The following is a 72,089-nucleotide window of genomic DNA, read 5'->3' as shown; positions in this document are numbered from 1 at the left end:
TGGACCCCAATTTTCATTTCATGGACCCTAAATTTTTTTTCGCTGACGTAGACCCCTTGCAGGTTGTCATAGACCCCTAGGGGTCGATATGGACCACTTTGGGAATCACTGGTCTAGTCAGTCCGCGAGTAAGTTTCGATCGGATTTGAATGCTGATGCAAGGAAGTTCCGGCCGGAAACTCAAAAGTTGTTCTATTCAAATAAACTTTAACTATGTTTGATGTATACGTTTTATCATCAACCCTGCAAATTATTCAACTAACAATTTGCGGGGTTGATATGTTCATGTGATTTTACAAAGTAATCTATATTAAATGGTAGGTTTATTGATAAAAGCAAAGTACATATTAACTAGGTATTCATGCCGAGGGTCGAAGGTTTCGCAGCAGACTCCACAGACCGGCAAGCGGAACATACAGCTTTCATTCGCAAGGTGACAGACAACTTCGTTAAGATCATCAAGGGACCCTGAATTCAGGCTACTTTCTTTGTCCTAGTGTAAATTTATAGTAAAGGTCTATATCCAGAGGATGTCCATGTAAATTTCTAAAAGGCCTGAATAGAAACGGAATGCTTTCAGCCTGTTCCAACGATCATATCATTTCTTCAAGTACTTTGGCCACATTGAATAGAGAACCTCTGAAAATGTGTCGATTAAATGGCCCCCTGTACGAAGTCCTTCACAGCTACTATTCACAAATAATGTAAGCATCAGTAGATATAAAAAGCCAATAACAAAGTACACATTATTATTAATCAAAATTAAATTACGATAGTATAGACTTAAAAGAAAGAAAAAAAACGAAACTGAGTACAAAGTGCTTAAGAGTGTTTATTTATGTTGTGTTGTGTGTGGAATAAGTTTTGTTTTATGTACATATACTATAGCATAAAGTGTACAGTACATAAAATATATTATATAAGGTAATATATAAACAAAGTGACCTTTAAAAAAAGAAAAGAAAAAAACGATCATACCAAAGTAATCTGCCCAGTTTGCCGGTGCGTGGTCTCCGGTCTCCACTTGTCCGCAATCCTAAGGAACCACCGGCCATCTCTCCTATGTGCTATGTGGCGAGACCACGACAGCTTGCCATTCCGCTGGGCATGTCGGTGACTTTCCTTTATTTATGATTGTCGTCATTCCTAATTCAAATTTGTAGGGAAATCCCCTGTATAGCCCCCTTCATGGCCCGAGTGACTCTGAGCTCGACAATGTGACTTCAAATGAGAGATCAGGTTTCAGTGCCAGTTTTAGTCATTGTAAAAGGACGTGATGAACGCGACTCGAAAGGCAACCGAAGTAAAAGTAAGAACCCCCGTTGGGGGGGGGTCGTGCACTAAGTCACAGAGAGCTTCCTACGATCTCAACCAAGTCGTCTAACTGCCCCTAAGTTCAGTTGTTGCTTAAATACTTGTTTAACTTTTATCAAAATTCAAAACTCAAAACTGCCTAGCACGTCAGACCAAGACAGATTCGACTAAGGGTTTTGTTTTTTCCAATACGGTGAAATCATTAATGATTTCTTTGGCAAAGCATCCTAACGGTGACCACAAGTTTAGTTACTCTGAAAAGATAAAGCAAGACAAAGCACTAAATAATTAAAAATAAAATAAATATGAATCACGAAAAAAAGATAAGATGAAGCTCAGTTTGTATCGACCCTTATTAAGAATACAATTTTTCAATTCTTTTTTATTTTATTTTTATTAATTCTATAGTCTGTTGTTAAGTTCAATATTATCTGTATTTAGTGCAAGTTTACATACGTACACTTAAGTAAAAATATATTTAGTTGCATTATAGCATAAGTTACTACTAATATCGGTGTAATAGCTTAAAAGAGATAAATGTGAACCTCATTTGTCAGTAAAAAAAGCCTTTAAGCTTTTAGGCCTATTTCCAATCCTGTATAAAGGTGATGATTCTGAAATATGTTACATTAATTTATTTTTCCATTGGAATGCAACGGGCATGTAACTTCTGGCTCTATAAAGGCTCCAGGGACAAATAGTAAACGAAAATGTTTTTAATGAATAGTAATTCGATTTTTGAAAATCATATTTCTTTTTTTTATTTTCATTTTTGAAACCAGTATGTCCTCTACAATAATTGGCAGCTAATGAGTGAAAAATTCTCTAGCCAATCACTCTGAATACATTATTTAAAAAAATTTCAGAAATAAAAAAAAAACGTTTATTAGTAGTGAATTAAAATTACCGATTATACCGATATTAAATTATGACAACACAGCGGGCACATCACTATAATCGCTGGTTATGACGATACTCATTAAATACATTACTTTTATTTTTTAAAATGTAATTATTCTTGAACGTAATCTTGATTCTTTTTAATAACAAACATTAAAATCGTTTTCTAATTTTGAACTTGTTCGATTTACAGTGACATATTGATATTAAAAAAAAAACAAAGGCTACACCGGTTCCCGCCATTATACAGTTTTATAATCTGTATAAAAACGTACGATTTACAACGAGCATATTTTTAATTATGCCATAAAAAAGCGGGTGAAAGAAATACGACACGTGAACCGAATTAAACGAGTACGGTGTCGCAGAATCTCATTATTTTTTGTCCCGAAATACGGCGCTTGGCCATGTCACGAAACTTCAATAAGTTTAAGAATAAAACGGGATCCTTTAATTGTAACTTAAATAAAAAAGATCGAATTTATTTACTTCTGTTATATGACATTGAGCCTCCCAAGACGGAGGTCACAAAAAATATATGTTAAACTTGCGGCTGTCACTTCTTTCACTGTGCTTGATTGTGCATGATCATGCAAGTTCCAATAAATCGACTTTTAAATAAAAGAGACGTCAGACATTGTATCTTTTAGTAAGCAATATAGATTTGTTGGTACATCTCTATTACGTTAGTATTGCTATCAAAACAATATTTATAAAATAAGTATTTACGTTTATTTTTATACATATACACTATATGTTATTTCAAAAATATAGATATTTACATCTTAATAATAGACAAACATATTTAAAAACAAAACAAGTATTCTTTTTGTACACTACCAAATAATGTGATTATATTTTTATTGCAATGTTTATGGTACGCGATATTTTTTAATGTTTTTTAACTTACTCCGTGGTCCATATTGAAAAGAACGTGTTGTTTTTATTACCTCTCGCTGTCTTATAGAAAGTATAGATAATAAATATGAACCACATCGTTTATCAAAACATAATAATACAACATTACGGAAATCATATTATAGAAAAATCATAAAATGATTTACCTGTAGTAAGCTAAAACAAAAATTACTTATTTTTAAAAGTGTTCAACCAGCCAGTACCTCAATTTTTTTTATTCAATCAGTGATAGTCCGAGCTTCATCGGTTGCTATTTTATCTGAGCTTTCCTACCTTATGTGAACTACACTTAACATGAAAAAAAAAATCTCCACTCTTGAAATTTAAGGCCCCCGCGATCATCTTTTCTGCGCGCTATGGATGTTGTCCACTGCCAATCACAAACAAACAATTAATTATCTATGTACCTAACAACGTATGGTAGTTGTAGCAAATAGACAGAATTTTTGATTAATTAAAGATATGTTATAATTAAAACAATTAATTCAAACAAATACAGCATAAAGTATAAGTCACAATAAAACCGAATAAATTAGTTTACTTCTTCAAAGATTTCGATTTTTATTTTATTATCATTTCAGCTGCAAGTGTTCCGTCGCTGTAGACAGGCTTAACCCGTAGATTTCCAATAAGACCTTTAATAAGCGATTTGCATCCGATATCTTACGACCTATCGTTCTGCGCGCCAATTCACTTGACCATGCCGGTTACCTTTGTCCGTCCGTGTATTCCTGATATTCCGACCGATATTCGACAATTCTGGTACCTGAAAATAATTATTTATACACAACTAAGAAAAACATTTTAGACGGTAATATAAAATGTATTTTCATGATAATGGAGGTCTTCCATAACGCCATTTACCTTCCGATCCCGTGGATGCTCTCATAAGAAACTTCACCGCTAGGAAGCAGTACAACTGCCGTACCCATGACTAATTGTCAAAACATGCTCTCGTTCCTTACCGATGCGTTTTTGTTCAGGATTTTGATATACAAAATCTAATTTTGTACCTCATTTATATTTGTGTACTTTTTAGTTACGTATGTTATATGTTACTTTATTGACATTTAAATATTAGAGATATAAGACCTAGATGAAGGTTAATGTTAGGATTTATTATCTTAAGTGAAAACTATAGACTGGCAAGTACAGCCTTGAAGTCGCTTGATTTCGCTTCCAACCGATCTCATTGTTAATGTATGGGGGAGGCATAGACGTTATTTATGCCCCTCGTCATCATCTATTCAGCCCTTTTGTCGCTTCTCCCCAATCTTATTGTTAATCTTTGGGGGAAGCATAGTGCTATCTGTGTCCACGGCTGGACATTCATCCTATAACATAATTGACGTTAATAAGATTCACAGATAGTGCTAAGACTAAACATGATTTTATGTAAACCTCGAAGGTTCCTTCGACTTTCTGCGGTCGCAACATTCTACTTCAGAGTTCCCCAAACTCTTTTGTGTCGTAGACCCCTTGCCATGTTTTTCCGTGTTGAGTAGACCCTACTTACCTAATATTGATTTCCTGTAAATTTCTAACTGTAGTGAAGTTTAGTGTTAAAAACTTAAAGTAAAAACACATGTTATGTTATATGAAATGTATTGCGACCGCAAAGCAAATACCAACATCCTACAACTTACACAATTTTATAAACATATATAAAACATTTTTTACTTCATAGATACTTTTATAAATAATGTAAATGTTTTGATGTTATAAGATAGTATGATGTAAGTAAATAAGTACTATCAGTGTATGTGTATGTATGTGTAGAGATCCACTATCGTGGACCCCCACTTTCATTTCATGGACCCCAAAATTTTATTTCGCTGACGTAGACCCCTTGCAAGTTGTCATAGACCCCTAGGCGTCGATATAGACCACTTTGGGAATCACTGGTATACTTTATCACCGTATGTGATTAATAGGACACTTCTCTAAATATAAAGAAATGTATCATATATAAAGAAAGTGAAGAAAACAGCAAACAATATTTCCTATTGATTCTGTAACACGTGTTTATCAGCGGAGTCGTTCTCTCAGCTAACTGTATACTTTCATTACTCTTTTATAATCTTCTATCTCCTATGAATCTTTTAATAGAAGATGTTATTATAATTTTCATCTATAAATAATAATAATATTCTGTTATTCACAAAGAAGTATTCGTCAGAGGTTATTTTGTCTTCTATCACTCTACTTCTGTTATTTTCAAGAACAACTGTATAGATAATTATTTTGCTAGCAACCCATGTTACGTTAGGTACGTATAATCTAATATATAAAATTCTCGTGTCACGGTGTTCGAACTTGAACTCCTCTGAAACGGCTTGACTGATTTTTACCAAATTTTATTTGCGTATTCAGTAGGTCTGAGAATCGGCTACTATCTATTTTCTATACCCCTAAGTGATAAAGGTTGTTCACACTTAATTTTTTTTTTAACGAAATTTTTTGTTTTTATGATACAGCATACAAGAATACATAAAACCATAAATTTTTACCCCTCTACGATCAACCCTTATTTTTTATTTGTAAATTAAAATATCAATTTTTTTTGCAAAACAACGTTTGCGGGATCAGCTAGTTACTTTATATAGAAGAGAAATCGAGTGTAGAACATTTCTCAACGACCCATGGCATTAAGCGCACAAACCTGATCAGACGGCCCAGAAAGCCTTTGATTTCAGGTTCAGATCGACCAGTGACTTCGACCCGCTAATTATAAATAAGGTAAATGCCTAATTAAAATAATTGTAAATTACCTTGACTCTGCTGTCAAACGTACGCATGCAATGTTGCGATAATTTCACGAAGATAAAATGCACTCAGCTAGCTTAACGTAAAGGCTAATGAGTTGACAAGCAGATGTTAATTAAGAATATGTTTAATAATAACTTATGTCACAAAATATTTGATAGCGAAGAGCCTGAGCATAGGTCGAGAATTTAATAACTCAAAGTGTACCGCAAGGACCTCTGCACTGACCTTTGCACGGACCTCTGCACGGACCTCTTCACGGACCTCTGCACGAAACTCTGCACGGACCTCTGCACGGACCTCTACTTTAGTTATATCACATGCGTGGAAGTAATGATTGCGTTGTTTTCTTCCACTACGTTTGTTATTAAATGAACCTTGCTAACCGTAAAATTGAATGTGATCAACTTTAGAACAAAAATATTGATTCATACAAACCCATAAATGCTAAAACAGCTGCTTTTATTATATACCAGTTGCAACTACCTAAACAGCACTACATCGCAATGCTCTTTAGTTATGTATTATAATTAAAATTAATTACATTTAGTGTTATTCCAATTAGGTGTCAGTTCAGTCAGAGCAGTGGTAGCATAGCGGTAAAGGACTGAGGCTTGCGATCATAAGTCGCGGGTTAGATACAGGAATATAATCTTATCTATAGTAAATATAATCTTATCTATAGTAAATATAATCTTATCTATAGTAATTAATGCACAAAGAGTAACTTTGTGCATTAATTATAAAGGATTGGCACTGTTTACAAATAGATTTCTAGAAGGTAGGCAGCAGCGTCCGTCAGCTGTTTACTATAATACCACACTGCGATCGCCAACTCGCCTGCCAAGCGTGGCGTTTATGATATATCCCGCAAAGAAAAACCTATTCCTTGCAGATAACATCTGTCTGAAACAAAAAATGTTTGACAGAGAGGTGAAAAATGTATAAATTATTTTATTATTCACTCTGTACAAGTAAACGACACAATATTCTGATTGTTATTCTAATGTCTACAATGTAACTGGGGCACGATCATCCAGCGCAAATTTTTAGTCCGCGAAACTCCTATTCCCGCGGTCTCAATTTAGATGAAGCTGCACAAAACCTAAATCGGCAAGCAGAACAACTTCAAACACATCAAATGCAATGCAAAAATGCAAAACAAGAATGAGATTCGTAGACAAAAGAAAGTCGTGGCAATGGCCAGTCCACTTATTGCGCAAAACTTATGACAGCTTGGGTCTGGAATGAAGACCACAGACCGGCAACCGCTACAATATTTTTTTATATGTTCTCTCTACCGTGTTTAGAGCAGGGACTTTACATTGTAGGGTTTATATTTTAATTTTGTTCATCATTTTCCTTTCACCTTTCTTAATTTCTTATATACTTTCCTTCTGTCCACCATCTCTTTTTTCCCTTTTCTTTCATAGCTTCTCCTCGTTGTCATTCCAAGATCACAGAACCGCAACTTTAAGACCGTTATGTTAAGAATTTTTCTACGAGATTCAACGAAGAAATTAGAAGATCTGACCAGCTGATTGCTGAATTGAAGTGGCAATAGGCAGGCTGTGTTGTTGCTGTGCAATGTTGGGCTCTGGATAGGAGACCACAAAACCTTTGAGAAGGTCTGCCTATAATATGAACAGATGATCCTGTGAAGATCGTTGCATGCTGCTCGATGAAGATATCTTCAAACCAGTCCTATTAGACATCTATAGAGGACGCAGTGCCACAAGCACCAGCGACTCCAACCGATACTCTCCCAACTCCGATATCTATTAAGCTAAAAATCGTCCGAGGAAAGGATCACATCATTTCCGAAAATCTAGTAGATATCAATTAGTCAATACAATACGACAGGGGAAGGATCTGACGTAGTATTTATTAGCCCAATCCAAAATCCGTGAGCCCCGAGTGCGAAGAACCTATAAAAGCCAAAACGGCTAACAGCGTTCAATACCAATCAAATATAGCCTAGCCTATAGAGGAGACTTATGTCCAACAGTAAGCGTGATGAAACATTTGTCGATAAACTTTTTTGAATTTAGAATCACTACTGTTACTTCAGCAGCTTATTTTCTCACGTTAATTAGCTTCGTAATTAAATTGAACGCTATCTAAATTACTCACAATATTTACAGAGCGCTCGCTCAGATGGAGAGAGACGATCGTATTGCGGCAGGTAAGTAAGGTGAAATCTTTAATCGATATCTTTAGTACTCCATCATTGGGCGATAACAGCAATTTTTTGTGTTTATTTTAAGCTAAATCCCGCATTAGTGTAAACCTTAATTATACGCACTGAGTGGATAAATGTGAACGCGATTTTATTTTTAGCGTTAATAAGCATGAGCTATATTTTATGCTAAGTGCATCGAGAGTTTTTTTTTTTTAATCGATTATTTTAGTTGTTCAATAATGAACCATACAGTAATGTAAATAAAAATTAAAATTAACTGTGCAGTTGAATTATGTACGTGCTATATTAAACAAAAGTTATATTTAGAAAAAAATAGGTGTATTATAAAATACAGCTCTCTAATTGCACATAGCACATAGTAAAATGTTTGCGAGCCTTTTGTATGATTCGTCTATTGAATCCTCGTAATTTATTTGAATTTCATCACCTTAGTCGTCGAATGTCCACAGCGGTAGAGGATGGAGATTTGTGATCATAGGCCGGAGGTTCGATTTCCGGGATACAACCTTATATGATTCACACTTTTCTCATTAATTATATAGGATCGCCTCTGCTCATAAATAAGTTTCCAGAGGATGGGAAGGATCGTCCACTACGTACCAATATACCATACTGCTATCACCTACCTTCCTGTCAAACTTTATGATACATCCACTTTTAGATATCTTTAATCTTTTACAGTGGACATCTATAGGCGTAAACAGCGATGATGAAATAGCCTTCATCTTTTAACGACTTTAACCAGGTCTTTGTTGATGTACTGGGTGGATGTTCAGCGCTGTTCTTGCCGAACCGTGGTCTCCACTTCGCAACCTTAAGGTTCCAACAGCCATCCGTTCAGTGCGCTATGATGCCAGTCCACTGTTACTTTCATCTGTATATTGAACTCCTCATTCTTGGTTCAATTTCGTAGGGCAATCCTGAGAACCCTCCGCTAGTTACGCGACTGTGAGCTTGGTAAAGAAGTCTGAAGTGAGACATTTTATATTACAAATCTATTATATAAAATTTTCGTGTCACGGCGTGCGTGATTGAACTCCTCCGAAACGGCTCGACCGTTTTTTGTGAATCTGAGCGCGCATATCGGCCAGGGTGGAGAATCCCCCTAAATGTTAAGGTTGGTCTACCCATCAATTTTTTTGTATTTTTATTGGACAATTTTTTTTTATACAGCATACAAAAATACATACAACCCTAAATTTTCATCCCTCTACTATCAACCCCTATTTTTAATTTGTTAATCAAAAACAATTTTTTTTTGTAAAACAACGTTTGCGGGTCAGCTAGTAATATATAATATTCTGTTTAGTCTGCTGTTTGTGATAGAACCCTCCATTTGTACTTTATTTTTGCCTATTTCATACGATTTTTTTATATCATATGTAGACGTATAATATAAAGCATATGAATAAATAAATAATTAGACTATGTTTATGTAAATTTTTGTCAATGAAATTAAACTATATAAGAGGCATCCATTACTACTTTTTAAATCTATATACAGGTTGATTTTCTCGAAAAAATGTAAGCCGTGTAAGTATAAAGTCTAGAGGGAGACCATCTATTCGCTGGACTGATGCAGTTTCAAAAGACTGTATTGCTTCTAAAAAATTTCACAAAATTGAAGAATCTGATTAAAAATGGTAGCGAAGACTGACATGTTTTTCAGTTATGACTAAGCGACTAAAAAGTAGAAGAGAGACTCATTGGTTATTGAAGCTCTAAAAGTGTAAATACATTACATCTTTTATCAGAAAAAAAACTATAAAGCTTTTATACCTATTTTCAATTATCCTTAATAAAGTGACAACACATATATAACATTAATTGATTTTTCAATTAAATGCCACAGGTAAGTAACTTCAAGCAGTACAATAATTAATTTTAATATGTAATTCGAATTTTGAAAAATCTTTTTCTTGCTGTATTATTATAACATTTTTTTTAAAACAATTGTTTTTTTTGTAAAAGGCGTATCATACATAAATTGACAGCAAATAAGTAATATTTTCCCAAGTACTTACTTACTTACTTGGGACACGTTCTTCGACACCAACGATACAATCTCCTTCAACTTATCATGATGGGAAAGGTCGCTGGTAAAAGAAAGGTTGGTAGGAGAAAGAAGTCGTGGCTTCGTAACATTAGAGAGTGGACCGAAATCGCCAGCGCTGCTGAGCTATTACGCAGAACTAAAAATAAGGAAGAGAGCAGGAAGCTGATAGCCAACCTCCACTAGTTGGAGAGGCACTTCAAGAAGAAGAAGTAATATTTTCACCCGTTTCATCATGTTTTCTTTAATTATATCTTAGTTAATATTTTATTATAGAAAAATAAGCAGAATCATACATACATCATCAAGACTATTGAATTTTTAATGTTTTATAAATTAATATAACGCCGTTTTTTTAATATGAGAGATCTACATGTAATAACACATAAGTAATGAAATACGTTATCTGGAATCGATATATTTTTTTGTTAAAACATAAATTGGACATAACCTCAAAATGATTCCTTAAAAAGTGCCGTCTCATTACGATGAAAAAAAAATGTGGATTCGTTTAATAAGAACGTGTCGACGTACGCTTTCGTTACGCGCTGGTTGCGTTTAATTTCTCTGTCTTGTGTTTTTTTTTTTAATTTATTCGCACGTGTTCGTCGCCGGAGTACTTTTTTCGATAATCATGCGTTGCATTAATCGATTTGTTAAGTCATTTTATATCTCGTTTCCGCTTTATAAGAAGTACACTATGGCTGATATACTCCTATATAAAAATGAGTTTAGCACTGAAAAAAAAAAATACTTCTATTTCCATTCACCACTCCCTTAACACGTTTTCTGCTGCACGCGCACATATTAACCTACGCATACCTTGCATCGTGTGCATAGAGAAAATAGGCGTTCTCATCCTAACTGCGGCAGCAATATCTCAGCGATTATTGTATTTATTTATTTATTTACTTTATTGGAGATAAACAGTAACAAAAAGTAGTAAGAAAGTACAAACTAGAAGCATAGACATATAAAATTAGTTACAATTGCTACCTTATAACTATCTCACTGAAAACATTTAATGATTTATGGTCAAACAATGACAGAACAAGTAAAAACATTAATAAACAGGGGTCAAAGATTATGGTTTATAAACTTATATTATGTTTGTTTATATATCTATATCATATATTTATATTATGGTTTAAATTGTATTGTGTGTACCCAATAATTTCGAACGAAATTGTCTATTATATATATTCTATTATGTATATTTTGAACTAGAAAGAAATGACTATTCCATTTATTAATGTTGATTAAAAACAATGATATTTCAATGCTTTACCGAATGACAGATAATTTAAACGGACAGTGTCTATCGGCAAATATGACCTCACGTCGCAATAAAAAAAAGTCTCTCAGGGTCTATATGACCCCACAATGCACTAGCTGATACTCGCGTGCAAACAGTGCCGCAGTTATTGCGTTCACCTCACTTAAAACTTGTTTAAAGTAATTTCTTAAACTACAAAAGGGCCAAAACTTACCTCATGGGGGAATTCGGTATAATCCTTTTGGACCTCTACATTGACATTCTGCATTAAGCCATTAATTACACTTAACCCTTAATTAGGCGCATTAAGAAAATCACTCAATTAGGCGCATGGGGTCTTAAATGACCCCAAAAAAACATTGGGAAAGGGGTATCAAAAAGGAATAAAACTTAATAGATTTCCATAGTAATTAATAAAGTTCTTTAATATACTTAACTTTAAGAAACAAATACTTACTATGACATTAAAAATATTAAAAAAAAAAACAAAACAGTAAACCCCTCTTTAAACTAATTTCTTTTGGCATAGCCAAGATCAACTTAAGAAATATAGTTTATTCAGCCATATCAGCGGAATCTTTTGTTCTGCATCCGACGCAGTAAATCCTTGAGTGTTGCTGACAAATAAATTTACATTTGAAACATTTTGTTGGCACTTTTTCTCGTCCTTTCGTCGTTGTCGTTTTTTTGTTGTCGCTGGTACAGCACATAGTTGTATGCGACGTTTTTGGTGATCTTCCACAAGTGCCGCAGCTATTTTCTTCATGAAAATCCGTCTTGTATATATCAAAGTCTTCTCAGTATTCGCTTTGTGTATGACAAATGCATTGATGCCAGATATGTTTATACTCCAGGTAAATGTAAAATAATATTTTGTGCTCGGGTCCTTACTGCGTTCGATGGTGGTACTTTACACCATTTGACACATTACCTGAGTATGTCGAGATTAAAAATAATTAGTAAGTATCAAAATACACACATACAAAGATAAATAGTAAACAATATACTAATATAAACACAAAAAAATCACAAAAGTAAAAACTTACCTCCGCCAAAAATTGGAACGTAACTGGGCGCATGGAGTCAGCTCTTTAAAGGACAGCGATGTGTGTGCAAGAGTTAATGTTCTAGATGCGACTAATTCGCGTACCTAGCGGGGAGAGAGGAAGCTAGAAAGAGCGTTAGTACGTGCTGAAGACTGTAAGCCATTATTTTTTGAATTTCAAGTGGCCCTGACCTCATGCGCCTAATTAAGTGTTAAACGCTCTCTCAATCAGACATACTCTTATCAGTAATGTATACATGTCTTTTTATATTTTTTACGCCTACAATTCCTCTGACAAGTAGTGATAGCTCAGTGGTAGTGGATTGAAACTGAGATCGTAGGTCGCGGGTTCATGATAATGATGTTGAATATACTATCAGAACATCTGTCAGCGGTGTGGTGGCACTTAAGTTTCTACAGTAGAGATCACAGACCAGCAAGCCTACAAGGATGTATGCTCAAGAAAGACTTTATGCCTATAGCCAGCTGTGGATATCCAATTTCTGAAGTAAGAAAAGGACCAATATTTAGCCACTTCCACACATGCAGTGGTAGTCGTGCAATGAAATGCACCGCCCGCCAGTCCGCTGATAAATGCGTATGCGGCAAACAATGCGAATCATACAACAGCCACCGCCAAACTACTCAACACGTGTTTCACCCCTCCACGGGGCATCTTCAGGAGTTATGTTACACCGATTACTGCCAAACACAGAGTTAAACACGATGTATAGTTTGATATGTCAGGAAGGTTGCATATGCGATAGAGGTATACTATCATGTAAGTGGCGGGCAGTAACTGGACTCACACTATCCAAAAAAAATGTAAAAAGGGAGGAAGAAAGACTACACTAAATTTATAGTCGTATAGACATAGGAATTACCATAGGCACCTGTATTCGAATATTGATGTGCGTTGTTAGCCGTTTTGGCTTTTACAGCTTCATCGGACTCAGGGCTCGCGGATCCGAAATCCGCGAGCTAATAAACTAAAAAAAATCTACGTCAGATGCTTCACCTGACGTATTGTACCATTTTTCTAGTAAAGCAATATCTACCTATAAAATTACCTTAATTACTATAAAATACCTATAAAATAGAATTACCTATAAAATTTCAAAAATATGCTTCATCGATATTTCTGCATATTTCGATGAAAGTTATAAAGGTTCTTTGGAAGTATATGGTAAAAGCGTTTATGTGGATCTTTGTGTTCGTCGTTTCAACCCGTGTACACCCGCTGCAAGGCATACGCCTTCCCCAATGGCTTGTATGGGGCATATACCATAACCACCAATTTCGGCAGGCTGCCATTGCTGTCAAAACGTGTACTTATAGGTTATTAATGCACATACAATCCATCCAGAAATCAATGGTTTGAGATATTTGATCTTAAATATCTAATAGATTCAGACTTTACTTTGCAGAAGTCCATCCTAAGTAAGAAAGGGATTAATATATAGCTACTTCTGCTATGCAGAAGTAATCGTGCAATTAAGTGCACCGCCCGCCAACCCGCTGATAAATGCGCGAGCGGTAAACAATGCGAAACACAACCACTACCGTTAATTCACTCAACGCGTGTTTCACCCCTCCACGGGGCATCCTCAGGAGATGTTACACCGACCAGTGCCAAACACCGAGTCACTCGGTGCTGCATGGCGGAAGTAGCTACAAATTAGTCTTATTCTTACTTCAGACATTTGAACAATTTTTAAAGATCTTAATATTTCGTTTTATGACAAATTTATGGTGAAAAAATTAAACTAAAAATATGTTTACGTTTTCTTATAATTTTTTACTGTATTCGTGTTGATAAATAATTACAAGATCTCAATGAATAATTTAAACAAAAAAGCTAAATAAAATGACACATAGTAATTAAGACATAGAACAGCAAAAAAGAGTTTTTTTTTTGTCGAATTTATACATGATTATTAATAAAAGTTATAATAAAGGAATGTAAAATTTATATAAATATTTTTTTCGTTTTAATAGATCGTTTTCTTAAATTTAACAATATGCCCCTAAAAGTTAGCATTACAAGTTCTAATAAATCAGTTGTTTTGACAGATACCACTATCTGTTTTACATTGGACTTTCGTTTTTTTTTTTGTAATTGTTATGACATTTGAGGGAGCTGGAATTTAATAATTTTTAATGATGAAATAAAATTACAATGAGCGGTCGTATCACTCAACCCATTTCATTACAAACAATCATAGCAAGAAAACAGAAGTACAAATAGTGGATATGTAATAAAAAATACGTACATTTACTTATAAACACACATATACATAGATATATTTATGGACGCTGGTAATAAAGTAAGCTGGGGCCAGGCCTTACTAATAAATGACCAATAGGTCAGATTAAAATCAACCTTCGTCCATTCTTTCGACGGCCTCTTGTGGGTCACGCCTGACAATACGTGGTCTCTACTTCTCACATTAAGGTCAGAAGGTTCCGTTCTGCGCGCTATAAGGCCTGGTCACTGCCGCTTCAAGCTACAATCTGTTAGGCTCTGTTTCTCCTCTCTGTTCTTCTTCTCTTCTGCTTCTTCTTTTCTGGCGATGGACGCCCACAGCAAGCCATAGGCCTCCCTCAAAGATCGCCACCATGACTGGTTTTGCGCTGCTCGCATCGAGCGACTTTCCATGACGTGGTTGTGGTCACCACTCCATAACCTTTACATAATAAATTACATTATAAATAAATAATTTTAAATTTTAAAACATTATACAAGATTAATTGTACGCCATTTGTAAATTTAGTAATCATTGGAAACTAACATGAAATTATTCAAAAACGATATATTTTCGAGATAAACGACACTTAAGTAAACACTCTTGTGCTGTTTGAAATCGTTACGTCGAACAAGCAATAAGTCGAGATTTTGTTCAAAATAAATATATTCGTTATTTAAATTTTAGATCGATGTCAGAACAGCTATCAAAATTGATTACGATTCATGTAGCAATCTACAGAAGATGATGTGTTGACGTGAAAAGGATGTATAAGTATGAACGAAATTGCCGATCATCGCAAGGGTGGGTGGACCTCCTATTTGTTGGACCGACGACATAACGAAGGTAGGTAGTCGCTGAAAGTGGACAAAGCAAAACCGGTAATTTTGACCATCTTTCGAGGACGCTTTTGCCTTATGGTGAGTATTTATCAATTGCGCCCTCCTTATCACACCCCTCACATACTTCAGGCCATAGCCTATCTCTACTGTGTCACCTCAAGAGGTATTTTCAGTTTGATGTTTTTATTTATTATTGTATCCTATTTATAATATCTATTAAACCTTTTTTATCATAAGTATATATGTTATATACGTATGTATGTATGTTTAAGTATAAATGTCTATATATGTTTATGTATATTTATGTTCATTTGTTTGTAAATATGTATTTTTTGTACACGTGAAAAACCCTTTATAAGTACTATTATCTTTTCCTTACTATGGTTGTCTGTAAGAGATTGCCTTGTGTGATAAGACCGCCCATTGTACTTTTCTGTATATTATTGTATCTGTATATTATTTATCTTATCGTTTACAATAAAGAATGTTAAATAAATAAAATAAATATTTTAACGGCAGGACGGGAGAGATAGACAAACGTCAAGTCATCCGTTTTCAAATATCTCGTGTGCGTCATGTCATCACGCACTCCTCGATTTCACCATTGAACACAACAAATTGACATAAACTTCCCCTATAAATTTCCAATAAGATTGAATGGTAGCGACCTACCTTCAGCGTTTTCCGATGACCTTCAGAACATCGTCTGTCCACTTTTTGGATGAACGTCCTTCGTCTCGCTTAGAAGTCTGTGGTCTCCACTCCAGAACCTTGAGGGTCCAGCAGCCATTTGTGTTGCCTTTATCAGGACTATAACTTGTTTTATATACAAATACTTATTATACTTATTATGCATTTACACAACTGCCTACATAACTCTGCACCACTCTGGCATGACTGGTAAAGGCATTAAATTTGCCATTACACAGAATTTAAAAAAAGAAAATTAAAAAATAGAACTTTTTAAATTTACTTCGACAGTTTACATGATTTGTTTAAATTATATATTAAAGATATGTATACATAGAGGGCAAATTAAATATTGTCTTAAATGAAAATTACAAGAATAAAAACCCATAGGATCTTTATAATATAATTGACACAGAATAAAACTTTAAGTATTATAATAAGATACTAAAAAAAATTGCTTTAAAATCCAACTTATTTCGCGCCAAATCTTCAATATATATCAGCATTACCATATATTCAAAGCTAAAGAATATTATAAATACGATAAAGAAATTAAAAGCAGATATAAATAAAATTTGATAATTACTTGAAAGGAAATGTATACCCGAAAACTTTTTTCGAACTTCGAAATGACGTTGTTAAGTGTTTTAAAGTTTAACATGTTAATGTATTTTTTGATCAATTCCGACGAAACGAATGGTTTATTTGACATAATAAGACGGCGGTTTTAATTATTTAATGGTTTATTGCAGTTCGAAGGGACTGAGCATATTATTAATTTGTTATCTCATTTTCGAAGAGACAGTTTAATGGGATTTTATTTTAAATCATCAATATTTTAATCGTAAGACTTCAACTACTTCAACTGCTTGTTGTACCTGAATCCAACGTCCACTTGCAGCAGTTTAAAAAAGTTGTTTGTCTACCTTTTGGATGGACGTCATACTCTAGAATCTTAAAGCCCCTACAGCCATTTGATCTGCTCGCAATGTCACCTGCCTAGTTGCTTTCGGAGGCATAATTTTTGTATTCTGGCAGTTATTTTCAGATTTATTTTATTGCAGAAGCATAGTATTTTTAATTGGGTCGTTAACATGATTGTCTTCCTAATAAAGTCACATGTAATTTTGTTTGCATTAAGAAAAGGACCAATATTTAGCCACTTCCGCACATGCAGTAGAGTAGTAGAGTAGACTCTGTGTTTGGCACTAATCGGTGTAACATAACTCCTAAAGATGCCCCGTGGACGGGTGAAACACGTGTTGAGTAATTTGGTGGTGGCGGTTGTGTGATTCGCATTGTTTGCCGCATACGCATTTATCAGCGGGCTGGCGGGCGGTGCACATTGTTGCACGACTACCACTGCATGTGCGGAAGTGGCTAAACATTGGTCCTTTTCTTAATCAGGATGGACTTCCGCAAGGTAACGCCTGATTCCATTAAATTTTTGTTTGTATTGTAGTAAACCCAACTTTATATTGGAACTTTAAAAACAGCTCATCCGCTCTACATTTCCATTTTGCCCAGGCCTCCTTTAGTTCTGCTGTCAGTATCATTAATATACAACTCTGTTGTATACTTAAATTTTAAAAAATCTATTATTTTACCTAGCATCACAAAATATAAACGTAAAATAAACGACAAAAGTATATATATAATCGTGTAGTCAAAGCAATTCATTCGAAAACTATATTATTTATTAAAAATTCTTTACAATATGAATAAAATTTTATGACAGTTTTAAATACCTAAATCGTTACATTTTTTTCTCATAAACTGCTTTAAAAATTCAGCTGGTTCGGATGGACCCCCTGCAGCTATATTTCTACCATATTTATAAAACTCGACCAAAAATGTAAAGATTATATCTAAGTATTGAAATTTTCGTTATTGCGTTTTAAACTTGGAATTCGTATGTATATTGGTGAAGAATCAAACATGTACATGCAACATTGCAAGCAATCATAACACAAGTCGTATTTCGTCGCTTTACTCGCCTTAACAAGCGACACTGTTTTTATAAGTAACTGAGCTTCTTATTATTGTTTTTGAAGAAGTTGTTGCCGTTAGCCCGTGGACTTTTACAGTTCCATCTGAATTGAGTTCACGGAATGGAAGGAACCGTGAACTTCTTAAAAAAAAATTGGGCACTTGTACTCCAATTCCACAATGACAGAAGGTAACAGCTCTACCAGTGTAAAAATGTGTAGTAAAGTGTTGTCTATACGGCTTGTGGCTTCTGACTGCAGCAGGGACCACTCACAATCCGAGGGAGGATCCGGATCGCCCACTAAGCTTCATAAATATTATCTGGCTACATTGATAGTTGGAGTCAAGCCAATATTTAAGATCTTCCCTATCAAAAGCAGATAAATTTTTGTGGACCTCCGCTTACGTATTGTATACCTTTATTTTGACATCACCTGCAGTCACGTTAGGTCTCATCATAGACCTCTGTCGTGTTTCCCGTCGACCTGACAGTCTCACTTGGACCATTTTGGGAACCACCATACTGATATTGATTTTTTTCATGTCATTCATTCTTTGAGTGACATTCAAATACCTAGCAACTAACTAAGTAAAAAATAACCATCACCGAAAATTTGATGAAGAGCATCTCATTACTAAAATGACATAGCCGTTAATTTTTTTATTTTGTTAATTTTTTTTGTACATTAGCCTTAATCTTCCGTACTTACATCTTTATCTTTTTCTAACCTTCTTTTAGTTTTATCTAACACTACAGACCAGGCTAAAATGTTGTCAAAGTAATGCACTTTGCGGGAAAAGCTATGCATATTGTTTTCATTCTATTATTTATTTCTTCTGCCACTTCTCCCTGCACAAACGTTTTTTGAAATTTAGGTTGTTTTAATAAAAAAATATAGTAAATATATTACATATTTTACTATATTTTTTTTATTTCTAAATAAGTATGTTTATGTAAAAATCATTATGTATTATTATTATTATTATCAAAATCCCTGTTCACTCATGAAAAATATAATATGAAGTAAAAGAAATACAAAGCGGCACGAGCCGAGATTTTCCAGGGAGCCCGCAAACTTAGCTACCTTCAAAGGCGTAAGGTTTAATTCCCCTTAGCGCCTTGCCACCTCGCATCCTTGAAATCTGCATATGCCACTTGGCAGTACAAGTCAGGTCAATTTTTTATCGCACCGGTTTTTGAGGCCTATCGCACACTCTTATTTGGGAATAGGACTTTCATTTGTTTAATTAATATTTTCATACTTCTTTTCATTGTCGTTCTCTTCTCTCGGTCTTTCCATAATCATTCATTCATTCTTCTAGCATATATCACATAATCTTACATTCTCATTTATTCTCAATTTCTTTCTCTGCATCGCCTCTCATCCTTTCCTCAATTATTACAATATAGGGTTTTGTCACAGTTTATCACAATATTTCTAATTCTATCGATTTAATTTTTATTTCTGTCACAGACGTTACATTTATCAGGTCAAAATGTTACCCAAGAATTTTTTATGGGTTTGGGTGTACGCACGCATATACACTAAAATTCCACGAGATATCTTTTACCTTCCTTTCCTTTGTATTTAATCTAAAATTAAAAGAATTTTATTAAATAAATATTATTATAGAATTCAAGTGTTTACAGTTGATCAAAATGTGTAGAACTTGTTTTATTGATTCATTTATATGATTGATATGATAATATACACAAGAAAAATTATTAATTTTATTTATAAAAGCAACTGTTAAGTTTCTAGCTGTCTCTTCTCAGCAAATCAACGTTCCGAGCCGACGGTAGCTTACCACGTATAATGTTAAAATAATTGACGATTTAAAAGCACGTGTAAATGCCTACTCGAACAAAGATATTTTGAATTTGGAAAAATAGAAAGTATGTTTATATATTTTATTCACAAGTTCAAATATAAGTTACAGTTGCGAGGAAATAAGCTATTGAATTAATTAAGTGTTTTTTTCTCTTTTTATCATAATTATATTGGATTGAGTGCACTGCACCAGCGTCTTCAAGAGAAGCCGCTTCTTAAGGTAACAGTATACATCCAGACCGAAAAGAAAAAAAAAGGTTTTTGCGAATTAAAGTGTGATCATAAATAAAGAATATTAAAGATAAATATTTTGTTACATATATAAGACCTTCATTAATTCCCGCAATTAAATTTTGAAGTAAAGATTAAAAATGAATTTGTCGATTATAAAAAATCGAAAACGTTTAGTTTATTACGAAAGCTAATACTAATCGATACCCAATCCGAGAACTTGCTTTCGAAAACAACTTTATATCCTGCTTAAAATATTCAACTTTGTCCTTGAACAAAGGATTAAGTACAACCTGTTGGCTATATCATGAAAAATATTTATTCAAATTATTATACACTTAGTTTTTATTTATTTATTTCAAATAGGGACATCGATAGCAATAAATAATGTAAGTCTACTTTCCACTTCTTCTTTTTAGCCGATCGAGGCCCTCTGCAAGGTCTTTTACCTCCTCTGCCCATGCCAGAACTCAATTAGATAGTATAATAATTAAAATCAGAATACACACCCCTAAAATGTCATCTTTCGATTTAAGATTACAAGCGTTCCAAAAGCACCGTTCTCTGAGAAGATCCCACAATAAACTCTGTGGGGTATTTTTGTAGTTTTTTACAATATACTCAATACAGTAGTAAAGAAATCATTCACTAGCTTTACTATTATTAGTAGTCCAAAAATCGCCGCGATACACGATTTTTCGCTGCCGTGCCTGTAATTACCGGACTACCTGTTGGGAGGATCCACGGCAAGTGTTCCGGCGTGGTTGCCACTCAACAACCTTTCAGACTAAGTGACTTGAATGTATCCTACTCACTAACACTTTACAAGAGCAATTCTACAACCTACGCCGCCTCAACTGGTTCATGAACTCCACTTGCCATTAGTTAAAAATCTTTCATAATATAACTGAATTTACCAATAACTTTTTATTTAATGAACAACTTGTATTTATTATGTATTAATTTACATATTACACGGAAGCTTGGACCGCGGCTCACACTACATGGAAACTCCTCAACAGGACTGCTCAGTGGATAAGTGTATCCCAGATAAAGAGAAGGTAGCATTTATGCACGTATGTCTTTAATCGAGCAGTTTGATGCACAAGCTCGGCGTGATACCAGAGGTTACCTCCACGAGGGCGCCCGGTTCTTACCTTCTCCATCTTGTATATATTAAAATATCTAACAGTATAAATAAGCCAGGCTTTGACCAGGACTTCGCGGTTCAATACACACTGGTTGAATAAAGGATTCTCACGAAGCAATCTCCAGTATATTAATAAGGTAATTTAGTTAAATAAGCTAAATAAACAGTTTAATTAGATAAGTAATCGGTTAAATGTATGAATAAATGCGATCTATTAGATCGCACACACACAAGAAAAGGAGTTAATCATAATAATGTAAAAAGATGTTTTATATTAAGTGAGTTTGTTAATTTATACAGTATACCAAAATAAACAAAGAATCAATAATGTAATATAAATATTAGGAAGACCGGAGAATAATATCGCTTTCTTAAGTTAAATTCACATGACTTCATTTTTAACAAGTTTTTATTTCTAATCAATAATATATTCACCTTCGTTATCAACAACCTTTTGCCATCTAGTATACAAATTTTCAATACCGGAGCGGTAAAAATCCATCGGTTTTTCTGTAAAATATGTTGTCAGAATCGACATTACTTTCCAGTCCCTCTAATAATCGATAGTATATAATATGAATAATAGTAGAATAAATAGAATAAAACAAAAAAAGGTAATTAAACTATCTTAAATTAATTATGAATTAAAAAGGACCGTTCAAAATATCGTAAAGGCAGAATATGTACGAGTGATATAAAAATTGTTAGTTAAGAAAAAAGATTTTTTTTCTTAGATGTTAAAAAATTCATTATCCTGATAATGTAAAAGGTCTCTGCCCTTAGACGGCTTAGAATTTCGGGCGGCTAAAAAAAAGAAAAAAAAACAGCGTATCGTTATACCGTGTACAGTTGACCACAAAAGTTTTACTAATTTAATGTCAGCCCCAGTATTGTTTTCCGCTCGGACTTCATATGCGGCACCTTTTTTATGATAATAATAATTTCACATAATCTTTTATGTCGTCTTACATCCTTGAATGTTTTTCTTTCTCTTCTCATTCTTTCTCTCTTCTTAACTTATCGTTATCTTCCATTTCTTAACTATATTTGGTTGGTGCTGAACTCTGTTAGCTGTTCTGACTTTCACAACTTCTTCGAACTCAGGGCTCGCAGATCTGAAATCCACAAGCTAATAAATTAAAAAAAAATTCTTCCCATCCTTTTCTACACATAGCCCAACATTCATCGTCTTGTCTCCTGGTTTCTAAATTTAAATATATTTATTTTATTACTTATTCCTTCGGTTTTATATAATTTATTCCTTACTGGTGATATCACAGACTGAATTGTTTTATCATTTTTATTTGTACTTATTACCTTTCATTCTTAAAAAAATCGTAGACCGGACAGCCGGTGATCACGTGCACCACGGTCTGATCCACGTTGGAGTCACGAGGGACTCCCCTTGAGCTTGAATCTGTAAAGGTACTCGGGGAATCCCCCGTGCCGTGGGAACATATTACGGCTGTTCAACCGTAATGTTATGGCACACACACGAACACGCTAATTGACACGGGAAATAATAATTTCATAATACTTTTATGTACTGGACTTCTTCTGCGCTAAGGGATGACTTTAAAAAGTCGAATTTTAAGTTTAAAATTCACAGTTATAATATTTAAGATTAGAATACGGAGTAGTAGTCGATACTTATGACTTAGGATTGACTGCTGAGTTAAACTAATTTATTGTCTCGGATGAAGGTAATGGTGTTAGACCTGGGGGCTTTTGCAGCATCATCAGAACCGAATTCTCGTAACGGAAGAATCCTTCAACTATATTAAGTTATCACTACAATTTCATTTCTTTATTTACGATTTGGGTATCGTTCATGACAAGGGAACGTGGGAACTTTAAACCAGACATAAATTATACAAAGTAAAATATAAATAAATTAGAGATCAATATCGTGGGAACTTTAAATAAAAACACAAATTATTTATTATAAATAATTCATTAAATATTTTTTTAAATAAATTAATAAATACTTTTCGAACGTTGTTCAAGACGTGGGAATTGTACACCAGACGTAAGCTATTTATTATGAACAAAGTATTTATAGAATGAACAATTTAGAATTTGAATACAAAATTATGTTATAAGAATATTGTATATGATGTTTGAATGCATAAATTAATATTGAATATAGTATATGATAAAATCTTATATTATATAAAAAACAGAAAAATGAAATATGTGCAGTGACACTATCCCATTGGAATCACGTGTGTGAAGATAACTATGGACGTGCTCGCAGATTCGGTAAAAAGAAATTTGTAATTGAGGGTCGAAAATATTACTACATATACTTATTTTCGTCACCTGACCTCGAGCATTTTATAAGGCACACCAAACAGTTACCCTGGTGCTATGCAATGGTTTTTGATATTTCATTCGAGGGTTACGGGTTCTTGAAGACCAGGAACAACAGTTACGCTTGTTCACCTCGGTGTTTAAGTAAAAATGTGCCTCTTTGCACAAGGAAGTGAATTAACAGTGCAAACAAAGTGATTTTATCCAAATTCTTTAACAGTTTAAATTGTAAAAGGATGTAACTTAGATCCTTTTTTGAAAAGAGAATTTGGGAGTCCAAGTGATTCTGCTCTTTTATGTATCAAAAGACGAGGATTTTCGCAAAAACGGCATTCAAGCAGTTCATTGTTTTCGGGAGCCCTTGAAGATCATCTAAGTCCTGGCCATGAGGTGTTAATAGCCGAAGTTATGATGTGATGATGTTTCACTCAGTCCATCACTTATCCGACGAATACTGAAATGTGAACAAAAATGTCGACGAGCTGTTACATAAGAATCATCACTCTTGGAAAATGCATTGACCGCGAACGCGCAATGGTCATTTGACCACTACAACTTCCTGGTTATAAATCCGCACGGTCAATAATTCCAACAACATCACGTTTCCTTCATACAATATATTACCCTTTGAAATAATTGTATTTAAAAACATAAATCTACCACAGGACACCTTATTTTTCCAACAGACTAGAAAGCTGCCGGCATCCAGTGACTTTGGACGGTCTTGTGCATGTATGTTCTACTTTACCCTTGACGATATGTGGTCTCCACTCCAGAACCTTAAAGTCGGCAAGCCCAGGCCTCCCTGTTACTATTTCAACTTACCAATACTTACTAATGGCGTTTGTAACCATTCAACTACGGATCTTCTCATTTTTGAATTGATCTCATAGAGAAATCCCAAGGATGGCCTTGGCTAATTGAGCTTGCGATTTAGAATAACCCCACTGAAAGGCATAAGCGTTCTACAAAGATACATATGAGGGAATTTTTTATAATCGCCACACTTGCAGACGGATTGATGGTCGCGGTGTTGTATTATGATACGCAGAGGTCCGCTGGTGTCCATCCTCTGGAAACTTGTGAACAGTGGCTATCCTATATAATTAATGCACAAAATGTGAATTATGTACTACGATTGCTCTACCACTGCTCTACCGCTGCTCTACCGCTGCTCTACCGCTGCTCTACCGCTGCTCTACCGCTGCTCTGCCGCTGCTCTACCGCTGCTCTACCGCTGCTCTACCGCTGCTCTACCGCTGCTCTACCGCTGCTCTGCCGCTGCTCTACCGCTGCTCTACCGCTGCTCTGCCGCTGCTCTACCGCTGCTCTACCGCTGCTCTACCGCTGCTCTGCCACTGCTCTACCACTGCTCTACCACTGCTCTACCGCTGCTCTACCACTGCTCTACCACTGCTCTACCACTGCTCTACCACTGCTCTACCACTGCTCTACCACTGCTCTACCACTGCTCTACCGCTGCTCTACCGCTGCTCTACCGCTGCTCTACCGCTGCTCTACCACTGCTCTACCACTGCTCTGCCACTGCTCTACCACTGCTCTACCGCTGCTCTGCCACTGCTCTACCACTGCTCTACCACTGCTCTACCACTGCTCTACCACTGCTCTACCACTGCTGCTTGTTTCTCTAGCTACATTATATAAACCTAAATAAATCTGACAATATGGAATATAACTACGGCGTCTTATCACAGAAGGTATTTTTCAAATTTATCATTAAATATTTATGTCAGATAAAAAAATGTAATTGTTTCACTATTCCTGAACCAATACCATTTTATGTGTTTTTGTGAATTGGTTGTTCTATTTTTCTTTGTTCTAGTTACTTTACATTTTTTTTTTCAATATCTGTGTCTCTATTTATTTCTATTACGGGCAGTGCGAGACTTACCTTAGGAGAGAAACTTACGCCAAGTACAATCCTTTAAGTCCTTAGTTTCCATAGTGGTCAAGATGGACCCTCAGAAGTCCACGGGAGACTCGGTCTACGTTGGAATAATAAAAAAATGAGCATTCTCAATTAATAAGCTAAAAAACCAAAATGTCGCTTAATTTCGCCTATCAATAAATAATTAATAAAGCTGGTCTTCAAGAAAAAAATCAGAGTGTGTCCGATTTAAACAAAATTCCAATAAATCAAATTACCATTACCGATATCAACTTTTTGAAAATTTACACTCGTGACAAGCAAAAAATGTATCAACCCCATTTGTCAACGTGACAAGCGCGAGATAACATTTAAATTTCTTAAACATGACAATTAAGTCGGTGCCTTTAATGGATTTGTTCGCATCATGTCATAACTCACAGCCGAATTCGCTTAACAACGACATGCGAATATAGCTTTATTATATTTATTTAAATAATAACAGTTCGTTTCCAAAAAATATTACACAAGAAATAATTAAAAGGCAACAACATTCTTTATATTTTTGTGCAATCCGGGTCACATAAGTAAGTCAAGTAAGGTTAAAAACTAATCCAGCGTGGCTCGCGTCTGTCCGACCCCATCCCGAAACCCCGTGGACCCTCCCAACCTGCGCATGCACAGCCTGACAACCGTTTGTTCAGCCCGGTCTGCTTTGAGTTGAAATGATGTGAATATATGATGCGCTCTATAAGAGGTATTTGGACAAGAGATCTCAGGGTGGTACCCCAGGTATGGGAAAAGAATTAAAAACAGACAAATTAAAATATTTGATGATGATGTGATTGGAGAAGAATTTGTAGGGGTGAGACCTATATCTTAGTAAAATCTTAACAAATCGTAAGTTGATGTCTATATTTTATTCAAATAGTTGTCAGTGCATTTTTATTTTTATTTGTTTTACTATACGGGAGCCGCTTGCTTGGTTTCGGTTTAAGTTGTTGCTGTCAGCCCGGGAGCTTTTACAGCTTCATCGGAACCGAGTTCACGGAGCGGAAGGGTCCGTGAACCTTAAAAATAAAACAGAAGCTGAACAGACGCGTTTCAGTTGTACGATTTTATTCGCACGTAGTAAAATGCTCTACCCGAGTAGAGCTATGTAGTGTTGATGTTATATATGCGGCTTGAGACGGCAACGTGGAACACAGGCGAGCCACAGGAAGGATCCGGATCAACCTCGGTTCACCCATGCTGTTCGCGGTTAGGGAACGCGCGGCCGACCTAAGAGCCGGGTGTTGTGGTGTGACGTAGTAGCGTTTGGTTCTGTTGTGAATGACATGATGTCCTATGCAGAGTGTCACAGGTGCAATGGTTGTTGGAGCTGTGTGGTTAGCGCTTGCAGTGTTGTGATTGTCTGCAGCGGGTGTAGTTTGCTGCGTGTTTTGTAAGAACCCTGTGATAAGCATGAGCAGTACATCTTTGTGACGTTTCTTGGCGTTTGCTGAAGTGCGGGGGGAGTAGAAGCGCTCGCTATGAGACGGTTTGGGTGAGACGAGAGTGGAGAAACATGTAAGACACGGCCTATCCCTAACCTCCAGGCTATGATGGCCGATCAACGCGATTAGTTTGCGACTAGCATATTGATTTGTTCCTAGTTCCATATTCCTTAAACCGTACACGAGGGATCCAAAAATCCCAAATTACAGGATTTACGAATGCAGTAGCGCCCTAATCAACAAGTTCCTTGCACTGCTTGCTTATTAATATACCAGAATTACCGCACAACGAGTCCTTTCTATATCGGCTTCGACAATAGCAATACATGATCAGTCGTTTAAAAAATTGCAAAATTAAATATGTTTGCCTATTGTAGACGCAAACAGTCCTCCATAATAATGCCAGCTTAAATCTAAAGGTTAATAAATGAATTAAACAACATTTTGAACGGGTTATTAATCTTTATTAAGTACAATAACATACATAAAGGAAACAACTAAACTAAATATTTTTTATAACCAAAACAGTGACGATATCGCATTGTAAGGCTTAAAAGTTCAGTGCTGTGAGCTTTAGACAATAACTGCGTGAAACATTTTTTAGACGTAAAAGCTGTTAAATAGCTAATTTCAACCTTATATGTTTTCAGATATAGCGTCTAATATATCACTGAATGGCATTTACCTAGCGTACCTTAACATAGCGATGGTTGGGAAATAAATCTTACCAATAATGATATCTCTATTGAACTTCATTATCGTCCGATCTTTCGTCCGATATCACAGCGACTAAAACTGCTGCCGATTAGCACAGATAATAAAAATTCAACAACCATACTGGTATACACACTAATGTTTTACATCAGATAGTAAACATAATGCACTCCTAAATTCTTTTAGACTATAGCTGGCACTTAAACCTTCATATTTTATCGCCTTGGTTTGTTCAAGCCTATATTAGGACATGACAATATCCAATATATAAGCCCTGTTAGAACACAAAACGATTATTGTTTACTGAAAATAATTGCAAAATAAATAAGTAATTATCTGAAGAAAAACACAATAAATACTTCGCACGAATATTTTTTTTTTTGAAATTCCGCTACTTTATCACTCAATTAAGATTTTCAACATATAGTATTGAACAGCAAATTAAAACTATAGAAATGATTTCACATGAACCGTTATAGTTATTAAGAGGTTATTCTGCAGATCATTGCTTTCTTGATGATCAAGGTCTCCTTATGAAGGCCGTTATGAGACCCATCACAGACGCCTCAGATCCTTATATCATCACTTGCAACACACTTTGGTTGAGGAACTTCGTCTTCAGACATTGCGGTATTATGGACGAGATGTTTCGGAGATTGCCAAACGCTGGCCATCCGAATTGGATTCAGCAAGTGATTTATTTGTCGAAGTCGAACTTGCCTAGCTGGACAGTTTAGTCCAGATATATAAAATCGTCTACTACTTCGAGCATAACATGCAGGCATCGAGTAATTGGTACTGATGTTATGTAGGCATGGGCATTAACTTCATTCTGTTCATATTCACCGTAAGTTCTACTTGCTTTAAGGCTCTAGTGAGTACTTTGTACCCAGGTCTTCCATGGTCTCAACCGTTATAACTATGTCATCAGCAAGCCGAAGATATGCGATGTACTAGTTTATATTAATGACGACCACCCTCCGATCCAAGAGCAAAACATCTTCCATTACACCAGTGAACAGTTTCGGAGAGATAACATCTCATTTTCTAGCATCTCTCTAATCAAAAATAAATAACACAATCTCCTAACTGGATTGTTTTGGGCTCTGGTAATGTAGCCTGACTGACAAAATCTATCTGGCATCTTTGGGGTAACTCCAGTACAGCCTGTCTCAAACAAATCGAAGGCTTTCTCATAGTTCAGATTCGCCAAGCATAGTGGCAGGTTATATTCTTCTGTTGAATTTACCGCAACGTATGTATGTGGTATATTTTTTTAAAGCCTTTATGCAAACTGCCAGCTTCGGAAGGCGTCATAAAACCTACGTTCGAGACGATTTGTAATGTCGATAACAACTAGTAGATTGGCTCTGAAGCGAAATGGGTCTGTAATTCTTCAGCTAGTTGCCATCACCTTTTGAACAGCACCACCACACTTCTGCTCCATGTTTGTGGCGTCTTGCATTCTGAAGACGTTTGAGGACTGGTCGTCCATCTGCCTTCAGAAACTCACTCTTAATTCCATCCTCACCTGTGCCTTTTGTTTTTATCTGTTTGAGGCAACACTAATCTCGAACAGGCTGGTGTCCGCATGATCTCCGGTATAGTAGTCATTAAGTTAGGATGGAGAAATAAAAGCTGTTTTTTACAGCCCCATAAAATTAAAGTTGAAATTTGACAAAAAAAATATTTGATGGAAATTTAAATTTAATACAGAAATAATTGTCTGCGGTTACATGATACAAAATGATTAGTATTCAACACAACAGTTAACAATGCATCATTAGTTTCTCAAAAGGTATCGAATATTTGAAAACAAATCACAAATTCTCAAGGCAGTCGAACAATTGAACATTACTGAATATACATGGAGATGAAATGGATGCGGGTATTCAGGTCTCTCACCTGTGTCCCGTTAGATCAACTGTCGTGATATATCCTGTTTATACAGGAACGACGTTACCACGTAGATGGCGGTAGTAGTAAATTTTCTCATGTCAGAATTAATAAGACATTTTAATACTTTTAATAATTTTTGTTACCTATTCATAAACATTTCACAACTATGTTCCTACTCGAAAGAGATTTACTAACTACTGTTAGTAACAATTAACCGTAACTACTATATATCTATCTTTGTACTTAATTCTCATCATTATCATCAATCAGCCGGCAGACACCCACTGCATAACATAGGCCTCCCTGAAGGATTGCCACGATGACAGGTCTTGAGCTGCCCGCATCCAACTCCGCGAGTCGCAGTTCGTGGTGGCCACTCGAGAACCAGTCGGTCTCAACAGCCGTCGGCTGCACGAGCGAATCCATTTCAGACGAGCAATTCTTCGAGCCACATCAGTGAACTTGATTCGTCTGCAGATCTCCGAGTATAGCCGTCTCCATTGCTCTCTACGCCACCATGTCTCAGTTATCTGGTGTATCAAAGGCTGATACCAGTCCCATGACAGTTTGCGGTACAAAACACAAAGCGTTATATACCACAATACATTCATATAAAAAAATCACCATTCAATTTCGTATAAAACTCAATTTATTTATTGCAACTTTAATGCCTCCCTCCACTACAGATAATAAATAAAATCGTAGAAATAAAACGGAACCACAATAACCGACAATTTATTTCTATAGTACAGGACAATTAAAAAAGAATATTTGCGATTAAAATGTCGGACATCGGCTGAATATATTGACAGCTCGTTACACCGACAGCCACAAATACAAATGTCTCGTGTGGAAGGATTCGCGATCACGCTGGCAGCCCTGCGAGGCAATCTGTGTTCTATCGTTATGACTTCAAGGTTTTTAATTCGATACTCAAGGCTGCAAACGTGAGTGTATTATTAAAACTAATGTTATACACCGCGGTTTATGACCCTTTTTAATACTTTGTATATAACGACATTCCCAGTGTACGGCAAATTATACTTCACATCCCCACCACTTTACACTAAATGTTATAACAATCATCAATTTATTCTGATGAGAGTACAACATCTTATTCATCTTGAGATAGATCTAAACAGACTTTAATACAAATATAAAATATAGACAAAAATACTTCAACTACATCTTAAAAAATGTCTTTTTTTATAAACGAAAATTTTCCACCGTTCAACCCAAGTACAATAATTTATATTGTTCAATGCAGCCTTACACACTTACGATATGGCTACATGATATCAATATCAAATCGACAATAAATCATGATGTGATGTTTAAATATTGCAATTGTACTAATACTAAATAGTGTTGCCATATAATAAGCTAAACGACCACAGACTAAATAAATTAACATTATTAAAAAAAAATAACTGAGCCGTGATGATATTGCTGAATATATCTTTTTAACCTTTCACTGAGCTCATTTTATTACATAGTGTATGTGCGTGTGTGTTAATAATTTACCTTAATCTATTACCAGGCATAAAACACGGTATATAACAATTCCCCGACTTCCTGAGCAACAGCGACTATTCTTTTAAATGATTGCATATTTTGAGCCTTACAACCCCGAAGGAACGCATCATTCAAAGTTATTTGAATGTATTAAATGCAGAATATCAATAATGAGTATCATATTATTGAACATACATACGCAACAAATATTTAAATTTGTATCGCTACATATTTGACTTACAATTTTACTAAATGTAGATGTGTTCACATTGAGTCCCTAAACCAATAGTTTACATGAAGCACCACTTAGTAATCTATCGACATAATAACAGATGATACCATCTCTCAAACATTCATGATTCTATGATCGACATATATTTTGATGCATTCAGCCAAATTTGCTAAATATCATCTCAGACTGTGATTGTATCGGTGTATCACAATAGGAGAGGATTATATTAAAATAGTCGCTGTCGCGTTGTGTTAAGGCACATTCTCGTTCGCCGGCCTCAGGGTCTAATAATCGTCAACATCGTACAGGTTGTCGATCTCCTCGTCGTCGAGCTGCATGGACTGGAAGTCGACTTTGTAGCGAAGGAGGCCTGTAAATTTCATATTGATTATTAATACATATATTTACTTTTATAACATACTCCATTTCGTTGTTTGTTGCTTGCCTAGGACTTTCCTTTTGGTATTTATACAAAATAACAGTGCCAAAAGGGCAAAACATATACAAATATAATTGTATCAAAATAAAATAATAAAAAAAAAACAAAAGAAAACAATGTATTGTGATAAATGTAACATTTTTGATACAAATAAAAATTAAATTGTTAGAATAAAAAATATTGTGATAAACTGCGATAATTGAGTAAAGGAGAGGCGATGTAAAGAAGAAAATTAAAATTAAATGAGAGAAAGTAAAATTGTGATGTATGACAGAACATAATGACAATAAAAAGAAATTTGAAAAAGCTATTAAAGACAAAAAAAAGTTATATTCCCTAAAATAAGATATACTGTACAACAGGTCTTATAATTTTTATAAAAAACGGGCAAATCAGAATAAAAATTAAATTCATATTTATAGACGAATATTGTTTAAAAAACAACAAATACATATCATATTCCTTAACCTGAAAAATATAGACACCAGGTTGATTATGCCCTGTACTCTTATGTCATTTCTCGTGTTCATCTGTATCTTGTACAATTCGTTATGCATGGTGTTTGTTTATATAAATAGATTAAAAGCGGTAAATGTATAGCGCATTATTCAACAAAAAGCTTTTAAACTTTTACATCTATTTCTAATCACCTTACAAAGTCTACAGAGATACAGAGAAAATTAAATTTTAAAATGAAATAATTTAAATTATAAAAACGTTTTTAAATATAATATCGTTGATATTAGTTATTACTAAAAACTGTTTTTAGATATGGTGTACCTAATTTTAATTGACCGCAAATTATACATTAACGTCTTTAAACCTTTTGTCTCTTAACCATTCACCCAATATAAAAAAATACCAACAAAAAATCAAAACTAAATACATTGCATATAGTTATCAAACAAGAACAAAATAATATATATGGTTGTATGTGACATTATAAATTAAAATGTCAGAAACAAAAAACATATATAAGAAAATGAAAATAACAATACTAAACATACCATGCAATGGAAAATTATTATAAAATATAACCTTTCACCCTTCTTATACAAATTTATAGCTTTTACACCAATTACCTAAATCATCCTGTGTGTAAAAATGTACCAAACTTAAAAAAAAGCTCAAATTCAAAAATTGAATAACACAAATCAAAAATTAAGTTTTTATGCGTCATAAAAATCAAATTACCACATCCAATGAACATGCATTGCTTGTATATTATTACTTCATTAAAATAAACACACAATTTCAAAAACCCAACTTACCCACACATTTTTAATATTTTAGCACTCTCTTCATAAAGTTTTTGTTGTCGTTGTGAATATAAAAAAGTTATAATAGCTAAATAATGTGCCTTAGATATATGTGTACAAGGTGCAATTCTGATAAGCACATGGTTTGAACATACACCTTAACAATTTTACAAGACAATTTTTTATTCATTTTTTAAATGTTATATTCAAGTACATTGACGAACCATGGCTTATACCCTTTCTCAAAACACCAATAGTTTAAACCATAAATTCCAAAAGGGGGCGGTACCACCCCGTATTAGACGTTGAAACTTTTCATTAGGGCGGCAAAAGTAATAGTTTTATTTTTTATATATAAAAAAAAATTACATATTTTGACATTTTATATGGCTTATGTGCAGACTCATTGCAAATAAAGAAAAAAATCTAGCTTGGTTTGTTCACGTATGGTTTAAATTTTATCTTTTTTATGTGTCATAGAGCAGAAAGATTGATCAAATGTACAGTTGAAAAACAATGTTATTGAATATCCTAATTGTGACTTGTGCCACATAAAATCTTTAATAATGATAATTTTAATTTTACTCTTTATTTTAAATTAGAGAATGTATCTATATAACCCAAGTTTTGGTTTAATATAAACAGCCTTTTATGCTAAACATATTTGTAACTTGTCACCCAGTTGTCTCACCGACTCCAAAAGGTTTTTAAATATAAATCACAAATTATTCAAGATTGTTTTATGTAGTATATATGGATTTAGGAATAACTAACAAACACATGTCATATTTTTTATGTGTATATATATTAGAAAAGCATACATTATCGTTCTTTTTTCACAATCCGCAAAATCCTTAGAATAAGAAATATTTTTGTTTTCTTCGCTTCAAACTTATAAACTATGTATTGGTATTCCACCTAGGGACTAATAATTCATTGGTTCAACTCGTTTAATTGCACTCAAAAATATACAAATGATTATCTATGTTTAAAAGTCTAGTTAAAATTCCAAATATAAATTAAATAATAATGGCAACACTCAAATTAATTAGCTGGTCACACTTACCATACCATAGTGCAATGTATGCTTCTCCATTACATGCCGTTACATATGGTTATGATTGACCATATATATTTAAATTGTGCCCAGAAATATAACAGAATATAAATGCTTTACCCGGCAGGCAAATTCCAAACTTTTATTATAAGACTATATCAATTGTGATATAGCCTGTGCTTATAGCTACAGAATGTCCAGGCCTTTTGCAAAAGAGACTCATCTGTATTGACATTTTATTATTATTATTCAAACCTAATTAATTGATATCCTCCATTGTATCAAATAATATTAGATACATAAACAAAAGGTTGACTTGAGGAATTGATATTAATTTCACCTATTTTTTAATGACAGTGGTTAAATTACTTTTGACATGCTCTTTGAATCATATGTGTATTCAGTTAAGTTAAAATGGGATTTAAGTTTAAGGCACTAAGATTATTAATACAGGATCGATTTCTGAATTCTGTGTGATTTTGACAAAGAACTATGGACCTCCTTTTGCAGGACGACGATCCAGTACCCTCAAGAGAAATAATCCATTCAATGTTAACCTTAGTTGAGCTTGATTATATCTATTATATTTCCAGGCGTCTCTCTATGTGAGTAATATTGTTTGCACATTGGGTTACTCTATCATGCACCATCTATATAGGTCTCCATTCAAGTCGAGACGGCGAAAAGTCGAGGCACGGTTACAAATCAGCGACAAACAGTCAGCTGGTGAATACATCACGTCGTGTCGTCATAGAAACTAATCTACATCAGCTTGTAATATAATTTGGACCATTAATGCTTCTACACAACACTAAATATCCTCATAAAATCACAAAATTTCAATTTTAATTGTATAAAATACGTACGCAAAATAAGATTGGAAGTAGGGCAATTATGCTGGAATAAAAGAGGATGAGAGGGAAAATCGCCAACGATCAAAATAGGTTTAGGTTCAAGGCCTGTATTCCTCCTTGCCTCTTCTCAATGTCATTATGAATCAGTGAATATATTTACTTTATATGTCAAAATTTGTATGCCATATAGCCCCGTTACATCTAGTTTAATTTTAAAGATTTATCAAATAACCTGAAATAATATAGTTTGCACTCTAAATTGATTTTTAATGTATTGAATGAAACTTTACCAACAATTCACATACATTGTACCAAATTGTATGAGTTACAATCACAGACTAGATCTTGGGCAACCAGATTTTAGCACTTGGGTAAGAGTGATAAGGGAGAGAGAGTGAGTGAAAGGAAGAGGATTGGAGAGTGGTGTGTACAAAAGGTTAAATTTTGCGTGACGTATTTTACGCGAGCCTATACTCTTTTTTTTTCTATCTTATATCAATTTATTCGTTTACATAGACCTAAGAATCGCAAGTCGGTCGCGAGACATTAGTATCAGGTACACAGATTAGTTCAACTTGGTGTCAAAGAAATTGTTCCTTATTGCATCTTGTATAATATAATTTAAAAATTCCAATAAAAATATATAAATCTATGGTAAAATCACCTTTTATTGCAAGCTAAGACTAATTTCTCTCTATTTCTACTACTATATAATAGATCATTTTATTAGACACACCGTTTCACTACTTTACACTGTGACTCATGAATGTAGCATACAAGAAAATAAAGTTCAAATGTACTTTTAACAATTATTTTTGATAAATTTCTATTTTTTAAAAACTTTTATATTGACAAATGATGTTCACTTCATTTATATTCAAAATTTCTTGTTTTGCTTAGAACTCTAAGGGTCGAGAGATTTCTCTGAAGCCTCGAACAGTTGTAACATAATTTATTTAAAGATCTCCAAATTCTTAAGGTCGCTTGGGCGGTAGTTCCCTGAAGCTAAGTTTGTCAAACACTTAAGCTTGGTCTGTCATATAGCTCTTATTATGTCTTAAGCAGATTTATTACCTGACAGATAGTGTCAAATCATATTTATTTTTCCTGCGCTGTAGTAACAAAGGCAAGATCATATCTCTATACACAAACGCCTAGTCAACTAATATTGGTCAAAATTTCAATTGAACTATAGAAAATGGTGGTAGCACGCATTAAGTCCGAGTCAATTTCTAGACATACCACAACCTAACATCTAGACGCTTTACTACCAAATTTAAGATCATCTATTTCTTTAATCAACTCACATATCTCATTCTCTGCATTCAAATTCTATGCTAAATTGCTTTGATGCTGTAATCACATGGGTAACCCAATTCACGATACTGTAAATACTTTGGCCTCTATATAGAACATCTTAAAAAGAGAAAATCCAATTTCTCACTCTCCCTTATCTCATTTATCCTAACACTAATATTGTACACGATACAGCTAAGTCCTATTCTTTACACACTACATCAGAAATGATCAGCATGCTACAAGATTAAGTGAACTGGTCCTCGATACTACACATGCCAGATAATACCTAGATATAACCGACAAAATTTATGTCGAGCTAATGACGTTTCATTCCATACATCTACCGCCAAGAGAGGCTTCCTTAATGCTTTAAATTTAAACCAAGGGTCGGCAAACTTATCCATTAGTGATTGGTTCAAAAAATATATCGAAACCCTCATCCCCTCGTGTCAGATTGGACACTTATGATGGACATATAGGAAACAGTTAACTTTCTGATGACAGTGACATTTCGATTAGATGGTTCCCAAGGAATGGTCTTTTTAAGTAAATAGAAGTTACTAATACAACTAACTGTTTCCTGGATAACACTTCAAACTAGTGAATGAAATAAATAGAAACAAATTAATGGTGGGTTTTGTATGCGATTAAGGTATAACAGTGAAATCTTTATAACTTTCTGAACGATTTAGTAACACGAGAAGCATTGATCATCATCCCTGGTCATTGATCATTTGGTTAAGTAGCAAGAGAAGTCTGGTTAGTGAAGCTCAAAACCATTGCGAGACGACGCCATCAGCGCAGGAACGCGCCCCGCGACGGCCCTCCGGCGAATGGTGCTCCCCTACCATAAACGGGGCCATCAGAGTCGCGGGAGTATAGGGTGAGGGCCCTAAACTCCCACTAGCTTCGGGGACTCTGAGACGGACGATGGTTCGACGTGGTCTCGAACCATGGTGATAGCACCACGAGGGTTTCGGGGGTAGCGTGTACACGCATAGCCCGGGACGGGCTATCGAAAAAATAACACGACGCGAGGGAAGACCGCGTGGCGATCCCTGACCGGGAGATACCGCGGTCCCCCGTATAGCGCAGAGGGCGACCATCGCGGGGGGTTTTAGTGGGTAAGAATCCCACATACCCCTGTCCTCCCCCCAGAGGTCAGGCATCTTGAACACCGAAAGATAACCCCCCCCCCCCCTCCCGAAACCAAAAAGAAAAGGTCAACACCATTGCATTGCAAGGCCTCTACCTGCTATGCTACGTTTATCCCAAATACAGTATCCAACCAAAATTGATCTGGTTCCAACATGGTCACTAGATGCGGGCAGTGCGAGACCAATCATCATGCATGATACATGAGAGAGGCCTATGATAGATTATTGAAAGTGAAACATGATGTAAAAAAAATAATGTAAAGAGATTGTTGTTTTTCTCTGCTAAATATATCTATCTTTCCGAATATGGCATTATTTTCAAGCCTACAGGAAAATACGTTTGCCGACCCTTTTGGATAGCTACAATATAGCAGTTATGTAAAAACACACAAAACAATGATATTAATTAATAGGCACTATTTTTTTACATTTGCATTTATGGTAGTTTTATCTACCCGACTTGAATACACCAGACATTACACACTAAATCTCTCGTATGTATAATAAAATATTCTGAACAACACATAGGTATCCGATTTAGTAATATGTGATCACATTAGTACATCTCCAAAGCAAATCTTACTGCGACTGTAAAGCCCCAAAACCAACAGCTTCAAAAAGCTTCCAACCCATAATATCTAAGCAATGTTAGTATTTCTAGAACATTCTCGACTTGAATGGAGTGGTTAAATCTCTGTATAAGGCGGCGTTCTATTGCTGAAGGCATTTTTGGTTTAAACGGAAAGCGGCAATACGTTGTACAAAGCTCATCAGTGGAAGATTAGAGAATATAAGCAAAACAATTGACGTTATCCAACTTATCGTAAATAGAGTAAGTGTATAGGGAAATATAATTAAACATATTCGATAAAAATTATGGTTAAAGCCGAAAGACCACAGGTTCCCAACGTGGGCGGTACCGCCGCTATACTGGGCGGTAGTTTTTAACGGGGCGGTAATGGGCACATGAATCAAGGGAGCATTATTATAACCTGTACTGTCTGATTTTATTGTAGAAATTTTTTTGTACATAGTGAAGTTAGTCTGTAAAATGTTGGGAACCTATGCCATAGACAAACGGGCGGTTGGAACGCGGTGGCTTTTAACCGCTCATGTAACATTCGTTGTTTTGATAACGGTTGAACTTTTTGTTTGAATTATTTCACAACATCAAAAGAATGATATGTACGAGGTGTGAAATGACTTCAACCGAATTGAATGAATAAAAATGTCATTTGTGTTTCTATTTAGTTTAACCTAAGCGAATAATTAATATTGACATCTATTTTTTTTTAATAATCATCGTGTAGCCAACCGCCCGTTCCTGGTATCCTTGGCGAAGAATCGACTAAAAGTTATCATGCAAGCGTCGTCTTAGAACTAAGTTATATTTATGTAGTGTATTTAATATGAGTATCCGTTCCGTTGAGTTTGCGTTATTATTTAATAGTCGTCGAGGTCTACATCATCCAGCGGTTCGTCCAGCTGTAGAGATTGAAAGTCCACCTTGTATCGCAGTATGCCTGTTATTAGTTGCATTATCCAAGCAGCGTTAAAAAGGAAAAATCACGTTAGTATATTATTAGTGCTATTGTGTTTATTCTTCGAAATTAAATATTCAGATACATATTCACTTATAGAAATCGTTTTTGTAAGTAAAAATCCCGGAATGTGAATAGGCAGAAAGCGATCTACCTATATCTACTAGTTCATAGGTAGATCCCAAATAACTTATTGAAGCTGCCTCCTCACTTCATTATTGCATCTGAATATCCAATCAAATTTTTAAATTGTACTTAAATAAATATCATATAGGTTATATTATAGATATGAACATAGACTAATAGACAAATAGATTAATTCGTTTTAAGTACTTGCATATTAAATAATTTATATATTTATACACAATATAATAAAATACAGATATGTACACTATAAAACTCCCCAATAAAACTCATTTCTGTAAATATTTTATCACTATTTTTAACAGATACCTTAACATATCAATATTTATCAAATATATTCAATAATAATATTTAAATAAAATAGTTTTGCGTTTTTTATCACTGTATATTATTATTTTCAAGAGATAGATTAATAAGTGTCTCTAAGTATTAAATTGTCTATGGTCTCTAAAACGGTTATCTAGGCGTCAAATGTTCAAAACAGCAAATATTTTTATTCAATACCCTAAAGTTATATTTGGCCAAAAGCCGATTAAATTTGCTGTTTTTCACAATAAAGATCCATAATATTAAAGTATGAGATAGTTTGACACCTACCGCCAATACCACCGAATCCTCTCACGAACTGACTGCCCTCCTGACTCTTGTCGGTGATGATCTCAAGTGTAGCTCCGAAAGACTTGTAGTTGTTGGCAAGCCACTCCAACAGAGGCTGGCATTCCACCAGTTCAAGTTCCACCCCGCTCTGCAATTGATATATAAAGTATTAAAATATTTATGTTATTACAATTACCATTATTTCATCCATGGTACACGCCCACTGTTGATCATAGGCTGACTAACATTGAGACATGAAAATGGCTATACCTATGGAATGAGTAATGAGACCATTTGTAAGATCAACATAAAGGTAATACTGGTATATAACAATTTCCCATAAAGTTAGCACTAGAGATAAAAATTAAGGTCTGTGTAGGCAACTTTGTCAATTTTTACTACAAATTGTCCATGTTATGGCCCTGAATTATCGCAACATAAAATAAAAACATCATGGTAATCAATAAAATTGTAAGGTGTGATAGTTCAGCGTGTTCACTTGGTTTATATGGCTATGGGAGATGAAATGAAAATTTTGGGAACAGTTTTAATTATCTTTAATTAATACAGCGACGGGCGTGTGGAAGGAAACGACTGGCGAGACGGTCTGTCTCCTGCTCACATAAAATGTAAGTGTTCAAAAAAAATAATCATTACTGCATATAAAGTTTAAAGATAACATTACAGGAGAGCCCAATTAAGTTTTAATTTGGATTAAATTGGACTCTTCTTGGCATTTTCTCAAGACATACACAAGTGATGACTATGTATGATTCAAAGCAACAATATATGTGCTCTCTTTTCCAATTGTAAATGAATTAAAAAAAGCAATGTTCAAGTATGATATATCTCCTAATAACAATATAGTGTAAAAAGAAAAAAACAATAGCACAAACCTCTTTATCAGTGAAATGGGACTTGTCCTTCTCTTGTTCAGGGGTGAGATGCAAGATGGTCTCTTGGTTGGTTGCATGGGACTTCAAAACGTATCTGAAATAAAAATATTATTTCACTCATAAACATTGCTCAGTATGTCGACACCAACTCTTTTTTACAAAAACAAGTGACTTTTTGGTAATTTGGGGACATGTTTCACAACTTCAAAAAATCATGTAAGATGTAAAAAGATATAAAAAAGTAAGTAAGAAGTAATAATTAAATCCATATTACATAAGTATTTACAAAACGTAAACAATTCATTTTTATTACAAAAAATATTGAAGTTAGTTTACATTCAAAATTCCACATATAAAAATACAAATTGAAATTAGGAATAAAATCCTATTTTGTAGCTAGTGCTCGCTATTTTATAACAATTGCATGTATATTATTGACTAGACCAAAAATGGTATCAGAAGATATGTCAGATATGAAATGTCTGAAGATATTTGTATTCCTCATAATACATAATTGTATTTTGTTTCTGTAAGTACTGTAAAATTCGGATTTGCAGGCTTATCAGAACAAATTTAATGAATAAATCTACACAATTTACAATAAGGGATGTAAAGAATGTCAGCCCCTTACCTGGGATTATTATTTTACGTCCCAAGAGTCCCACATTGGTTACATTTAAAATATCAAGCATCTTACAAATGAAAAAATTGTATTCATGTTAAAAAAATTGGTACATAAAGTGTTACAATTTAATTTGTGAACCATGTCATGTCATAGTCATGTAAAAAAAAAGAGTGTGAGTAGATCCCAGCTATGTCAGAGTATTTAAGGTACATATAAATCCTTATCACTGTTGAGAGACCGATTATGAGGGTTTTACATTCACCAAACAATACTATTGAATCATTTCATAATTATTAAGTGCTTTAAATGGAGAAAAGATGACAGCGCATGTGCATGTAACAAGTTTCAAATGTCAGCTGAATAATGGCCACTGCAAGGCCTCCCCAAAGAGCGCCACAATGAATGGTCTTTCTATACTAGGTCTTATAACTTTTACTGGGTCCACCTAATGCTGAGCGTCTACCGGGTCGTGGTCATTATTAGTGAACCTTTCAGAGCCATAGGAAAAGATAGGAGTGGCTATTAATTATAAGTCACAATTTCTTTTTAATTCTGTCTGTGCAAGACTCACCTCTGGATGTCAAGGTTCTCCCAACAGATGAGGGTCTCCACGGCGCCGAGCTCGAGAGCGCGAAGGGTATCATCCACACCGAAGCAGTATTTACCCGTGTCCTGTGAACAAAGTAACATTTAGAATTTTCATTAGCGAAAACTCAACTTGAGTTTTATATGCATACCAAGATCTTAGACAGATATATGGAAATTACCTCATTTATTGTTTATCAAATAAGAAAGTTCTATAATGGTGACCATAATTTGGCAATCTCAGTGTGGGATATATCCCACAAACTGGATAGACAAACTTATTAAGATGGCCAGAAGACACTTGATGCAGGCAGCTTTGAACCAGCCTTTTTTGATATCTATGGAAAAAGGCCTAGGTCAATCAGTGGACATCATCATCTACAGACCTACAGTTCAACCAAAGAAGTACAATATCAACCATTTTGGTAATATTTGATGTATAGTTAGCTGCTCAAATTTTCGTAAAAGGAAATACTAGTTGCAACCATGTTTCTCTACGTCATCTAGCGGAGTTGCCGTGAACGAGGTCGGGTGCAAGCGCAGAGCCGTGTGCGCAGGCGGGAAGAATCGACGACGTCGGTGCCCGCAAGCAGCAATGACGTATATGCTCGCAAACATCAATCATCCTAGTGAGAGCTCGAGCACGGCGGCGAACGCGTGAGTTTCTGTTTATTTTCTTACCGCGTGACCTACTAAAAATTGTCTGGCATACCCAATAAACTCGTATTCACAAAAAAATTGTTTTCAGTTCATATATAACAAGTTATGTCCTATAACTATCCAACACTGGTGTTCAAACAACTGTGCCAACTGTGTTAAGAAGGACTAAGTTTTATAATTTAAAGAACAAATATTCCATTTATATTTTTCGCATATTCTTATAACTAGTATTACATACAAACCACTACACTACACTATGAAATATAGAAGAATAATACGTAATCAAAATAAAATCTAATTATTTTCCATTCATTCATATCAAACGACAGAAATCCACTGCAAGGCAAAGTCTCCCCCAAGGATCCCCAAAATGACCAGTCTTGCATTGCCCGCATTCTCTGACTTTCCGCGACCTTGATAATGTCGTCGGTCCACCTAGTGGACGGCCTATACATGCAATTCTTGCATTATAACTGTTTCACTCAGTAAAAATATTCCATTAATTAACCATGTTCTGGTCCATTACTCAGGACTGATGGACCAATATAAAAGGTTTAAGCAGGCTCTTCACAAAATTCAACTTTTTATCTGCCTAACCAAAACTGCTTTGGAAACTAACTTGAACACTTACTAACATTGTTCATACTTTTGTTCACCTTAGATATGTAGCCTTCAGGTATATTCTTAATAAGACTACACATTTCAATGTTCTTGAAAATATTACCTGTGAGATTTCATCGAAGTAACGCCCAATTAACTTCTTCTCCTGTATGAACTTAACATTCTGCAATGACTCCGCTGCCAGTTCAATGGCCTGGTTGAAACCATTCTCCCCACCATAGGACACATCCACTAGCTTGATGATCTTGGATTGTAGACGCTGAAACACAAGATGAGTAATTAAATATTGACATTACCACTTTAAACTTAACGTCACTTGGCCCTATGGCAACCCAAAACAAAATTATGGAGAGAACAATTGTCTAGGATAAAGATAAGGCTTAAGTTTTAGAGAACACTTAAGTTTATGTGCACACACTAAAAATGAAATAATGTTTTACATTTATGTATATTCTGGGATGAGATCCTAGAAAAAAAATTTAAACTTTTTATAGACCTCAAGGATAATGCAGTTAGCTATATAGGTTGGAACAGAAGGTTTCAGCAACTGAGGCAGACAATGGATCAAAGTGGTCTCAAACCATTGTGAAATCACTACGAGGATTTCTGAGGTAGCGTGAACAACTCACCCCGCTGGTATAGGCTATCCATAATAATAAGTGTGAGGGAATGCAGGTGGTCTTTAACTAGGAAACACTGCAGACAAAATACATGCAGAGTACCTCACTGTGGGTTTTAGTGGATAGGAATCCCCCATAACCTCGATTTTCACTTTTTGAAGATTTCCCCCTCCAAAACAGAAGGTTAAACCAGTGTATGCTTCTTAAGCAAAACTAGTATGAACAACTATTTTTTTGTTTCATTCAATACTTTTTTACATAAATTATTACTTCTTTTGTTAATGCTCTTTTGGGAATTGATTAGACTCTTTTTTCTTACCCAATTTATTTAACTTATCATCTATCCATAGATATGTTATATTTTCACATATCTATCAAATAAAAAAGAGTTTGGTGTATGTTCTACTTACAGGATCGAACATATCGGACTGCGAGAGCTCGGTCTTAAAGTCGGCTGAACCGGCGAGAATTAGACCAGCTACGTTGGGGCGGTCCGCGCTGATGAACAGCTGCGTGGCCACCTCAGCCACCTTGCGCACGTAGTTGTGACGCTTCTCCATACGCAGACGCGCGAAACGCAATGCGGACTGACCACCACGACCGTGCTTTTTCGGCAGATCCACTGTGAACTTGTGGAGGACCTTGAAACAAATAATTAATGATTTTAATTAACAATATTGTATATATTCACGCCTCCGAGGAGCAAGAAAGCCGCCAAAAAGAAGAAAACAGCCTTAAATGACTGCAATAGCTATGGAACCGAGGACTACTCCCTCTGATAACGCCCAGAGTGACAAAGAAACAGTGTATCCGAATCACACAGATGTGCCACATAACATTGAAGTAGCACAAGACAATGGGCAGAACTAGAAATAGGAGAAACTTAAACTTTAGCTGTGACCGATGAAGTTTTAACAGCCCCACAAGTCTAACAGTATCAGTATCTAACAAAAGAAACCAAAGATACATATATTCATCATCATTTCAGCTGCAGGATGTCCACTACTACACTTACAGATTTTCAATAAGACCAGTTAAAAGTAACTTGCATCCGATGTCTTCTGGTGACTTTGACAAAGTTGTCTGTGAACCTTGTGGGTGGACATCATGACCTCAGTTAAATATTAAACATTAAGTTAATTCATAAATTGATTACTATGTGTATAATTTTATGATGAACTGAAAACTTACAGTACAGAAATATAATGTAGGAAATCCTTGCATCTTTGAAAAACAAAACACTGTATGAGGCACACATGATCAAGTAATACAAGATTACATATCATGTTTTAGGGAGAACTGCTGTATTACTTTTTGTCATCTATTAATTATTTTATATCAAAAAAACAGTAAGCATAAGCAGAGTAGAAAGGTAAAGAATGCCTAAAAGCATGAACTTTGAGTGAATAAATATATAAAAATCTCTTACCTCTCTAGTATTTCCTTGCAAGGTACCAAACAAAGCACCGTTACCATCCATCACAATGAAGCCAAACTTATTGTCGTCTGCCAGCAACGCCGTGAGGGCCTCCGTGTGGAACTTGTTGTCACACAGATACAGTGATGTGTTGATGGGTTTGAATGGCTCAAAGTCAATATTTACTTTCTTCTCTTTGCCCTCCTCTGTTACAATGGTACCACAGTAGATCACTAAGCCATTTGGTGGCACTGTAAAATGAAAAATAAAAATTTACATTTAAAAAAGAACATTACTTTCATGCTCTTGAAAAAGAAGTCAGGACTACTGTAATACATATGGAGAGGACATCTTACAGCATACTTAGATGAGATAATTTTAGGAAGAAACATTCTTTACTAATCAAAAAGTTTTTTATGTATCTATATGCACTGAATTACAACCATTATTTTTAATATACATTTTGAATCTTTCATGGATTACTCTCTTTACAAAAAAAAAATTCCAGCATCTCTTTTACAGAATAGTTATTTTAGCAATTTAAAATAGAGGGGGCATATTAAATTGGTAAAATAACTATTCTGCAAAAGAGATGTTACCACCACCATTAAAATTTATTAATCTTTATATTTAACATTAATAATATTCTCATTGAAGCATAAGCCTTCTTTATCTTCCCAAAATAAGGGCCATAATCTTTAAAGCAAATTTTAAAATATAAATTTTTGGTATTTCAAAATGATTTTGGTTTTTACATGAGTTTAATTTCACAAAAAATTACACAATATTCATACCCCCTTTAAACAACCTGTAAATTTCAACTATAAGTCCTTTACTGAGCTACCATGCATTCACTATCATTATATTGAAAAGTCACAAAATACTATGTTTACTGATTCATCATCCATTGTTCATGTGATAATTTTTTGTAATTAAGCCCCGTATAAACCAGCATATATATGTTCCCACCATTTTCTTATAACTAGATGTTTATATTGAAACTTCCTTAGCTTTCTTGTGGCCCATCACTTTTGCAAACCAATTTTTTTTCACATCATTGTGTTATAAAAGCTAGGATAGGTTTCCCCATTCAAACATGATATTGTTGCCTTCAAGAGAATATAAGAAATGTAACTATTACTGTTATACTATTCTTAATGGAAAGGCCATTAAGAAATAGAGTTGGCAAACAAATGAATGATATTATTAGGGCCTTTACCCCCTCATGGGTAATCCACAATAATTTAAAACAAATTGCTTTGCTATTATTAATCTCAAATTAATTTACTACATGACATTACCTTTAGTATATAGCTTCAGTCGATGCTGTACAGATGTAATGGCCCCAAGCACAGACAGCCGATTGACGCGCGACTTGATGTTGGAGGCGGTACCAAATTCATCAGCTAACATCTTCGACACTCGAGAGATCTGATCTTTGGGCGGAATGATCAGTGAAATCATTGATGTACCATTCCTGAAATGATGCAAAATATTATCATTAAAATTGGAACAATAAATACACTTCAATGTTTAGAGATGATTATAAATGATTTTCCATTTAAAAGTCTAATGTCCATAGCCCACAGGGACATTTTGTAGCGAAGCAGTTGCGAAACGGCTAGCTGTATGCCAACATAACCTTTTTCTGATCCAGTTGCCATGCAAATGCAAAGTTGTCGCACTTTTCCTTTTGTTCTGTGTTGCACTGATTGCATGATTCTCTTATCACGCACCACCCTTCCACCATTCTCACCTGGCCAACATGCAGTAGCGCATTACCATTGCCACTGCAGTGCATTAGCATCGCGACTGTAGCAAGTTTCAAATGCTACTAATGACTAAACTATAGCATCGCTACAAAGTCACTACCAGTAAAGGGCTAAGTAACACCATATTATTATAGAAATAGGGTAACTTCTTTTCTCACATTATGTAATGTAACATAATGTGTACATCTTTTTCCCATGGTCACACATGAAAACCTTCAGTAGATATAATAATGTTATATACTTAACTACTACACCAATCTATAGTAAATATATTTAAATTGACTAAATTATCTACAGGTACTTAAAAGGGACATGTCACTCTTAATAAAGACTGAAGAGGAACCACCTTTTGATTGGTGGGGAAGCTCAAACAAAGTTGTCTAGGCACAAGATCAGAGACACTGCAACTACAGTAGTAAATCATTTGCATTATCATATAACAACAGGCATCAAACATAGACTGGGATTTTGATCTGTAATGCTTTTGTAAGACCTTTGGATAATTAAACCAATTACATGTACTCATTAAAGATTTACGTAAATATTAATAAATAACAAAATTATTACTACCTTCAGTTTCTCAGGAATATCATGGATTCCTACAAGCAATTAGCTTTAAAAGATCCTTAAATATTGAATTAGCTATAAATAAAACATTTATTAAATTAACTTATTGATTGACTACTTTTGCCATTTCTATGAAATTTCATTGATTCCTTTACTAAGCAAGAATCAATGATTTTAAGTAAGCATTTACATACTCTTTTAAATAATTAATTATTTTAATATAAGTTTAAATAATATAAGTAAGTTGTAAACTACCACTGGCTTGAAATATCCATCTGCTGCAAAGCCAGCCAGAAACTTAACAATTGTTAAAAAGTAGGGAGGTCCAAAATGTTGCACAACTTTATTACATATGCAAACACTAAGGCCAAATAATTATTTGTTAAATTAAGGAATTACTAGTATATTTTTATTTCATGTATTTATCATGTGTCTGTGAGATAGGCATTGACATTCTCCTCATTGGCAATTAACTCTTTTCCATGCCAGGTGAAAAAAGTGTTAATAAGTTGGGGCCAAGCCAGATTAAAACTTTTCAAATTGCATCTTTTTTTATTGAACAAGCAACTGCTGTGCAGTATATGGTTACACATTGTCCTGAAGAAACTGCATCATTTGCAAATCTCAAGCTGTAGAGAATAATAGGAACAAAGGTCCACGAAACACCATTCAATATATATTTTTGATGTCATCATTCCTTTAGTATAGATCTTGGTAAGTTCTATAGGATCATTGTAGTAAATTTGATTTTTGAATTGATTTGATTAATCATTTATGACTTTTATTTTTTTGGGTGTTGAAAGAATTAAATTTTTCAATAGTTACAAATGAAACATTAATAGAATAAAATGGAATGACAAAATTAATTTAAATTTGGAATTCCAAAAGAAAATAAAGCTTAAAGTTACCAGTAATAATCAGCAATGTCATGGGTAAGGACCTCACATTAAAATTTGTTTTGTGAGTTACATATTACTGTTTATGTATACAAAACATTTCTACCTACAGAAAGGTTTCCTTAATAATATTCATAATAATTTTTTTACTAAAATGAACCTATCAACAATTTAGAACCAATAAATATTACCCTTTATTATCTATTTTTTTACTTTTACTCCCAAATTGGTTTTTTACTTTGGTGCAATTTAGAAATATCATTCGTGAAAATGAACCTTTGTTAGTTTTTTCCTTTTTTAATAAATATTTCATTAAAATTAATGTCTTATTTCGTGTAGTTTCTTCTCCGACGTCTCGGCTACATGCAAAATGATTTTAAAAAAAAATTCTATACATAGTAATATAAAAGTAGAAAAAACTAATTGGAAAGTTAATCGGACAGCGCAATGAGACACGTAAAGTGTGCTCTGAAACGCGGTGGGTAAATACACTTGCGATCAGCTGACGAAACCATTTACTACTCAGTTTTTGTTCGTAAATGTAGCTTAAGATACATTTAAGAAACTAAGTAATTTCGTAGGACGCGATATTCTTCGCCATTACAATGCGCATTCCACAACCCCTTTGCGTGTCAGCAAGGTTATATTCCGCGCATGTCTTCACTTGTGACGCAGCCGTGTTGGCAAAATCGTCCAATGAGACAGCCCCGAACATAGCATAGCAATGAACACGTTGCCACTGCATAGTTTCGATCTATACCAAAATGTTATATTTCATTCAAAACTCACCCTCTAGCCATCTCCAAACTTTTGATAAGTTTCTTGATCTTCCAGATTTCGACATTACGATCCGCAGATGATTCTTCAGACATTTTAAATACGGTTAAATTAACAAATATCCAACAAAAACACTCCGAATAACGGATAAATAATCGTATAAGTTTTGTATAACACGACACTAAACGTTTACAATAAATGAATTCGAGGGAAAGGGAGCAAACTCGCGGTTGAAACTGCTCAAATCCAGATCGAACCGGACGGACGAGACACCTCGCGGCTCTGTTCGCACACTTTCTAGTTTACATTAAAGTCTTCCGTGGCTCGTAATTTTCTTCTGGTGCGGGGATTCTTGGATTTTTTCTTTATTCGGTTACCCCTAAGCATGTGGGACACAAAAATCAGACATTTGCGGATAAAAGACGACGCGAACACGAGCGACCGAACCAACGCCTCCACTCGACGCCGATCGGGGAAATGAAAGAAAAATAATATGTTCAATTATTGCCATACTAAAATTTACCGCGTAGTGCTACCACATATGAGTTTATCTAACTGAAATTGAAATAGATATTGTCTAATCCATTTTCCAGTTTTTAACTTCAGGCAGCAGGCCAACAGGCAGGCCTGGTACAATATTAAATTCGGAAGTTTCATATTATTTCATCTTTGTTTTATAGATAGCATAACTTTCGTTAAAAAAAAATAAGATTTATGATCGGATTAGAATAGATTGCTACAATCATTAACTAATTACAAAGATATAGGATAAATAAGTAGCTGAAGACGATTAAGTTGCATAATTAATTGTCACGGCTAACCGTCAATGGTAAAAGGCTAAATTAATTTTTATAACATAATAACCCTAGAGAATAACGCTAAAGTTTAATTCGAATTTTGGATGAACCTATAGGTGGTTGCATTATAATATACTTAACGCACCTACCGAACAACGAGCCTATAAAACTCAAAAGGATAGCATTTTTGGTGATTTAATGTAATAATTGATTAATTTTATAAATCTGTGAGCGTCACTCTTGGAGAAATAATATTAACTTCTTACTGTACAAATCTATCTTCGGCCACTTCTTCCTGTAATATTTTTAAAGAATATGTATCTTGTCATGAATCCTGAATATATATTATAAAGCGATTTAGTGAATTTTTGCAGAATGGTTTAAGTGACAAGTATGAATATTGTCTGTGTCAAAATAAAATTTAAGTTATCTGTATATTAAGGTAATGAAAAAATTGTTTAAGCATTGCTTAAATGCTAAAATGTTATTATATTTATAAAAGTAATACTAAGCTTTTTGAAGTCTCTTAACTGAGTGATTTTGATATTTTTGATTCGTGATTTAGATTTTGAAATTTTGATAGGCAATAATAACAAACTTCAGGAAGAATCTTTATTATTCAATTAAAAAGTCTCTTATATATCAGTTTTTCATACATATTAGACGAAGATATATCGTTACGGTACAAGATATGACTTTTTCAGTATTTATCCACTGTGAAAGCCTTTGCCGATATTTATTTAATATTCCTATACACAATCACCAATGGTCTTTTTAACTAACACATTAGACATGCTGCTTTATAGATTAGACTAGAGAGACGGATATAACGTAGTATTGCGTTATATCCGTCCTCAAAAAACAAAACTATTTAAACTGCGTTTGTGTCGTACTATTCACATATTACATTTGTCCATCTACCATATTAGCCTTTCTTTTAATATTTTTATATATAATCAAGTCAGTTCTTAGCGACATTAAAAAATGTCGATTAATTCATGTACTGTAAAGAAATAATTAATATTATTAAATTAATAAATACATATTAATATGATATGAACATAGATCAGGTTGCTCACTTTGTTTGTACAAACATTAAAGCTGGTTCCTTAATCTTATAACTAGTTTATTGTACCTAAAAAATGTTAATAGTCAATTATACAAATACAATTATATTATATTCTAATAGTCTAGCGCCTTACATCTAGAACTAGATGTAGGGTTTACCCAAAGCTTTTCACCCTATGCGCTCCTCTTTAATTTAATTGTAAGTAAAAAATTAATTTATTTAAGTAACTTAGTTTTTTTATAGTTTGCTGCCATTGATCTGTCAGGAATACACATGTGCGATTACATAATTCGCGCATGACAACATTATACTAATCTGTCAACTCGTATTATCAATTTAAACTTGAGAGGTTATAATATTACTATAGCCTATTATATCTCACCTGACGATTAATAATGTTAACAAGCTATTTATAGAGTGTAAAATGCATTGGTCTGCGACTTCTTTAAACCTTAACGCATAACAATAAAAAAGGCAAACCGGGAAGAGTCTAGCCGGTATGTCTTCATCGTTTAGATCAATTTTATTTAAAGATATCAGTGTTAAAAAACTATGGAGTGCCTGGACTCGTGGTTACATATTCAGTTCTGTGGTGCGACGCTGTCGGCGGGAGCGCGCGGTGATAGAAGTCCTACAATGCTTTAGACAGACGTTTTTCAAACCTCGAAGAACTCTGTTGATCTCAGCTACGGCTGCTTATCACAGCCGTGGCGAGGCCACTGACTGTAACAACGGAATTACAGACGCCGAGCTGGAGGTATGGAGAATTCCATTGCTCAAGGTCATTTATGTCAATATAAGGCTAGGTGCACACTGTAGCAGTAGTGTTCCAACTTTTTAATAACTTTTAGCTTGTTTTATTGTCAAAGATCAAAAATTTCGAATTACATTTACTTGAAATATTTTTTTTTGTAAATAAATATGGAAGTAGCTTGAATGAGCTACTAATAAGTAAATAATCAATAGGAATTTACACCCAACCAGTTTCAGATATCTGACCCATGCCTCTAAGACCCTTGGATCATATTGATAAAAAAAAGTTTTCCATAATAAAATAATATAGATATGCAGCTTATAAAATAATTAGTAGTTGGTGTATGTATTATCATAATTTTCTAAAATTATATTGTGAGTGTATTAAAAATAAATATAGCTCAAATATTTAAATACAATAATAAATATACAGGCAAAAATCTCTTTGTTTAAGTATATATGTATTAAGACAATAAAGAGTCAACAATTGTTAAGATATTTGATGATGATATGGGAACCACTCAGCAATCTGAGGTAGTGTATGGGTTCTACCATGGATTGCTCTCTCTGTACATGGAGGCGAGGACAGACAGCTACCTAGGATATGAATCGGATTGTGCAATGTGTGATGTCTGATTTTGTTACTTTGTATGCATTCATGTTTGCAATGTCTCACAGGTGGAGTGGTTGTTGATATAGTGAGACCAATGTTTACACTGTTGTGAGTGATTGTAGCATATGTGGTGTTAGTGGTGCTTGGGTCATGGAAACCCTGAGATGGGATCTGTGAAGATGATTTTAAGATGCTTTTTCCTGGTCTTGAGGAAGGTGCAGAGGAAATTGGGAGATGCATTTGCTATGTGAAGATTGGGGTGTGAAGAGGTTATCTCAAAATAGATGTTCAGGTTTATCTCTTAAATTTATATACCATGTATGTGTATATCAACCCAGATTTAACTGTGTGCATATTAAGGGCTAGTAATATCACCATACTGCTGAAGAGGGACCTTTTACTATCCTACGAGTTATGGCAGCGGCCGCATTTATTATGCTTATAAAATCACCTAGGAACAGTGCTGTGGTTACCTAGTGGCATTGCTATATTTTAACATCAGCAGTTATGAGCGGTCTGTAAAAATTCTGACTTTGAATTCAGACTTTCGCAGTGATCCTCATGTAATTGGATTCGGACTTACATGTACAGTGTAATGTGAACACACCTTTCTAATTTCCTATGTCCTAATTGGTTCACGGACGTGGCTAATGACAATGTTGTCCCTGTTTTAGTAACATGAATATGCTAGAGGCTGCAGATAAAATGAAACAATTACTTGATGAATTTATTACAGTAAACATATTTAGATTTTTTTTACATGCTGTTAGCTACATAATTGTATCTCAGACAGCACTTTAAATGGATAAGAAATTATGGTGGATTTAGGGCTATTAATACAGTTGTGTATGTGACGACAAATTACATTTATTTATGCCCTCTTATAGACTATTAAAATATTTTCTTAGTACCTTAAAGAAGTCACATATATTACTAATTTGTCTCTTGTGGCATATGTCTCATGATATATAAGTGGTCATTATTAAAGATACAAAGTACACCTATCCCCCGATTTACACGGTAGATACATTCCCGAGAAAAATGTGTAAATCAAAAATTAAAAATTTTCAAGTCAAAACTGTGTAAATCGAAAAACTTGCAGAAAATGCATGATTTTTCTATTGAACAGTTGTAATTTTTTCAATTATTTTAGGTGTACACAGAAGCAAAAAAATGCACTGACAAGTTAAAATATTTAATATCTTATGAAAATACTGTTTTTTTTTTATTTAATTACAATACATTACACAAAAGAACAGAAAAGAAATTACTCTCATTCTTTTTTTCGGAATTGATTTGAATCACTTCGAGGTTGGAATTCACTTTCATCACTCAAAGTTATTTGTGCCGATTCGATGTTTGAAGCAGAAATATTTACATTTTGAGAGATGGTAATAAAATTGGTTATTAAAATAAACAAAAACTTATTTGGAAAACCGTGTAAAAGCGAAAACGTGTAAAACAAGTACCGTGTAAATCGGGGCATAGGTGTATATATGACATCTTCATCATATCAGCCAATAGACACCCACTACAAGGAATAGGCTTCCTTCAAAGATCACCACCATGACCGGTCTTGTGATAACTGTATTCCTTGACTACCCATGACCCAGTGTATAAAAAAAAAAACAAAAATTAATGTAACTGTTGCAAACTCTAGAGATGTATAGTGTGCTCCCAGCCTTATTAATGACCTTGTTTATATATCAATAAGCATGCACCGACGCGAGGGCCGCCGTAACGAGCGTTGACGGCGGACTGTCGGAACGTTGCGGCAGATATAATATCCCTCCGTCTTGCCCCGCGCATGTCCTTGGCGCGGTACAGCAGTTTAGGTAGCACTGTGGTGAATCTTTATGGCTTATTCATAATTTCCTGTCTTCTGATCTTGTCATTCTTATAAATAATAAGGTAAATATGAACCGATAGTCGCTAAAGATATATACTATGGAATTTCAGGGAACTAAACCTCTCTTACCCTCGTTGTCATACTGCATTACACTTTCCGCGATCGCCCTCAGAGGTATTATGACAAAATAAATGAATCATACAAAGTTAATAAATATCCGATCTAAAAGAATATATATACATGTGTGTGTATATATATGTACGCATATATATACCAAAAGTTTCTAAAAATTCTGAGATGTTTATAATCAGCATTGAAGTATCTTAATGGTGATCATCATGATCTTAGACAAACCATCTTGTCACACTAAGCTATTTAATTATTCTTACTTATTTTTAAGGACGACATCTTAATGAAACATCTTTTCCAGAGCCTGTTGAAAGAGCTGGACGTTACAAAGGACCTCGTGAAGTCCACGTTGCAGTGCACGCGGTGCGGGAAAAGGATAGTCATAGACAAGAGGCAGAACCGCGTGCAGTATTGTGAGTACGTATGTCGTTGGTTTTTGGAACTTCCCTGCCATTGCTCTCTGAGTGCTGTAGACCTTTCTTATAACTCCCATCGTCAATAACAATATCTCATACCCACATGGCATCACCAGCAAAAGAAACTGAACAAAGACTGATAATTCGGCGCTTCCCTGATGCCCGAGTTGGATTGGGAAAGTAACTTATCTACTTCTGTCTCCACAGCTGCAAAGATGGCCGCCCCGCCTCCCAATCTTCAGACGGCTGGGTTCCGTTCATGGAAGCTGAGGACGTCATCATATGGCGGAAAGAGTACAAACCGGGCCAAGGACTGTACGCTTACAAGGGTAAGTTTCTTAACTAACTTTTTAATACGCTCTCTATGCAAATACCTGTATACTAATCTCAGAACTATTCTTGGGATTTCTGGACGAAATCGAATCAAGGAGGAGATTAGTAGACGAACGAAAGTAACATATTCCTGCGGATTTTTTTATCCTTTATAGGCGAAGCATTTGACGTCTGTCTCGCTTGATCTTAAGCGACGACGAGGCCAATGATGGTACATGCTTGCCCAGAAGAAACCCATTTACTCCTGTCTTGAAGATTCCTAAGTTATAATTGTCCAGAAACAATGAGGCTGGTAGATTGTTCCACTCCTTGGCTATTCACATTATAAAAGTATTATCAAAACTCTTTGTGCGGGTGGAAGGAATGTCGCGAATCCGTACGCAGTCTATAGAATAGACATAAACAAACTGCGAAAACTCATCAAGACATCTTTCCATCTCACACAACTACTAAGCGGGCACGGGTACTGCAAGCAGTACCTGCACCGTTTTAAAATAATCGACAACGGGACTTGCCCATGTGACGACTCCACAGTACAGACTTCTCATCACCTACTCAGACACTGCTCCCGATTCGCATCCAAAAGACGTGACCACGTGACCTTTTGTGAAAACTTTATTATAACTCCGTTCAACTTACCGGACCTTCTCAAGAAAAAATATATTGCAGAATCTTTTGATGAGTTGGCCCGGCACATTGCCCTAAACCTCATGGCATTTAATGATCTGTAGCGCTTGGGCAGCGACTTGAAATAAATTAATGTACCAACTAATATATAATTGAGTAAAACTTACAAATTTTATTGTTAATATGTATACATTTTAGCTGTATTTACCCATAAGAAAAAATTGTGTAAAAAAAATTGTAAAAATTATAAAACGCTGTCGTGTCTCGCAGCTGGGAAAAGAAAGATCCGTATCAAATGCGGCAACCTTCTCTCAACTGTCTGCGCTTAGTAAAAGCGAAAAAAATATTGTTAAAAAAATAGCGATACAAATTATAATTAATAAAAAAAGTCTATAGAATAAAGATAAACTGGCAAATTTTAGACGGTGCTCCAAGGTGTGAAGCTTAGTGCTGACTAAAGCAACGTTACCAATCAGCCTCTTGGCTCGTCTCTGTATGTAATCCAAAGCATCGACCTGATACCCATACCCATCACGAAAATTGAATCTTAAGTAAGGTATAGAAATATAGTTGAAACACACGCGAGCTAGAGAGTGATTATATCTTTCGCAAAGTTATAAATCTTTCTTGGCTTTACCTAGCGCACTACCCATCTCTAGTGGTATCTCAGCGATAGAGGACGTAGACTTGTGATTGTAGGTTGCGGGTTCAATTCCCGGAATAAAATCTTTTATAATTTACACTCTGTGTAATAACTATATAGAATTGCGCAGTAGCATCCTCTGTCTTCCCACAACACTACACTGCGATCGCCAGCTCGCCTTCTATACGAGGCGATTATGGTATATCCTCCATAGATATCTTTTATAGGAACAGGAAGGTTATCCAGCTCTATGAAGGTGAGAGGTCATGACACATGAAGACAATGTAGAAGAAAATACTTAGCTATTTTAGAACAGGATATTTACTTGTTAGGCGTAAATAAAACAGAGGAACATATTGGAACGATTTCGTTTTTCTCCGATTCAAGGTTCCTGAGGTAACTTTCGAGTTAAGTTATGTAACTGCATCTTCCCTTAAGTTGGACGTAACTTAAGAGGAGTGAATGTTTAATCAATTTGTCAATAAAAAGCTTTTACATTTATTTCCAATCAACCTGTATGATCACTCTGAAATATGTTACATTATTTATTTTTCTCACGCCATGGCGGTGAGGTATGATAGGGCGGAAGAACAAGACTACTTAGGATGCGTAGAGGCAGATACCAAAACACGAAATGTTCGTATATGACAACCGGGGTCATAATTATAGGCATCTCAAAATGCAAAAACTAGGCTTCACCTCATTCTTACTGTCGGGAACTACTCAGAGGTGAAGGTTAGTTAGTTAGTTTCTAAGGGACCTCGTAAACGCTGACATACAAAAACGCGAAAAAAAAAACGGAAATAAAAGAAATAATTGTAAAAACGAATGCACACACCCTAATGAGAGTAAAATATGGGAATTTTTTTTTTATATTACAGCGTGCCAATAACTTTCTGGCAGTACAAGTTCTACATATAGTAAACAATAATTATTATTAACATTGATATCATCGATTTTTCGAAAATAGTATATTGTGTAGTAATTAATATCGAAAGGATCTATACATTCACCTTCCTAAAGGCTGTACGCCTATGGCCACGTGATCACACGGCTAAGCTATGAGAAGGTAGTATATAAAAGGATGGACATCTATGTATACATAAATTAGCTTTTTATCAAATGATTTCTTTGCTTGTCACAGCTTTAAAATGTGGAAACGTGTTACTAAACCGCTAGTATTATAATTTCTATTGAACTGTGACCTTGTCTCTGGAGTTTTATCGTGATCTCACCTCGAGCACGAGACAGAACAAACAGTTTTGATGTCGTCGTTAGATAGAGATGGTGAATAAATAATTGTTTAATATTATCGAGTCCGCCATTAACGGTTTTTATTTTATTTTAGTACAGGTAGTATGTACAACACTTTTTTTGAATACAGACCCATCCACGGAATGAAGTCGAATATTCAAAAGGGGGATGTAAAACTGTTTAGCTTCATACTGAGAAATTTACAATAATCTAGTAACAACAAGCAACCAATGTTTGATCACAGATTTTTTAAAAGACTAAAACATACAAAATCTTTAAATAGAAAAGCTCTGAAAGTGAAGGTATATACTACATATATTATATAATTAATGTATAAACATTCCACGGTAAAATAAGTTTTTCAGTTGATTGTACAGAGTAGCGTCGGCGAAAAATTTTCATTAAATTAGGGTCACTTTAAATTGACATTGTTTTTACTTTTTCTCATTCCGAGATGGAAAGAGAAATGAGGAGATGCGCATAAGAGTCAAGTTCACTAACGTAACTCCAAGAGTTGCTCGTCTCAAATAGCAGTGAGCTGGGCATATCTTTCGTGTAACTGATGGCCGTTGTGGCTGAATGATTCTCTAGAGGCGACCCACGAGTAATATATTTCACAGTGATAACTTTATACAGTAAGATTGGAAATAGGTGTAAAAGCTTTGGCTTATTTCCGATCAGCCCTGTACATGTATATCTTTACTTTAATTTAATTATGTGTATCCCTGTATATGTATATCTTTACTTTAATTAATTTTTTATCTTTACTTATATTTTTACTTTAATTTAAGAAAGGGATATAATAGGAGCTAAGATAGATATTCTCTCAATTTTGAGTAGACAATATAAAGAGACCAATATTCCTCAAACTTTGCAGGACAATTGCAGAAAAAGCAATCAGTAGAAATTAAAGTTAAAAATAAGAATAAGTGTAAACAATGAAAATGAAATGTATATAGAACAAAGTGTTTAAAATAAAATAAGGAAATATAAAACTGAGGAATGAGGTGAGGAATTAAAGAGAAAGGCAGAAGAAATGTGGAAATAAACATGAAGTATGAAAGGTTATAAAAAGAATGCAAGAAGAGCGCGCAAATGAAAGTAATGTGAAAAAAGAAATTAATAAATGAAATAAAACGACCCTGTCCATCCCAAAGATAGGGGTACGAGACCTCCAATAGCGGGGCCCTAAAAAAAATACAGAACAAGTTTTTCAAAAAACCAAAACTATTTTAAAAGTTGCGAGAGCTAGAAAAATTTTTTCTGTCGCATTCCAATAGAAAAAATAAATTAGTGAAACATATTTCAGAGTGATCACTTTATACAGTGTGATTGTGAATAGGTGTAAAAACTTTAAAGATTTTTCTCGATATATGAGTTTTACATTCACCTTTATATAGCTGTACACCTAAAACCAATTACTCTGTATAACATATACAAATCGAAGGCGAACATATCATTGGAAGAACTCGGATATAGTTTATGATTAAGAAAAGGACCAATATTTAGCCACTTCCGCATATGCAGTGGTAGTCGCGCAACAAAGTGCACCGCCCGCCAGCCCGCTGATAAATGCGTATGCGGCAAACAATGCGAATTACACAACCGCCACCGTTAAATCACTCAACACGTGTTTCACCCTTCCATGGGGCATCTTCAGGAGTTATGTTACACCGATTAGTGCCAAACACAGAGTCTGATTCCATTAAATATAGTTTATGATAAAAAAAATATACTTGTCGCAATAGTGGAAATATTATAAGACTTATAATATTCTTAATATTCTGACACATAAAACTATATATTTTTATATGTATATTGTTACCTAATAAATAAATTATCAAAAAATATTGATTTATCTTTCATTTATATGATGTCGTGGATGAAAATAGATTAAGTAGCCCTGTTATAAGGCATAACAAACAATTTTTTTTTCAACTACATATTAAGAGAAAGAGATATAGTAAAAGAAATTAGTTGGGATAGCTTTAAACCATGAGCTAGATACGATAACGTAGCCAAAAGTGTATTAAAATTTGAGAGTAAATGTTTAGTCTGACCCTGAACTCCAGTACCAAGTTTCTAAGGCCTTCGTTCTATGTTCCAGTGTACGGGAGGTATTCAGAGGTGAACGCACGTGACTTCGCTGCAGTGCAACTGGACGGCGCGTACAGGCGGGTGTGGGACGCAGCCGTGGCGGCCCTCGCCGTGGTCCAGCGCTCTGCCCTGGGTGTCCACGGGCAGGCTGTCTTGCACTGGGAGGTGCTTTGGCCGGTAAGTTCTCACGACAGGCTTTTATTACATAAATGGTAGAAAGATTCTCGATTGGCAACCATGAGCTTCTCATTTGGTTTTATTGCATCACTGACGATCTTATGGCTAAGCCGCACGAAAATGTGGCGCCTCTCCTCGTCTTCTAAAAGGGAAGCGATGTTCCTATAACATCGGGTATGGTTATACCCGATGTTATAGGAACATCGCTATAACCGTTGTGATCTTTAGGAGGGGGGGGGGGTGGCTAAGGATGCGTTCTTGTGGACGTGCACCGCCTGACATGATGATGAATTCCACGAAGTAGTATGAATATAAAGAAAATTAATTGTTTTAAATACGTTTAAGTACACAATATATGACAATTAAAAAATGGGTGGTGTAACAATGAAATTTAACTAACTCCACAAATACCTGTATATTGGTGATTAAACCTCCAATATACACAATTTGTGATGTTACAATTTTAAATCGTAATAACCTAAATATTTAACGGAATCAGGCGTTATTTTGCGAAAGTCCATTCTAAGTAAAAAAAGGACTAATATATAGCTACTTCCGCACATGCAGTCGTAGTCGTGCAATAAAGTGCACCGCCCGCCAGCCCGCTGATAAATGCGCATGCGGCAAACAATGGGAATTACACAACTGCCACCGTCAAATCACTCAACACATGTTTCACCCCTCCACGGGGCATCTTCAGGAGTTATGTTACACCGATCAGTGCCAAACACTAAGTGACTCTGCACGACTGCATGTGCGAAAGTAGCTATATATTGGTCCTTTTCTTACGTAATGAACTAAATTTCTTAATGCTTTTAGAGTTTCGTATTATTCATTTTACCAATTATCTAGATATACTTAATTAACTAGGTTCTAATATTTAAAATGAAAATATTTACTAAAAGAATATATAGTTTTCTCAGTTATGATAACATTAATTTTAATGTCACAGAATATGTGAAGTTTACAGTAAATTCAAATATTCTTTATGAGAGGTAATCTATTCTCATTAATTAAGATAAGATATTATTGCGTCAAGAGCAATACTTCCTGTTTGGTTCATTAATGCCTCAGATCTGAGACGAACGGGCAATAGAAAACAAGCATGACGACATATAATAATTAAAAAATAAATAAATAGCATTTTTATTTATCATTGAAATAGCCTTGAATACATACATACATTCCCAAGGTGCGCTATCTTCTGTGAAGTCATTTAAAGTGTAGTAGCATTTAACAATCAAACATAACAAGATCACAAGTTTATATTCAGTAAGAGTTCTGTTAAAAGTTCCAATTTTGAATAAAAGAATTAGCAGTTTTTTTTTTTAAAAATCTAGTAATTGTTAACATTATCGGGGATCCTATCATTATTAGCTATAAGATGTCCACTATTGGACATAGATTAGCCTCTTAGATTTGTAATAAAACCTTTCTGAAAGTAATCTACATTCAGCTTCATCCGAGTCTGTCGAGATTTAGGTAAACAAAATTTTGTTATTGTTTTTGACATTAAATACGTCTCATTGCACTTAGAAATTCGGTCAAAGTTTTTATGGACGTATAATAAAGTATGAGATGCAACAGTAAATGATTTCATCATTATATCAGTTGATAAACGTTCAAAGATATAGGCCTCCCTAAAGGTTGTCTGACTTGTCTTTCGCTGCCCGCGTCAGCGACTTCTCGCGAACTCGACTATGTTGTATGTATATATTTAATGGAATCAGACGTTATCTTGCGGAAGTCCATTCTAAGTAAGAAAAGGACCAATATTTAGCCACCTCCGCACATGCAGTGGTAGTCGTGCAACAAAGTGCACCGCCCGCCAGTCCGCTGATAAATGCGTATGCGGCAAACAATGCGAATCACACAATTGCCACCGCCAAATCACTCAACACGTGTTTCACCCCTCCACGGGGCATCTTCAGGAGTTATGTTAAACCAATTAGTGCCAAACTCAGAGTGAACTCAGTCTGTCGCCGCTTATTATTTATATGTTTATGTTATTTGTATGTATATGGTCCCCGTTTTTTGGAGACCACTGCTATTTGTGTGACAGCGACGTTACTTTTCGAGTAAATGTCAATTCCTTCATGTACATTACCTGATCACAATTCTACCCGTGTTTATATAATACATTTTATTTAAAGTTTTACAATTATAGTTGAAAACCAGTCTTTATTTTGCCATTATTACTTTTTACTTACCGACCCTTAGAGTTGAATGTTATTTCTATTTATTGTGATCTGCGCCACTTTTTTTACAATACCCAAGGAATATAGGGCGCAGGTTATCTCCTCATTCGCCACTTCTCTCCTCGACCTCGGAATCAGAGCGGTCACTCGAGAATATTTCGGCGCCGTCGGTTGAACGATGTATCCCGCTCATTGTCACGTCATCTAATCAATGTTCCGTTGTAACTTTAAAAATAAGATGAAATCTTTCCAGTGTTGCCAGTCTAATAACGTTAAAATTAAATTAACCTTCAGAGATTATTCGCGAATCGTGACTACGTATATATTCGTCGACACAAGGAGTTCGACGCACTTGGTGAGCACGTCATCGAAGAAAAAGTACGCAGCGACGCGCCCGCAGCGCCGCAAGTGGACCCGGACCAGCCCACGAACGTGCACGCGAAAGCGAAACGGAAAAGTATGGAGAACTACGCGATGGAGGAAGACGGGAAAAGCGACCTCGTCGTGGACAACAAGGTGTACATCATCGTATCGCGGTCTTGCGAACATCCAGACGTCCCAGAGACGAAGCACGCGATCAGAGTGCTTGAATATTGGAGTCACATGGTTGTTAAAACCACGCAAGGCGTTGATAAGGTACCGTTCATTTTTTTTAATAATTAAAACATTTTTTTTATTTTTGAGTTATCCTAGCTTTCATGCGCTTATAAAAAACATCAATTACATACATATTTATATATAAGATTTAAAATTAATTGGTGTCGATAGATGGCGCTTGTAGTATATTGGCTCACACTATCATTTGACACGGAGTAGATGACTCGGATGACGAATCACCTCCCTTCCTCTCGTTTTAACACGCCACCTTAGGGCAGTGGGACTCTCGCTCCACACTTATGCCCTATCCGAGGAACGACTACTCCGCGTCGTAGGCCGAGGCCTCCCGGTGGAAATCTCCACGGATGACATACTCGCTGATTTAAAGCAGCAAAATATTTCGATAGTGCGAAGCGCGTGTCCAGCTCTCGCACTAAGAAACCAATTCCCCTGGTGATGCTCACCATCGAGCTCACCCCTGAGAGAAAGATATTTGAGGTCAGGAGGATCTGCTCCCTCACAGGCCTCACTTTCGAAGCTCCTCACAAGAAGGGTGTAATTGGACAGTGTCATCGCTGTCAACTGTACGAGCATTCTGTCCGTAATTGTTACGCACGTCCGAGGTGCGTCAAATGTCTGAGCGATCACGACACCCAGGATTGCACTCGTACGGCCGACGCAAAAGAACCGGCAGCGTATGTTCTTTGCCAAACGGCTGGTCACCCCGCTGACTATCGGGTCTGCGCACGGCGGGCCCGCGGGCGGGGTCCTAGCTTCGTGCGGGGCCCCCCGGCTCCGTCCACACGCGGATTTCGACCTTTCCGATGAAGCTGTAAAAGCCGCAAGGCTAACAGCAAAAACTTCATATGAGACAATAGAATTTGAGACTAATTAACTGTCTATATATGTAGTTTTGTCGTTGTCAGTTGAATGTATATGTTGGTTATATAGGTCAAATTATATTACAATATCTAGGCGAGTACGTAAACATTAGTTTATCAATTAGTAAAAAAGTGCTTTCATTAACTATATATTATTCCCCTCATCTCTCATATATACACACACATAAAGGAACTATGTTACTTTAGATGACGATAGATGGCACTAGTGGTAGATTGTCCTTGCAGATTGCAGTTATCGTTTGACGCAGATAGTTGCATATAAGGATACGGCTGTGACGGGATCAATTAAATAAATCAAAAACTTTACGGTGGCACGACATTTATATGTATTCTACCACCGCGTTCCGAAGGTAGATATGCGCCGAAAATAAGCGTCTAGAACTCTACACTTGCTCTTTTTAAAAATCCAAGAACACATTAATTTTCTTTACAAGAAACCAAATGTAAGGCGTACCTGATTGTCTTAAAGTATCGTCCTTTTCATTAGCTGGGGTGGAAGCAAAAAATTGTTGATATAACGTCACACAAAAATCAAAAAGCGGACTTTGATTTGAATTGTGTATAATAAATATCTGGTAAAATGTATTGGTATGTTAAATGAAATAAAAAGGGAAATATGTTAGGCAAAAGTCTTCAGCGAATTCTCGCAAACTTGACTATGTGTTATTTTCATCAAATATTGAAACATATTATTAAATATTTAGGGTGAGTAAAGATAGATTACATTTGGTCAGCGGATCAGACGATAGATCATCGTAGTCTAGCACCATCACAAAAACACCACGAGTGTTTATTTATTGTCTTTATTTTTCACTTTGAATCATCAATAACTAAATTAATAAATATGTTAAAACAAGACGGTAAATGTCACTATTTATAATTATATCTATCAATAATCATATTAACTTTATAATTTTAATATGAATTAATGAAAATAATTGATTTCGTGAAATATTTGGGCTTGTTCTGAACGGATGTAAGATACACTTGTTAAGGCCCTGCCCTCGTCCACTTCAAGTAAAAGTAACGTGTATGTATGTTGCTTTCAGCCGGGCATGGAGTTCGTATTAACGTACTACGATGAACCAGCGGCAGGTGGACTTCCAGGAGGCGTCGCGGCATGGGCTTCGGGCAGAGCAGCACCGGGGTACCTCGCACGCATGCGCACTGCCGCTGCCCGCTACCGCAACTGGGCCGCCGATACCCCACCGCACGATCAGGTACGAAACATACTAACATTGTACATTTTGTCGGAAAAACTACGGCTTGGGATGTCGGCAATAGATGGCGCTAGTAGTCGATTATGATTCGCTATAGCTTATGATAGAAGAAACTTGAATGGGTTACGGTTTTCCAGAGAGCAAAGGAAAGGGCCATGCTGAAGTGAAGAAATTTTCCGAAGAACCAAGATGAACGACGTAGTTCGAAAAGTAGAATTGGTGATAGGTGCATCGATGATATAGTCATATATATAGGCATAGATGATATAGGCAATCGCTGTGTGCAGGCTACGCCATACCGGCCGTGATGATCATTTGAGGAAAGCCTATGCCTTGCATAACATACTAAAATGCTAAACAATAATGTTATTATATTACTAAATATATTCTTTTTGCACTTGGTGTAATGGTCGACTGAATTAAGCAGTTGTAAATGTGATAGGAAATAATATATATATATATATATATCTCATCTAATGAGTTCACTGCTCAAGTATGAAAAATCTCTCCTCTGATAAGCGTCCTTAATTATTATGTTTTTATGTCATCGGTGGACAATACATACGGCATTTTAAATGATACAATGAATCCAATCACAAGGTATCAGTGATGCAGATTTATGTTGTCTTCTAAACAAGTTCATCACTTTCAGGAGATGCCTGACTTCACGCCGTTCGATCCGCAGCTGGTGAACGAACAGGAGAATTCCTCGAAGCAAATAAGTGAGCAGGATATGGAGGTGAGGTGTCTTAGAACCTCATCTTTTTTTTCTTGCGTATAAGGATGTATTTACAAGCAACGATTTTTCATCTATCGATCCTGATTGATATAAAAAGGCTATATAATCTTCAACAATTCATGCCTATCTATTCACCATACTTTTAGCCATAGAAAGTCCACTGTTGGACATAGTGTTCCCTAAAGATTTCCAATAGGACCTTAAAAATATCGACTGTCCATTTTGAGAGCGGACCTTTGCAACGCGTACAGGTTCGTGTTCCTAACAATAGAAACTGTCTGTTATTTATTAAAATTAAAACTCTTGCTCTCTCTTTCGCTCTATCTCTGGCTCTCACTCTTACCGTCTTTCTCTTTCGCTCTACCGGAACACTTGTAGGGCGTTGAACAATGTGAAATCATTGTGGTTACCGTTAGTTTTTGAATTAACTAAATATCAGTTTACTTGAGATATCTTCTGTAACTATGGCAGTAACTAGTAGCTCACACAGTTTTGTAACACAGAATTCTCTCCACCGTCACCCATAACTTCTTCGCATGTAATAGATATATAAGCTTAATTCCGACAAAGATCGTCATAAATTAAAACTAATTCTATGTTTTGTTATTTCAACGTTACAGTCTTCAAAAGACGGTCCCGAATTGGAACATATTGTACGAACAAGAGACCAGGGCACACAGACAGAGGATGAAATAGAAGCGAATAGAGTGGAAGTAAGAGAAGATAACGGAAAAGTTGAAGTGATCAAAACGAACGAAAATCAAACTACAGTCAAAACTCAAAAAGATACGATAGCGAGATGCGTGGTGGAAGTTAAGAATGAAGAAGTCGCAGAAGAGTGTAAGAAAGAAGAGATTTCAGATAGCAAGAAAGAAACACCAAAGGTATGCTTGTAATTTGAAAATAGATTTTATATATTACCATGAAATGCTTTTTTGTTTTCTTTACATTTAATATACTATGTATTACCACAAGAATTCACCTGTGGGTCATTCATTACTGGTATGTCCAGGGACTCTATTTCCAATAGGACTCATGGGAAACGGCTTGCAACCAGACTCTTCCGACAAACTTGACAAGGTCGTCTTTTATATGAATGTATATATATATATATATATATATATATATATATATATATATATATATATATATATATATATAATCCCATCTTGAAACTAATATAAATCTATTTTTTATGTCATCTGTAAATATTAAGTGTTAATCTTTATATTCTGTAATGCCATTAAAACTAAAGTACCATAAAGGTAACATTTACAAAAAATTGAAAGTTATCTCAAATATGAGCTGTAAACGATATATTCGTTTAATTAATCAAGTTATGAGGCTTAATTCGCATTAACTGTCTTGCATTGCTTAGTGTTATATGATGCACCAACATTTTATACACCACTATCATCAAGATCAAACTGCTTCCACTAGTGGACTTCCTTCCTTTTCGTTTTCCAATTGTTATAATTTTACTGAAATAAGTAATCTTAATATGACACACACAGGCTGCCGTAGTCAGTGTGCAGAGTTATTATTTTAAAAATATTGCATTGTCGGGCGAATATAATACAAAAAATATTTTAAAAAGGTTTTAATATTGATTTCTTATTTCAGGAGGTCTCTTTGGAGGGAGAGCCAGAGGAAAAGAATGGTACCTGGTGGAGGTACATGTATCCCTTCTACTACTTCGTATGAGTAGTATGAACATGTATCGCTGCATGAGTTTGTAGATATAAGTTTAGTGTTGTAAGTGCAAAAAAATTAATTTTCATTTGGTGTTTAATGTGTTCATTAAATTTAAAAATTTTGTTTATATATGGGTGTTGTTGAATATGAAATATTTGTAAATTAAAAAATAGTAACGATTTGGTTGTTGAAAAAAAATTCGCGAATTGTTTTTAGGTAAATAAATCGTTTGACGGACTCAAACGTTGGCCGCCATCTTGGCGAATCGTTATGAAATGTCATTTTACCTGCCATTAGTTGAATTAGTCAAATCGTTGAATAGTGTAATTGCTTTTTATTAAGGTCGGTGATTTATTCTTAAGTATTTTCAGAAATACAATTAAAATTGTAGTTTTTCTACATCTTTACGTTGCTAAAGTATGGAGGCAGACTATATGTGGTTCCTGAACCTTATTGCTATATATCCGTATAAATTATGAAATCGACTTCAATGAGTTAGCATACCTAAGTTAGTTATGCAAATGACTCAATATATCAAAGAGCTTTTTATTTTGCGATCAAAGTAAAAAACACATTTTATTTATTTAAAATTACAAAATATATAATTTCAGAACGACGTTGATGGATATAGTAGTTTTAAACTAAAACTGCCGTCAACATCTTTCACCTTAAATAGCTAAATAATTAAATGGCACATTCAAATGAGATAAATACGGCAAAATAAATTAACTGAAGGTTAGATCCGAGACGTGAACGCTTCCTTTGGGCTCGAGGTCACCTAGAAAGCGATGGAGGGGGTTATGCTCTAGGAGATTTGTAGAAATACTAAGATGTCGGTAACAAAGCTCGAAGAATTGCTCGTTTGAAATGGCAGTGGCGTTGGGACTAAAAGGTTCTTGAATGGCGACCACCAGCTGGTAGATAACGTGGTTACCGATGACATACTCCAAGTCGTACCGGGTCATGTGGTGGCCTTTGGAGAAAGCATATGGCTTGCGGGGGTATTTATCAGCTGAAAAGATTATGAAAAACTTGTGTAACCACATACGAAACCAATATTTATTTGCACCCGCGAAATACACGAATGCCACTTGTGTAGCATTGTAACTTAGGTCACTTTTTAAACGGTTTTATTTAGTTCGACCCGTACGGAATTTATTTGGATCAAAATTAGAAATTGAAATTTACGCACCTTCCCGTTGTCAGATTGATCTAAAATTTGGTACAAACATTTAATTTAGATGACAATACAATATAATAAAATCAATAACATTATAAATCTAAGATGGCCGCCGATACAAAATGGCGAATTACATATTTTTCTTTAACCCCCTCAATATGCTTATCAAATGAAAGGGCTACACTAGTAAAACACGATGATTATGTCAAAATTTAAAATTCAAGATGGACGCCGTTCCAATATGGCGGACTAGGTACATATTTTTCTACAACCACCACAATATGGGTATCAAAAACCGTTTAACTTAAAAGTTTTTTAAATGTATTCATTTATTTATATGTTAAAGTGTTTGTTTGGAGTTTGTACATGTATGTTGTATAAACTTAGAATTTAATTTTGAAGAGTGTGGGTCGGATTTACATTAAATAATTCCCCTCATCTTTCTTCTATCGGACAACAAGATAATAGGATCCACCACATCCGTACATGGTTGAAATTCCATACACCTGCACTAAGTGTTTCTCTAATACTTTTATAGTGCTTATAAGGAGTGGAAAAACCTACCAGCGTCATTGTTTCCATAGAATAATAACTTGGGAGTCTTCAAGACAAGAGTTCTTCTAGGCAAGCGAATACGTCGTATACCTTGTCATAGCACGACATCAAAAGCTTCGCCTATAAACGTTAAATAAATATATAATAATAAAAAAGTAATTAAATTGAAGTATGAACAAATAACTTATTAGATATAATTTAAAAATTTAACGAAATTATTTTAAAACAATAATGTAGATAACAAATAGACAATTCGTAATCCGTGATGGCTTCTTGTTAGTTGACGAAATATAAAAACAGTCGCCGACCTGAGTTTTCCGCTGCACTATCGTGTTATTTAATTTTGTCTCATAACATTTTCTACACATTTTCTTAGTATTGTAATACCTGGCAAATAGCGTTGTTTAATATATTTGACAATTGAATCACGTTTACATTTAGTTACGACGTAACATATGTTGATTATTCAGGTCCACGGCCACAGGTGAAAGCCCACAGCTGGGATTCTTACCTACTAAGACACGGAGCGCGTCTTGCTTTTTAACACACTTATAACGGCAATACGTTTACCTGATGTTATTATAATAAACTGTAATTGCAAAGATAAGTTAAAATTTTTTGGTTGAAGACAATAGTTGTCGCTCGGCTATGTGTGTGGTTTTGTGGCCGACAAGCGCCGTACCGAAGATGTTGAATATCTAAACCTATAAAGCATAACCACAGTAACCTAGGTTTTACTTTACCTAACATGTTCAACCTGTTTTATTGGAATGAATCGTCTATTTTTCATGTCGCGTTTTCTTATAATTTTTACGCCTCGCTATGTAACTAGATATTTTTTATAACAAACCGAAAGGGTCATACGTTTGTAGAATTCATTTTCGAATTGCTCCCCTTGATAATAAAATTGCCCTCCCGTGGGTCGTGGACCACACTTTGGGAAACATTGTTTTAGAGAGAGGTTACTGTAGCTAGTGAAATAAGGCAGAGAAACATGTGAATTGACAGGAATTATTTCAGCATTACGACGTCCATCATTGGACATGGGCATCTCTTGAATAATTCCAATAGGAACGGTAGGAAGCCTGCATTCACTTCAGCCTTATATAGTATATATCTTTATATTTATTTATCCAGACCATTATACACTTTGGATCATTTATAGGTGTACAAAAGAAAAATCCAAGAATAGTCCCAAGACGATAGAAACTAAAATCAGATTCAACTTGCTCTATATCTTCCTGCAATTTAAAATAAAGCTTTGAGAGTAATAAACGCACCTAGATCTCATAGCACCTAGTGCTCATAACCAAATCGGTTATGTTTTTATGGTCAATTTCACAAATATATGATAATTTGATCGTTGTGCTACTGAAGTCATTGTATTCGCGCGGCGAGACGAGTACAACTTTAGTGGCGGTGCTCATGCTTTTTACCTCGACTTTCTCCTAAGGCGCGGTACAGCGGTTTCGGTAGGTCTATTATAAACTAGTCCAATGCAAAGAGCAGATGTTGCGTTTGACGTAATGCTTTTATTTGAAACCAAACATAATTCGAGATCAATTTTGTAATGAATTTGTTATATGTAATAAATATAGGCATTTTATAGCCAGTAATGTTATTTTGTATTCAAGTGCACTTCGTGGTCCAGAAATTTAATACGAGGTGACGTATCCGTTAGTTTTTCTACATTAGTTGTAAAATAGTTTGTATGAAATAAGTCGTTATTGTAGACTAAATATGTTTGTGTACAAAGCCGTGGAGTGTATAGTGTATGAATAATTATTTGTTAATAAATCTTTATTGAGAAGTTATTCATTTCATTTTTCTCCTGTGTATGTATATGTGTATTTCTCTAAAACAGTGATTTCCAAAGTGGTCTTTATCGATCCTATCTATGATAATGTCATATCATCTATGACAAACTGCAAGAGGTCTACGTCGGCGAAAAAATAATTTGGGGGTCCATGAAATGAAAATGGGGGTCCACGATAGTGGACCTCAACACAAACACTGATAGTACCTATTTACTTACATCATACTATCTTATATCAAAACATTTTACATTATAATAAAAGTACCTATGAAGTAAAAAATTATTAATATGTTACGTATATTTTATATGACAGATACAAAATTTTATTTTGAGTAGTTTTAATTTAAATTCAATTAATAAATGTATAAATTAACATGTGTTTTTACATTAAGTTTTTAACACTTAACTTCACTACAGTTAGAAATTAACAGGAAATCAATATCAGGTAAGTAGGGGGTTTACCCAACACGGAAAAACATGGCAAGGGGTCTACGACACAAAAAAGTTTGGGGAACTCTGACGTAAAAGGTATAATCCTTCTACATTTTGAGACTTACGACCTATATCAATTCTGCCATTTCTGTCCCAAGCTTTGGAATGTTAGTCCACGCGGCGCACGTGGTGTTTGCTGAATACCTATATAGGCTTAAGCTCGGAGAGATTCCCTCGTTCATCTGCGACCCAGCGGTGGACCAGACAGTGGGCACGCAATTGCGTGCTGTCCTGTGATCGCAAGGGTAAGATGGGAGTTAAGGTAAGGATAGATAGCGGCACCATCGCCTTCATAATGGAAAATAGAGAACGCCGCCACAAATAAAAATAAACAAAAATTAAATATGAGGTTGAGTAATAAAATAAATGAAACAATAATAATATAAATAAGGAGAAATTCAAAATTGTGATAATAAACGCGGCGAAGGAAAAGACGCGATGTGTGTGAGGATTTGAATGAAAGAAAATGATATAACAGAGAATGTACAGCGTAAAAAAGATGCAGTAAAAAAACTTGTGAAGGAGAGAACGCTAATAAAAAATGTACTGAAAATTAATTGCACCAAGTCACTCATAGACTTAAGATAGAGGATATTTATAGCCTATTTTATTTCGGGCGGATCTGTCTCGTACGCAATTTACA

At 35.0% G+C, this 72,089-nt stretch overlaps 2 protein-coding genes across 2 annotated transcripts; one reads left to right on the top strand and one right to left on the bottom strand.

Moving 5' to 3' along the window:
• Nucleotides 1-30,484: 30,484 nt before the first annotated feature.
• Nucleotides 30,485-49,762, bottom strand: eRF1 (eukaryotic release factor 1). The gene is made up of 9 exons (XM_068769792.1): nt 49,308-49,762; nt 46,585-46,760; nt 45,296-45,534; nt 44,277-44,507; nt 43,350-43,505; nt 41,952-42,052; nt 40,756-40,849; nt 39,860-40,007; nt 30,485-31,882 (listed from the first exon to the last, which is right to left on the bottom strand). The coding sequence occupies exons 1-9, from the start codon at nt 49,388-49,390 to the stop codon at nt 31,797-31,799; spliced, it is 1,314 nt and encodes a 437-aa protein (XP_068625893.1). The 5' UTR covers nt 49,391-49,762; the 3' UTR covers nt 30,485-31,796.
• Nucleotides 49,763-51,517: 1,755 nt separating this feature from the next.
• On the top strand, nt 51,518-70,909 carry LOC137926177 (uncharacterized). Its single transcript, XM_068769737.1, has 9 exons — nt 51,518-51,918; nt 54,807-54,922; nt 55,129-55,250; nt 59,886-60,052; nt 62,545-62,886; nt 64,799-64,969; nt 65,622-65,708; nt 66,329-66,592; nt 67,332-70,909. Exons 1-9 carry the CDS (start codon nt 51,661-51,663, stop codon nt 67,410-67,412), a joined length of 1,608 nt encoding a protein of 535 aa, XP_068625838.1. The 5' UTR covers nt 51,518-51,660; the 3' UTR covers nt 67,413-70,909.
• The last annotated feature ends 1,180 nt before the right edge of the window (nt 70,910-72,089 follow it).

The sequence above is a fragment of the Battus philenor genome, unplaced genomic scaffold (assembly GCF_028537555.1).
Source record: "Battus philenor isolate CCGP_79_NKW_IND1 unplaced genomic scaffold, ilBatPhil1.0.hap1 SCAF_29, whole genome shotgun sequence".
In the NCBI taxonomy this organism is placed as follows: domain Eukaryota; kingdom Metazoa; phylum Arthropoda; class Insecta; order Lepidoptera; family Papilionidae; genus Battus; species Battus philenor.
Note: the sequence above shows the minus strand (reverse complement) of the source record. Positions and strands in the feature narration are given on the sequence as shown.

Excerpts from the sequence above, each read along its gene's own strand:
- LOC137926177 (XM_068769737.1), top strand. The coding sequence starts at position 51,661 with ATGTCTTCATCGTTTAGATCAATTTTATTTAAAGATATCAGTGTTAAA. Across the intron at positions 51,919-54,806 it reads TTACAGACGCCGAGCTGGAG|AGCCTGTTGAAAGAGCTGGA; the intron begins GTATGGAGAATT and ends CATCTTTTCCAG. Across the intron at positions 60,053-62,544 it reads ACTGGGAGGTGCTTTGGCCG|AGATTATTCGCGAATCGTGA; the intron begins GTAAGTTCTCAC and ends ATTAACCTTCAG.
- eRF1 (XM_068769792.1), bottom strand. The coding sequence starts at position 49,390 with ATGTCTGAAGAATCATCTGCGGATCGTAATGTCGAAATCTGGAAGATC. Across the intron at positions 45,535-46,584 it reads ACTGAAGCTATATACTAAAG|TGCCACCAAATGGCTTAGTG; the intron begins GTAATGTCATGT and ends TTCATTTTACAG. Across the intron at positions 31,883-39,859 it reads AGGATTCGGTGGTATTGGCG|GCCTCCTTCGCTACAAAGTC; the intron begins GTAGGTGTCAAA and ends TGAAATTTACAG.